The following is a 71,346-nucleotide window of genomic DNA, read 5'->3' as shown; positions in this document are numbered from 1 at the left end:
TTTTTAAGGAAACTGTAAGTTACACTGTGGTTAAGACTTGTATCTTCACCCTTGAAAAAGCCCACATTCTATCACAGTGATGTAGGGTCAGACTTAACAGCCCCAATTGTTAAACACTTGGATCAAGTCATAACCAGTTTTATTGCAAAAGGACCCTGTACACATTTATCAATTTTAGTACCTTAACAGCTACCCAACAAGTCATTAACATACAGAAACATGCATCATGAGAAGCAAGAAATATCACCCATCCCTTCTGCATATTAGCAACTTGTCACTCAGTGCTCACATCACTGAGGTCTGTGAACAGTCACTTTTCGCATTCATCCTGAGTGAAAGGTGGAATGACAAGTACAAATGCAGCATATTATAAACAATTTCTTACAGAAGAAGTCACAAAGTAAACCAAAGTATTTTACAGAATTTACTACAAAACACCATAAAAACTTCCTTCACTTAAGCTCTCTCTCCCCGTAGCTGGCGAGCCAACTGGATGTCTCTGGGCATGATGGTGACTCTCTTTGTGTGGATGGCACACAGATTAGTATCTTCAAATAGACCCACCAGGTACGCTTCACTAGCCTCCTGAAGCGCATCAATGGCGGCACTCTGGAACCTCAAGTCGGTTTTGAAATCCTGGGCGATCTCCCTCACCAACCTCTGGAAAGGCAGCTTCCGGATCAGAAGCTTGGTGGATTTCCGGTAACGACGGATTTCTCCAAGAGCAATGGTCCCGGCCCTGTAGCGATGAGGTTTTTTCATCCCGCCGATAGAGGGGGCGTTTTCCCGGCCGCTTTAGTAGCCAGCTGTTTGCGGGGCGCTTTGCCACCCGTGGACTTTACTACGAGCAGTCTGCTTGGTTCGGGCCATTTTCTTTCACCCAGTGCCGACGTCTTACACCGCTTCTCCGACCGCCGCGCCGTTCCTGCTGCCCAGTAAAGAGCCGCAGCTGCCGAGCTAATGGAAGAAGCTCCTCCGACTAACGACCAAAGGGCTCTGCGCTCTTCATTCCTTTTTAAGGCTTATTAATATTTCATTGTATGTACATACTATATTTTGCTTATTCTTTCATCCATCAGTGGACACTTGGGTTATTTCTACCTTTTGGCTATTGTGAATAATGCTGCTGTGCACGTGGGTGCACAAATATCTGTTTAAATCCCTGCTTTCAATTCTTTGGGGCACATTCCTCGAGAAGGGATTGCTGGATCATATCATAATTCTATGCTTAATTTTTTGAGGAACTACTGCACTGTTTTCCACAGTAGCTGCACCATTTTACCTTTCCACCAGCAATGCACAAGGGTTTCAATTTCTCCACCTGCTTGCCAACACTTATTTTGTTGTTGATTTAAATAATAGCCATCCTAATAGATGTGAAGTGAAAACTTTTAGTTTTTAAATAATTGCTGAGTGTCACTGGATATTAGAAGAAAGTCTGATTGAGATTCTCTCCCTGAGTTTCAATTGCCCAGGAATCTCTGTGGCTGATGCAGTCAAAATGAGGTCATTTCTGCTTCCAGGACCATTCCTAGAAGAAACAAGAAGGGCCCTTGCTGCTGTTGCTTGTTCTTGCCACATGGTGTCGCTGTTGAAGACTTGTCCTGCACAGTCTGAAGGACATAGCTCGCCTGTTGCTACGCTGATGTCTCTGTTGTTTCAGATCCCTCCATGGGCGCCACTAGATCTACCAGAGGAAACAACAGGCCTTGGCTAAGATTACATTTCCTCTATTAAATTAGACAAATATTTACTGAGCGCCTACTATGTGCCAGGCATTGAGCTAGGTCCTCGGAAAACAGAACAAAATAGACAATGATCCCTGCCCTTCTGGGGCTAGACAATGAACAATGACCGCAGTAAACAGTAAATTACAAAGCATGTTAAAAGGTGTTAAGCACCATGGGATGATGAAAGAATCAAACAGGATAAGGGGATTGGGAGTGTGTGGTGGGGAGTTGAGTGAGAGCTGCATCACTGGGAAGACCTTGAATCAAGTCTTGAAGGAGGTGAGCTGTCCTTGGAGGAAGAGCTCCAGGTAGATGGGCCAGTCCTATGGCAGGAGTATTTGGGATACGTTTGAAGTCAGAGTGAGTGAGGGGGATGGGAGCAGGAGAGCAAAGCCTTAGGGACCATCATAAGGACTTTGGATTTTACACTGAGTGAGATGGGGATCCACTGCAGGATTCTGAGCAGAGAAGTGACTGGATCTGACTTGTGGTTTGTTTTTTTTTTAACTTAAGTATTTATTACTTTTGCAATTTAAAGACTTTATTTTTTGGAGCAGTTTTAGGTTCACAGCAAAACTGAGAGGAAGGTACAGAGATTTCTCATATATTTCCGGCCCCCACACAGGCAAGCATCCCCTATTATCAACATCCCCCAAAAGAGTGGGACATTTGTTACAATCAATGAGGCTACAGTGACATGCTATTATCACCCAGAGACCATAGTTTACATTAAGGTTCACTCTTTAAAAAAAAAAATCATTTATTTATTTATTTTTGGCTGCTTTGGGTCTTCGTTGCTGTGTGCGGGCTTTCTCTAGCTGCGGTGAGTGGGGGCTACTCTTCGTTGTGGTGCGTGGGCTTCACATTGCGGTGGCTTCTTTTGCTGCGAAGCACAGGCTCTAGGCATGTGGGCTTCAGTAGTTGTGGCACGTGGGCTCAGTAGTTGTGTCTCGAGGGCTCCAGAGTGCGGTTTCATATATTGTGGCGCATGGGCTTAGTTGCTCTGTGGCACGGAGATCTTCCTGGACCAGGGATCGAACCCGTGTTCCCTGCATTGGCAGGCAGATTCCTAACCACTGCGCCATCAGGGAAATCCGGGTTCACTCTTTTTTTTTTGTGGTAAGCGGGCCTCTCACTGTTGTGGCCTCTCCCGCTGTGGAGCACAGGCTCCGGACGCGCAGGCTCCAAACGCGCAGGCTCAGCGGCCATGGTTCACGAGCCCAGCCACTCCACGGCATGTGGGATCCTCCCGGACCGGGGTACGAACCCGTGTCCCCTGCATCGGCAGGCGGACTCTCAACCACTGCGCCATCAGGGAAGCCTGGGTTCACTCTTGATGTTGCATATTCTATGGGTTTGGACAAATGTATAATGATGTGTATCCATCCTTATCGGATCACACAGAGCATTTTCACTCCTCTGTGCTCTCTGACTTAACGTTTTAAAAGTTTCACTGTGGCTTATGTGTTGAGAATGAATTGAAGGGTAAAGGGCAGGGACAGAAGCCGGCAGACCAGTTAGGAGGCCATGGCGATGATCCCGGGTCACAGGCATCATGGTTTACAAAATCATCACAGCCTGGAGCCTGGCCCTCTCCTCAGCCTCCTCAGCAAATCCTCCTGCTCTATCCCAGTCATCCTCTGCTTCAGGGCAGCACTGAAGACAACCACTGGTGATTGAGGACCTACTATGTGCTGGGCTTGGCTCAAGGTGCTTCCTGTTGATTGTTTCACTCAGTCTTCAAAGGCATTCACGAGGAAGGGATTGTTCCACAGACATTTCAAAGCTCATGCTATGAATTGTGTCTTCCCCACCCCAAATTCATATGTTGCAGCTCTAAACCCCAATGTGGTGGTATTTGGAATGGGGCCTTTGGGGGGTAATTAGGTTTAGGTGAGGACATAAGAGTGGGGCCCCCATGATAGGATTCGTGCCCTTACAAGAAGAGACATAAGAGAGTTTGCTTCCTTTCTCTTTCCCCTCCAACCCCTTGATCATGAACGAAGGAGAGCCATGTGACCACACAGTGAGAAGGCGGCCGTCGGCAAGCCAGGAAGAGGGCTCTTACTGGGAACTGAATCTGTCGGCACCTTAGTCTTGTACTTGTAGCCTCCAGGACTGTGAGAAATAAATGTCTGTTGTTTAATTCACTTAGTCTGTGGTATTTTGTTATAGCAGCCCAAGCTGACTAAGACAGCCCATTTTACAGACAAGGAAATAGAAACCTCCAAGGTTTGGATGCCCAGGTCAATCAGCTGGGGAGTGGTGGAGCATTGGGCTGGGCTGTGATGGGAGATTGGGGAGCCAGAGAGAACAGGGCTTGGGGGAGTCCTACCTGTGAGGCTGGGGGGCCTGGCACTGAGGAGTTGCAGAGGGACAAGGCCAGGTCTTGGGGTGACTGGGCCTGGTGGGCTCCCCACCCAGGGTGACACCCTCTCTGTGGTTTCCCAGAGGCCAGGCTCTGGCTTTTCTGGATGTGCAGGGAGTCTGTGGGGGTTCCACTGAGGCCCTTTCTTGAGGCCTCCCAGCCTTGCTGGCAGCTGGAGCTGTCTAGGCTGGTGCTTCTGGAGGGGGCAGGTGGTGGTGGTGGTGGGGTGCAAAATGGGGAGGGGAAGGCACCCAATCCTGACTCCCTGGGGCCTGTTCCTGCCCACTCTCAGAGAAGGTGGTGAAGAGGGCAGCATGTTAATGACAGTAATTGCTTTAATTATTTTTTTGTTTTGGAGAGTCATAAAATATGGCAGCTTGCTCAGTGCTAATCATGGTAATTAGGAGGGGCTGGGGGCCGTGCAATTGTCAACGAGGGAGAAGCATCAGCCTGCAAAGACAAAGAGAAGCAAATGGTCAGCCCCCCTTTCTCTTCCCTCCCCTCTTTCCCTCCCCTCCCTCCTATGCCTTTGGCCTTTCATTCCCTCTTTGGCCCACCTCCCTTCGCTCCTCCTCCCTCTGCACCACCCCCTTGTGAGGGAGGCCTCTTTGATTCTGATGCATTGACTGCTGGGGTGGGGGTGGGGTGGACGGTGGCCTCAGCTGGTCTCAGGGATTGGCCTTGGGTCTGGGGGGCGCAGCTGTTCTGGGGAAAGCAGAGGAGAGTCGAGTCACAGGCAGAGGTCTGTGCTGCTGTTTCCTATGGCGCGCCCATATGGGCGGCTTCACACAGCCTGCTTTGGACCAAACACCTTGACCCTCACAGATCCTCTCCTCTCAGGGGAGAGAGCAGAGCTGCATCCTTGAGCGAAGCTGGCCAAGCCTCAGGGAGTGGAAGCTGGGCCACCAGCCTGCTTCCCTTACCCCTAGCCAGCTAAGCATCACATGCTCTGCCAACATTTCCTGAGCCACCTACTGTGTGCCAGGCTGGAGATTCAGTGGGGAATCAGACTCCCGGTCAGATGGAGAATTGGACGTGTAAGAAGCAATGACCATCCAGGGGGAATCAGAGGAACAGCACTCAGGCTAAAGGTGCCGACTCTTGAAAAGTCAGGGAAGGCTTCCTGGAGGAGGTGGCAGGGCCATCAGGAAGGACTTCCAAAAGGAAGCAATGTTTTCTGGGTCTTGCAAGGTGAGTAGTAGTTTCCTGGATGTGAGGGGACGGAGGATTCCAGGCTGAGAAGAGGGGAGGGAGGGAGATACAGCTAGAGAAATCGCTTTGGGTTAGATTGTGAGGAGCCTCAAAGATCACAACATGGAATCTGGGCTTGACCTAGCCTTTGGGATCCCTGTGCATGCGACTTGGGAAAGGGTGGGAGTCAGGAAGCTTTTTCTATGAGGAATAAATAAAAACATGTCAGTAAAGCACAGAGCATCAGTGGATGAGAACAGTGCTGGTATTGGTGACAATAACAAAGGGATTAGCCCAGGACAATGTCCAGGGACACATAGACGAACTCATGCAGGTACCTGGAGGCAGTTTTGCACAGACACGTGAGCTCCGATACACAGCACAGAGATACAAACACACAGTTACTGCCCCCTTCCCCCCAGATATGTACAGATCCACACACACACACACACACACACACACACAGAGTCATGCACACACAGAAACACTCTGACAAAGACCAACACCAGACACACTCACCATACCAGATTCACCGATGTGTTGTACCTTTGAGGGACCTGCTAAGGCCAGAGATGTGCCCCAAATCCTCGGACTTGTTACTTTGCTCCCTGGGACTCTGGGCTGCAGGGCTGGGGCTGAGTCAGGGAGAATGTCTTCTACAGATCTCCCCAGCAGCCCTTCTGCCAGAACATGACCCTTGGCACTGTAGCTAGAGAGCCTGAGGCCAGCTGTCAGGAAGAACTGTCCACATGAGAGGCCAGCTTTCTGCAGCCAGGGGTGCCACTCACCACCCCAGGCCTGAGCCACTGGTGAGGTGGACATACCTGGTTTGGGGCAGGGAGCCATTTCAGCCTAAGCAGAACTCTCACCCTCTTCCAAGACCAGGGTCTCAGAATCACCAGGACCCTCCTCTGGTGGGCTTAGGCAGAGAAGCTGTGAGCTCACATTATGCGTGGTGCATGCAAATATTTGCTGTGGATGGTAAAAAGGGCCTTGTAACAGGACGGATAGTGGTTTGGGTTCTGGGGGGCACTTCTGGTTTGTGAGGGGGTGTGAGGAACAACAGAGGAGCATAGAGCCTCCTGGGGTCTGGCGAGGGGTGCTAGATGTGTCAGGGGAAAGGGCTTGCTGGGGGCTAGGCACTGTTCAAGATGAGTTGCATGTGTGAACTTGTTTAATCCTTGTGGCACCAACGAAGCTCGTGCCGTTAGCATCCCATTTTACAGATGTGGAATGTAAAGGCCCTGTGCAATTCACACTGTTGGGAAGTGGGAGGCTGATAGGAACCCCGGCAGCTGGGCCTCCGAGCCCTGCCTCATCAGAGCACTTCCCATGCCAGGACTTGGTGGTCTGTCCCTGCCGGTTCCCCTTGAGAACGATAGTGATCCCTTGGTCCTTGTGTTCCCAGGAGCCAGCAGAGGCCCAGCGCATGGCAGTTGTTCACCAAGTCTGGATGGAAGGACAGGAGGAAAGGAGGGAGGAAGGAAGGAAGAATTCGAAGCAGGGGCTGGCCCCGAGGGTCTGCGGGCATCTCAGAACTCCCATCTCGTCCCTGTACCCCTTCCCCACCTGTTGGGGGCCCTCCCGTTCCTGCCACCACACCTGAGCCTCAGGTGTCCCAAAGCTCAGTTTCCTTCTCGTCCAGCTTCGTTTTCTTATCAGACAAATGAGAGGCTGGGTCTGCCTTCCTGCTCACACCAACAGGCTGGTTGTCAGCTGCAGTGACATCTGTGTTTGTCAGAAAAATTAAGAAGAAAGTGAAAGAAGCCACAGCCCTAGAACTGCCGGCTGGAGGGGGAGTCTGGGCCTGGCCTCTCTTGGGAAGACCCCTTCCCCCAGCATCTCACAGGAGGCCCAGGGGGCAGGCCTGGGCCAGAGTGGACACGACTTTTCCACCTACATTCTCTTCCCTTGAGAGGGAGTGCGGTGAACAGTGTGGCTTCTGGAAATCCCGGCTCTGGATGGCCCAGCTGTTTGTTTGGGCAAGTTACTTAACCTCTCTGTGTCTTAGTTTTCCCATCTATAAAATGGGGATAATGTTGTGAGGGTTAAATGAATTAATATCTGTAAGCACTTGGAACTGAATATACATCTGGCAGTTAGTATTTTCTTTGTGTTATTTTTCTTTTCTTCCTTGTCCTAGGGATTGTGCCTCTGAGTGAGGGGCTCAGCCCATCTGTGTGGTGGAGCTAGACTGGGGAGAGCTCGCTATGGACTGGGCAGGTTGGAGAAAGCTTCATTCACTCTACAAATTTTTATTGACCCCAAGCCCCTGGTCCCTGCCCTTGGGGACCCCCAGTCTGGTAGGGGGAGGCAGACATGTAAACAGATTACTATAAAAGGCAGATAATATAATGTTCAGAAAAAAGAGGAGGAAGCATCTAATGGGAGTGGGGAGTGGTGGAGCGAGGAGGTCAGGGAAGGCTTCCTGGAGGAGGTGGCAGAAGCATTACATGGAAGTGTGAGGAAGAGTTTTCCAGGTGGCCCTAGGGCGGAAGCCTATCTAGGGAGACTGGGCATCAGGAGCAGGCTGTGAGGGGCCGGGTCAGCTGTGTTCAGGAGCCTGGGCTTTATCCTAAAGGCAGTGGGAGAACTGGTTAGAGGTGTATGTGGAGTAGACAAAGACACAGTCAGCTTGAAGGAGGTGGCTGGGTCAATGGTTGGAGGATGGATGGGACACCTACTCACTTGGCCCCCTTTCTCATTCATTTCTGTAGCCCCAGCCACCCTGGCTGGCTCAGGTCATGGGCATTTCTGGCTACCACTAGTGGATGAACCTAGGATAGGACCTCTGTGATCACCCAGGCCCAAGATGGCTGGGACCAGAGAGGGGGCCGGGCCTTAGCAGGAGGGCGCAGAGCTGAGGATCTGGGGACTTCTTTTCAGGACTGTGCGCTCCTGGCTGCCCCGATATCTCAGCCTGGGTCAGCCCTGGTGGGGAGAAGCAGGTCACAGAGACAGCTGGGCTCGGCCGGCTCTGTCCAGCAGGGGGCAGCCGCGGTGCGTGGATGAGTGCGTCTGGCCGCCACGGCTCAGCTCTGCACCACTGGCACTTCGGAAAGGGTCTCTGGGAGGGCGGGGGTCAGACGCAGGGTATCAAGGCCTTCCTAGGTGAGCTGAAGGGCAGGGGGTAGGGACACCTTCACACCCTCAGGGCAGTCCTGCCGGATGACGAGGATGCCGGTAGGAACCCAGAGGCCGGATCAGATGCTCCAGTAATTTCAACCCTGGAAGCACACTAGAATCACCTGGGCAGTGTTAAAAACATACCCATTGCCTGGTGCCCTCCCCAGATCAATTGAGTCAGAGTACCCGGGGCCAGGGCCTGGGGCCAGGGCCCAGGGCCAGCAATGAAAAATCTCCCCTGATGGTCCTGATGCACACTGAACTACCTGGTTGCAGGGATTTGAGAGTGAATGGACAAATGTCAGGGCCCTCTTTGCCCTCCTGGGGGTAGATCTGCATCATTTACGTTTCGTGACCACGATGTCACAGGAGTTGGCTCCTGCCATCTCGAGGCTGAGAGAAGGTGGTAAGCAGTGCGCACTACAAGAGGTACCTGTTCCCACCTGCCCCAAGGTGAGGCATTCCGAGCGGGCTGTAGCATGTGTGTCCACGAACACGTCTAAGCATCCCTGTGTGTGCGCAGGCACATTCTGTGTGAAGGTGGTGGGTACCTGCACGTGTGGAGAGGTCTCTCCTCTGGGCAGGTGTAGGTACCGCTGGGCCTGTTCTGCCTGCATGGACATGCATGCTCTTGCCTTTGTGCTACATGTATGTGTCAGTACACACGAGCGTGACTCCCTGCCCGCCTCTGTGAGCTTTCTCTGTGTCTGCAGGTGTCTCTCTGAGTACATGCGTGTCTTTGCACATACACATTTGTCTCTGCGTCCCGGTGTCTCATGTGAGGCTGTCTCAGGGCTGCCTCGTGGTCTTGGGTCCTTGGGAACTGATGATGGATTTGAAGCTCTGCTTTTGAAGGTATTTTTCCTCTTTCTCTCTCTCCTTCCCATCTGATCGTGCAGCCTCCCCAAAGACCACACACAGGCGAGTTCTGTGTGGACAGAGTCAAGTGTGGGTTTAGAAAACCCACAGCCCCTCCAGGCAGTGTCTTTAGTCGGCCTCCAGGTGGGCAGCCAGCCTCACTGGGAGAAGCTGCTCAGAACCCACGCGGCATGTGCCAGGCCCACTGCCCCTCCCTGCCAGCATCTTGGAAAGGCCGTAGGTGGGAAGGAGCTACTCAGGGCCAGATGGGGTCCTGAGGGCTCCCAGGCTGCTGATTAAATTGACACACTTTATATCAATATTCTTTACGTATTTGTTCAACATTTATTTAGTGGAGGGGGTAAAAGTGATATTCTGTTAGTAAAAACTGTGATCTGCTTATAGTAAAAACAAGATTTATCGCCTGCACCGAGCATCGCAGACATCTTAATATATTTAGAGTTGCTTTTGATATCAGAGTTTTTCTGTCATTTATAATCAGAGGTGCATTATCTCTCACTCTGAGGATGGAGATTACTTACATAGATGTGGTTACGAAGTTTGTTCCCATAGACGGGACTCTATCAGGCATTATTTGGTTTGAGAATTTCAGCCAGCTCTGCAAGGCCATGTTTAACCTGAATAAATACTGCCTTGTAGTGAATTAGAAAAGGGTACCTCATTCAGGCCACCTCAGTCCTGTGGACGCACAGCTTTGGGGGTCGAGGTTGGATGGGACTTCAGAGCCGCCTTGGCCTCACTCAGCTCTGGATGGATGGTGTGGACTGGATGTGTGTGTGTTAGTGGTCTATCTGATGTTTGTATGCATGAAGTGTCCACTGTGTTTTGTGTGGCTGGTGTGTGATGTGTGGGTCTGGGTGGGGTGTGTAATGAACTGAACATATGATGTCTGCATCTAGTGAAGAAAGGGTTTGTGTGGGTGGTGGTCACGTGTGGGAGGAGGGATGGTGAGGGTGAGGCAGGGGTTATGAGTATTTTTTTTAACATCTTTATTGGAGTATAATTGCTTTACAATGGTGTGTTAGTTTCTGCTTTATAACAAAGTGAATCAGTTATACATATACATATGTTCCCATATCTCTTCCCTCTTGCGTCTCCCTCCCTTCCACCCTCCCTACCCTACGCCTCTAGGTGGTCACAAAGCTCTGAGCTGATCTCCCTGTGCTATGCGGTTGCTTCCCACTAGCTAGCTATTTTACGTTTGGTAATGTATACATGTCCATGCCACTCTCTCACTTTGTCACAGCTCACCCTTCCCCCTCCCCATATCCTCAAGTCCATTCTCTAGTAGATCTGTGTCTTTATTCCCATCTTCCCCCTAGGTTCTTCATGACCTTTTTTTTCTTAGATTCCATATATATGTGTTAGCATACGGTATTTGTTTTTCTCTTTCTGACTTACTTCACTCTGTATGACAGACTCTAGATCCATCCACCTCACTACAAATAACTCAGTTTTGTTTCTTTTTATGGCTAAGTAATATTCCATTGTATATATGTGCCACATCTTCTTTATCCATTCATCTGTTGATGGACACTTAGGTTGCTTCCATGTCCTGGCTATTGTAAATAGAGCTGCAATGAACATTTTGGTACATGACTCTTTTTGAATTATGGTTTTCTCAGGGTATAGTTACGAGTGTTTGTTGTATGTGCCTTCCGCTGGATTGGGTGAAAGGGGTGTGCCTGGGTGTGTGGGGCTGTGTAGTGTATGGTGTGAGTATGCAATTCTGTGAATGGAGTTCTTGGAGACAGGTTCAAAGTCTCAGCCCTCCAGCCTAGCTTTGGAGCTGGCCCAACCTTGGGCAGGCCTCCCCAAGGCCCCTCCCCAGCCTCAGGTTCCATCCTGTTGCTGTCCCAACCATACTGCTCTTGGGGGGCCAACAGGGTCCTGTCGGTGGGCCTGAAGGAAATAGTCCCTTAGGTAAGAGGGACAGTTGGTGGTAGTTGGCATTGAAACTTTGCCCTGGCCCGAGCCTGCCTGTGTGGAGTCTTCTTCCCCACCCTCACCCCAGGCCCCTGTTTGGGCCTCCACCATCTGAACCACTGCAATAGCTTCTCATCTGACCTCCCTGCCTCTCTGCCCACACAGCCCCCCCCGCCATTCATTCCCCACGCTGCAGACAAAATGTTTCTCTAAAACTCAAATCTGGGCATATCCCTCCTTACTTCAAACCCTTCAGTGACCCCTCAATGCCTATAATATGAAGGCCAAGCCCCAAGCCGCAAGCCGCTGACAACTGACCCTCATCTGCCTCTCTCCCCACCCCTCCCCCCAGGCTCACTATGGCACCATTGTCTTGGACACCAGTGTGAGGTCAAGCCTCGAGCTCTTGCCTCTGCTGGGCCTCTTACCCCTCTGGGCCGGTGCCTCCTCCTCTGTACGCAGCCTAGCCCAGCCCCTTGGAAGCCTTCTCTGCCCTTTCTATACAGAATTGCTGGCTGCTCACTCACAACCTCCATTAAGGCTCCCTGCTCTGCATTGTAATGGTCAGCTGGGCTGTGTATCCCCACCGAACAGTGGCTTCCTTTGGGGCTGCCTGAGGGATACTCCTGGGCCAGACTCCAACTTCTGGGGGACCCACCCCGAGCAAGGCTCCAGTGCCCACCCATACCCTAGTGGGGGTGACAATCAGAGAGAGTGATGTTTTCTCTCCCTTTCCTCCATTTAGGCAGGCAGCTTCCTTGCCTCTAGGGAGGTTTGTGTTTTGAGACTTGCAAGGAAGAGACATCTGGAAGACACTTCTCTGTTGGGGTTTTGTTTCCCTAAAGCTGGAGCCTCTCTAGGGGATTAAGCAGGGTGTCTGGGTGGGAGAGGGGAGAGAAAATTAAAATGGGAGTGAGGAATTCCTCCCAACTAAAAGGGAGAATCTTTACTGTGAGTGAGGAAAGTCTGGGGTTGCCCGGGTGGAGGAGACTCATGTGTTTCCTGGAAGGACCTTGGAGAAGGTGGGGTCCCCAGGCACCGCGTGGTTCCCAGCCTGGCCGAGGGTGCTGGTAGGGGAGCTGAAGGAGCCCTGGGGGCCAGGATAGTGGTGTCTCCATAGGAGTCATTGTTGAGTGACAGCCACGATGAGAGTGGATGTCCTCTTAAGGCTGAAATACAGCAGTGTTATATTTCCCCAGAGCCTCGGTACTACACTGAGGATACTTAGACCCTGGGGTGCAGCAGCGTTGGTAGGATGGCAAGTGAGTCATTGTGCCTCATCTGTAAAGTAGAGATAAGAATAGTATCTCTCTGGGCTTCCCTGGTGGCGCAGTGGTTGAGAGTCCGCCTGCCGATGCAGGAGACACGGGCTCCGTGCCCCGGTCCGGGAAGATCCCACATGCCGTGGAGCGGCTGGGCCTGTGAGCCATGGCCGCTGAGCCTGCGCGTCCGGAGCCTGTGCTCCGCAACGGGAGAGACCAGAACAGTGAAAGGCCCGCGTACCGCAAAAAAAAAAAAAAAAAAAAAAAGAATAGTATCTCCCATTATTATGATATCACTTATATGTGAAATCTAAAATGTGGCACAAATGAACTTATCTACAAAACAGAAACAGACTCACAGACATAGAGAACAGATGTGTCGTTGCCAAGGGGGAGGGGGCGTGGGGGAGGGAAGGACTGGGAGTTTGGGATTAGCAGATGCAAACTATTATATATCGGGTGGATAAACAGCAAGGTCCTACCGTATAACACAGGGAACTATATTCAATATCCTGTGATAAACCATAATGGAGAAGAATCTAAAAAAAGAGTAGTATCTCCCTCTTGATGACAAGATTAAATGAGATAATAATAACAATAGTCAACTCTTTCAAGATTCTATCTACCAAGTACTATTCCAAGGGGCCTACACACAATAATGCATTTAATCATCATAACAACCCTGCGTGTTAGGTACTGCAATTCCCATTTCATGGAAGAGGAAACTGAGGTATTGACATGTTCGAGGTCTTAAACTGGGGATTGGATACAGGTGGTCTGGCACCCAAGCCTGAGCTCTTACCACTGTCCCTCCTGAAGAAAGATGCCAGGTACTTAGAACATATTGAGTGGGTAGTGAGTGTTAACATCACACAAGGAAAATGTCTACTTTCAGTAGCACTTGCCTAGGAGGTATCAAAACTGAAGGCTGTTCATAAAAAAGAATGAAATAATGCAACAACATGGATGGACCTAGAGATTATCATACTAAATGAAGTAAGTCAGGAAGAGAAAGACAAATACCATACAATATCAGTCACATGTGGAATCTAAAATATGACCCAAATGAACTTATCTACGAAACAGAAACAGACTCACAGACATAGAGAACAGGTGTGTGGTTGCCAAGGGGTGGGGAGGGGGAGGGATGGACTGGGAGTTTGGGATTAGCAGATGCAAATTATTACATATAGAATGGATCAACAAGGTCGGTCTTACTGTATAGCACAGGGAACTATATTCAGTATCCTGGGATAAACCATATTGGAAAAGAATATGAAAAAGAATGTGTATATGTATAACTGAATCACTTTGCTGTACAGCAGAAATGAACACAACGTGGTAAATTAACTATACTTCAATTAAAAAAACAAAAAAAAGAAACCTGAAGGCTGTTGTCACCACATGATACATGCCAGCTCCTTACTGGACCAAACTGGAGATTTTTTTGGGCCTGTGAGCAGGTCCTCAGAGGAGTGTAAGTTTTCACCCTTCAGTAACAGAATCACCACCAGCTGTCTCCCCTTTTTCTGGCAAAGAAAACCCGGAATTTTCCCCTTCAGCATACTGCTTGGTGACTGACTATCTTCACTGATGTATGGACCTTCATCTAGCACGTTAAAACACTCAGGTTTTTTTTTTTTTTTTTATTTAATGGACCTCTGCACCCTGACAGTTCTCAGTAAATGTGAGCTATGATATAGGAATCAGTCTGCATACTTAAGTATGCAAGAAATAGCATATTTTCCACCTTTCACACTGATTTTATTAACTCACCTTGAGCTCCCATTTTTTCCTCTGGGGATCTGGGAAATTCAGCCTCAGCCAGTTTGGGGGCCAAGTTGGAGATGTGTGTGTGTGTGTGTGTGTGTGTGTGTGTGTGTGTGTGTGGCTTCCTGTACTCAAAGTAGTGTGAAGCTGTAGGCCAAACAGGAGCAGATAAAGAACCAAGGAGGCATTTCTGAGGCTTCCCTACTGAGGGGCCGAGTAACAGGGACCGGAGCACTGATGCAGGGAGTGCCACTGAAAAGAAGGCACGGATGCTGCCCTGTTGCTAAGGTGTGGCCTGGCATTTCTCCTTGGGGACCTGGCCAGGACACCTGTCTGACTTATCCATCAGAAGCATCCTTCTCTCTCTGACCCACCAGAGCACACTATTTGTGCTCTGTGAGGGCACTGACCTCAGCCTTTCTCGGGCTGTGGTGCTGATTCCATTGGATTCAATTCAGTTTGAGTCTATTGAGTTCAACATGGCTGGACTGTGTGTCAGATGCTGAAGGTAAAAGAATGAACAAATTAGACTTGACTCCTGTCAGTAGTTTAGTGGGGCCACTTGCTGGTAGACACATGATGAAAATATGTGCTGCCATGAGAGTGGGGTACGGGGGGGCATCAAGCAAGAATCAGTGAAGGCTTCCCAGAAAGATGCCATCCTGAAGCCAAGACTGAGGGAGGAAGGGTGGTTCAGGCGGGAATGGCATGTGCTGGAGACTGGAGGCCAGAGAGTGTGGGGTCTGGAGATGACCTCTCCGGGGCACAGAGACATCTGGAAGGCCATGGGGAGATGGAGAGGATGGAAGCCAGAGCAGCGGACTGGACTGGGTCATCACAGGGTTCTGGAGGCCTTACATTGAAGGGTTTGGACCTTACCTATGGGTAACATAGAACCGTTGGAGGAGAGTGACACTGTTATATTTCAGCCTTAGAGAACATCCTGTCTTTGATGTGGAGGGTGGGTTTGAGGGTAGGCTGATGCATGTTTAATAACTAGCTCTCTGGAAAAAAAGCCCTTTTGCAAATTTCTGTTATGTAAATACTTCCAGCATGATTGGTTTCAAGCCACCCAGGGGATGACAGACATCGGAATGCGGAGCTGGGATGGGATGCTGATAGTCTGAACACCTGAGCTGGGACCAGCCGGCTCCAGCTCACCACTGGCTGCAGGGGAGCAAGGAGGCCTTATTCCTCTTACTAGAATGAGTGGGTGAGCAAGATTCTCTCATTTCCCTTTGTCTTCTGCCCAGCACTGAGCACGGGCCCTGCACAGAGTCAGCACCGAGGCCCAGAAATATTCTGGAAGGATAAACAAGGCAGAAGAACCCTCAGGTGGGTCCCATCCTACCTCCTGGAGGAATCCCTATGAACCAGCTCTCACGAGGAAGTCAGAGGCAGGCAAGTGTGCCCCATGTGATCAGATTTCAGGGCTGAGGACAGGAGGAGAGTATGCTGGGATGGGAGGCTGATGAGCTGATGATAATAATTATGACAATTATGCAAAATACACAAATAATAATTACAGAAAATCATGATTATTATTTGTGGGTGTGAGATGTCTCCAGATTTTTGGAACTGCACAGAAGCATCAGATGTCCCTTTTCCCGTGGGACTGGGAGTGTCATAGCCAAGCTCAGGGCTGTGTAGCAGGGGCTGGGTTTTACATTTCTTGCTAGACAGCTGGCTCCTGCCCCAAGCTGGTAGGATCCAGCCTTCCCACCAGCTGGATGCGGACCCAGTGCCAGGCCAGGCTGGGCCAGACAGTGAGGTCAGGAAAGGCAGGCCTCCCCCTCTACTTCTTCTCCTGCCCCTCACACAAGACCCTAGTGGCATAATAAGGGCCCTCTTTTAGAAATCCAGCAGGAGTTGCCATAGGGCCGGGAAACTTAGGTGAACTGGATTTAATATGGCTCCAGGACCTCCACAGCTGTAGGGAGTTCATTAACTCTGTTAACGTGATTCAGGGGCTTCCCTGGTGGCACAGTGGTTAAGAATCCGCCTGCCAATGGAGGGGACATGGGTTCGTGCACTGGTCTGGGAAGATCCCACACGCCACGGAGCAACTAAGCCCGTGTGCCATAACTACTGAGCCCATGAGCCACAACTACTGAGCCCACGTGCCACAACTACTGAAGCCAGCGTGCCTAGAGCCCGTGCTCTGCAACAAGAGAAGCCACTGCAATGAGAAGCCTGTGTACCGCAACAAAGAACAGCTTCCGCTCGCTGCAACTAGAGAAAGCCCGTGCACAGCAATGAAGACCCAATGCAGACAAAAATAAATAAATTTATAAAAAAACCCAAACAAACCATGATTCAGGTTCAGTTCCTCGTGTCTGCTTTTTCTGCTTTGCTATCAATTAGGCAGTTCTCTCTCTCTCTCTTTTTTTCCCCATCTGTTTCAAACTCCTGAGAGAAGAAATTTGATTGGCTCAGCTGATAACCATAGTTGCTTTGTAGAGCTTTTTGTATCAAGCCATGTGATAGGCTATTAGGTGGCCTGTGGATTAGCTGCTCTTGTGTCAGGTGCTCATTTGTGGCCCAATCAGTTGTCAGCTCTGAGCTGGAAGCCTTTGGCAGCAGAGATTCAAACAGAAGTTGGTTGCATGGTGGCAGACCTGTCCTGTGTTTAATGTAAGTCTTGATACTTCATTCAGTAGGTGATGGTGAGTCTTGAAAGGTTCTTGAGGATGTGATTTGATTGAAGCTGGGACTTGGGAAGATTAATCTGGTCACAGGGAAGAGGATCACTGGAGGTAGAAAGGAGGGAGGCAGGGCTGCCAGGTAATTGGCTACTGCTTTAGCGCAGTGAAAAATGAACTGAGCTGATATAATTTAGAGGGTGGGGCTCCTAGGGAGCCAGATTTAAGGGAGCTCTCACTTTCAGGGTTTGTCATTAGCAAGGATCTGACAGTGCCTCCTTAAATGTGCCTCTCTCACCACACTCTGTGGTGGGGCGGGGGTGATGAGGAAGGCAGCTGAATTTATAAGCTGTAACTGGTGAATTGCAGGTGGTGAGGGAGCCGGACTCCATGCAGCGGTGAATGCTGAGGCTTCTGGCGTTAAGGCCTCCAGAAGATGAAGAGGCCAGACCTGGAGTTGGGGAAGCAGAGGAGGGAGGGGCAGGTTTAGGGAGGAGGCTGATAAATTCACTTTGGGATTCGCTGAGTTTCAGGTGCTTGCAGGCTATTAAGGGTGAGATTTCTGGTAGACAGATGGGAATGTGGGTCGGAAGCATGGAGAGGAGTCAGAGATGGAGAGATGGCCTTTGATAGGTGTCAAGCGTAGAGTTGATCACCAGGTGCCATGTGTGCCGGGCACAGAGCACATGCTCAGGAAATGTTTGGTAAACAATGTTTGAAGTCCTGGGAGTACACCTGCTCCCCCAGGGAATGGTGCAGGGAGGCATGAGTCTCTAATGGTGAAATTTCAGGCATCTAATAATATCCCCTGGATTAGCGACATTTGTGGCTAGGAGGAGATTCTTTAGTGGCCCTTAAGATGACCCCATGCTCATATTTATGTATCTGCCTTGTCCTCAAGGATGTGTGAAGCATGAATGCCTGGTTGAAGAGTTGAGGACCAAGGGTCAGGAGACCTCCTCCCTCTTCTCTGACTGTGAAGGTCTCTGGTCTCCTAAGAAATGTCTTTTGGGGGACTTCCCTGGTGGTCCAGTGGGTAAGACTCCACGCTGCTAATGCAGGGGGCCCAGGTTTGATCCCTGGTAGGGGAACTAGATCCCGCATGCATGCCGCAACTAAGAAGCCCGCATGCCGCAACTAAGAAGTCCACAACTAAAAGATCCTGCGTGCCTAACTAAGACCCAGCACAGCCAAAATAAATAAATAAATATAAATAAATTTTTTTTTTAAAAAGGAAGAAATGTCTTTTGGGAATCACCCAGAGATCATGTCTGGTCATCAGTGGAGCTGAGAGCATAACCCTCCATGCCTACATGAGGTCTCAAAGGTGACTTTACCTTCATGAATTCATTTGAGCTCTATTACTTCCTTGTGATGGAGAACACACAGGACTCATTGTCCCCATTTTACAGATGAAGCACTGAGGCTCTGAGAGGTTAAATGACTAGCTGAGAGCCACATAGCTGGTCAGGGAAGGCTGGATTGGAATCCAGGTCTACTTAAAAAAACAATTCTCCTGAACCTATAGAGGTCATCATGTATTCTAGGCTTTCCTGAGATATATGATAGTAGGATGAATCAGAGCTATATAAATGACTCATATTTATTCAGGACTTATTATGTGCCAGGTATTATATTTTTCATTTAAACCTCACAACAATTTTATGAGGTAAGCGTTATCATCCATCCATTGGCAAGAATAAAAAAGATAACATCCAGTTCTGGCCATGGTGTGGGAAGAGGACTCTTGCGTACATCAATGGGAGTGAGAATTGCTTATAAATGTTAGGGAACAAAATCAGCAGTAGCAATTAAAATTTAAAATACAAACACCCTCTAATTCACAAATCCCTCTTTTGGGAATCCATCCTATGGAAATAAAAACATCAGAACACAAGGATATGACATTCATTACAGCAGCATTTGTAGCAATGAAAAAGAAACAACATCCACCCAGAGGGAAGGGAGTTAGGCTGTGGATGGTTTCAGAGGCAGTGAGGAGAGGGTGTTAACATCTGCATGCACTGACCTGGAGAGTTGTCCATGATCTATTAAGTGAAAAAAGCAAGTTTGGGGCTTCCCTGGTGGCGCAGTGGTTGAGAGTCCGCCTGCTGATGCAGGGGACACGGGTTCGTGCCCCGGTCCGGGAAGATCCCACATGCCGTGGAGCGGCTGGGCCCGTGAGCCATGGCTGCTGAGCCTGCGCGTCCGGAGCCTGTGCTCCACAACGGGAGAGGCCACAACAGTGAGAAGCCCGCGTACCGCAAAAAAAAAAAAAAAAAAGCAAGTTTGGAGTAATGTGAATCCCCCTTTTTTAAATTAAATAAATTAGAAAGAAATAAAAAGACAAAAGACCCACATATGTTTTTTGTGTTTGTATGGGCTTAGAAAATTATCTGGAAGGATGTGCACCATCTGTTGTGACCTTGGGGAAATGACTTGGAAGGCAGGGAGGGGGAGAAAATGAATTGTTCATGCACTTCTGTATTCTTCCACTAATGTTGCTGTAAAGTCGTGGGTGGCTTCATAGAGGTGGTGATGTTTGAGTTGAGTCTTGAAGGAAGAATGGGAGTTTGCCAGATAATGAAGTTGGGAGGGGCAACATTTTAGGCAGAGGTGCAGAGATGCAGGGAAAGGGCAACAGTCTCGTGTGGCTGCTCACTTCCTACTCTGTGCCCTGAGCCTCCACAGAGAGAGTGAAGATTAAAATGAGGTAATGTACGTGCAGCACCTGGGGCACAGTGGACCTCAGGTCCTGTGAACTGGACTGTCTAATTCTTGCCACATATCAGAATATGGATTAAGGATCATGTGTGATGAATGCATATTAGATACGAAGGATGGAGTAGGGGTGAGGATGTGTGTGGCAGGGTCCGTGGGCAGGGGCCTCTTCATTGTTTGTTTCCTTTATTCCTTTTCCCTCCTCTATAACTCCTTCCTGTGTTCTCCCCCCAATCCCCGCTTCCTGCTCCCGCCTCCTCTCAGTTCCCTTCACCCCCTGCCACGGGCACTTGCAGGGAGAGGGGCGCAGCCGAACAAGTGTCTTACTGCAGGACAGTTGGCTGGACATGCTATGTTCCCCCTCAGTTCCTCTGGTACTTCCCTGACCTGGGCAACTCAGGCAAGACCCTAGCCTGTGATGCTAGATCAACTTGGGTTCACATTCTAGCTCTTCCCCTTACTGTGTGACCTCAGGCTGGTGGTTTAGCATCTCTGAGCCACAGCTTCTTCTGTGCATAATGATTCTTCTCTCACAGGTTATTGTGAAGATTAAATGAGAAATGTTTACATCTAGCACTGACTTCATAGATCTAGACACAACTATTTTCTAATTTTTATTTATTTATTTATTTATTTTACGTATGCAGGCCTCTCACTGTCGTGGCCTCTCCCATTGTAGAGCACAGGCTCCGGACGCGCAGGTTCAGCGGCCATGGCTCACGGGCCCAGCCGCTCCGCAGCATGTGGGATCTTCCCGGACCAGGGCATGAACCCGTGTCCCCTGCATCGGCAGGCGGACTCTCAACCACTGCGCCACCAGGGAGGCCCCTATTTTCTAATTTTTAAAGTTTCTTGCAGCCTATTTTTGGAGAGGATTCTGGTGAAGTCTGTGAACCTCTGCTGTCCCTTTTGTTTAAGAGGCTTCCTTCTCGCCTAATACCTGAACTTGAATTGTGGATTAGCCAAGGTCAACGTTCAGTTCTCTGCATGTTACAGGGTTCTGCTTGCCCTCTCTTCCTCTTAAACTCAAAGAAGAAAGCGAATCAAAACAACTCCAGTCAGCAGAGCCTACACGGGGGCCGGGGCCATCTCCCTGGGCTGGTTAAAGGGGGCGGCGGCAGGTAGCTGGGGGCAAACGGAAGAGGATGTGGAGGCTCCCTAGCACCCATCGGAGTCCCTCCCTGGCTCCATGTGCGTGTGTGAGGGGTCCTGGAAAGGGCCCATCAGTGGTGATGGAAAACGCTCTGAGTTATTAATGGTGTTTGTAGTTGTAAGCTCCGCTAACGACGATAACCACGCCCATTGTAACAACGTGTGTAACGAGAGCTCCCGCAATGAATTAATAGGTCAGTTGTGACTTTGATGACTGTGGTGAGTGAGGTAGAGCATGATTCTCTGTTCACAGGCTGGGCACAGCCTGGTGGAGAGATGGGTGTGTGAGGGCAGGAGAGGGCCTGGAGTTAGTGGCAGCCTGGAGGTGGGCAGAGCTGGGTGTGTATCTCTGCTCAGTATCTTCAGAGCTGTGTGACTTGGCATTGTCACGTTACCTCTCTGAGCCTCAGTTTTTCGCATCAGTAAATGGGAGATGATAATAATGCCATCCTACCGAGCTGTGCGGATTAAATGAGATAATGCACCTGAAGCAGGCAATGCCTCTTCCTTTGGATGCTGGCTGCTTGGCTGCTCTTGAGGAGTGCCATCCGTGCCCCAGCTGCCAGCCCTTTGCACTGGCTGTTCCCTCCTCCTGTCATGCTCTTCTCCCAGACACTTACCTGGCTTGCCCCTCCTGCCGACAGATCTCTGCTCAGATGTCACCTCATCACGGAGGCCTTTTCTGACCCCCTTATCTAAAACAACACCCCCAAACTCTGTCCTCCTTGTCTGCTTTATTTTATTTTATTTTTTGCGGTACGCGGGCCTCTCACCATTGTAGCCTCTCCCGTTGCGGAGCACAGGCTCCGGACGCGCAGGCTCAGCGGCCATGGCTCACGGGCCCAGCCGCTCCACGGCATGTGGGATCTTCCCGGACCGGGGCACGAACCCGTGTCTCCTGCATCAGCAGGTGGACTCTCAACCACTGCGCCACCAGGGAAGCCCTGTCTGCTTTATTTTTATTCACAGCCCTTGACATTTTATATATGTAGTGGTTTGGTACTTTATTGTCTGTCTCTCCCTCTTGACTATAAGTGTCATAAGAACAGGAACTGTTTTTGTTCACTGTGGGATCTCCAGTGCTTAGAACAGCACCAGCTCATAGGAGGCGCTTGGAAATATTTATTGCATAAATGAAGGAATAACCCCACGACAGGCATAGGGTATGTGCTGCATAAACGGTGACCCGGTTAAAACTGCATCCGCAAATGAAGAGGAACCAAGGCAATGAAGAAACTTCACGGTGAAGCTTCTCTCCAAAGGCTCCTTCTTCATAGGAAGACGCAGAGCCTCTGGTTTCCTGCCCTCCTCCCCTCGCTTACACGACCCCTGACCCCGATCATTGAGAGGCAGAACAGCAAAGCTGATTAATGATCTTGAACAAGGCTTCAGACCACACCTTTGAGAGGAGATATGCCAGACCTGGGGGCATGTGCATCCGTGAGGACACAGAATAAGGTTTCTGTGCCTACGTAGCCACGAGAAGGGGTCTTAGGAGTCCTTCTGCCACACCCCTGGCTTTCGTCTAGAATGTCTCCAAAAGTAGCGTGTCCCCATGAGTGCGTTGTGAGGTGTGTGCTGGTGTGTGACTGTGATAAGTCATTGTCAGTACGCTGTGATAAGTCACTGTGAGTATGTGTGTGTGTGAATCTGTATCCTGTGTTTGCTTACTTGCTGTGTGTGTTGGGTGAACAATTGTGTGTGTGACTGTGCATGAATGTGCTGGTGTAGGCTTGTGTGGAAGTATGGCAGTGGATGGCAGTGTGTGGGTATGAGTATTTGTGAATTTGTTGTGAGCCTCTGCTTGAGAGTGAGCTCGTGGTGTGTGTTCATAGACGTGTGTGTGCTTGTGTGTGCGTTGGAACGTGGTTTGTATGTGTATTCTAGCTGTGACAGGGTGTGGATGATAAGAGTGTGCACATGTGGATGGGGGGTGGTTAGTGTGTGAACTCTGAAATTGGTTAATCATGGATTCTTGAGGCCAGGTGCAGTATGTCCTGAAAGCATCCCCCTTGAGGCTTGTGTTACCAAAGATGCCAGTTGTATCATTTTGCTTGTGCTTGTGTGACAAGATATTCTGACAGGGAGCCATGGAGAGAGAGGTGGGTCTCTTGGGAAGATTTCTGCTGATTGCCGCTGTTTGAATAGAAACACAATTATTTCATAAGGCCAGGCTGACGATGTTGGAAATAGCCAAGTGTAGAACTGGAGCAACGGGGACCACATCCCATTTGATACTAATTGGTTTGTTGATGATAATTGTTGCATTGCAGACGGTGTGACTATCTCCTAATTTAACATAATCAATAAGGTAACCACAGCTCAATGCAAATGAGATGTGGGGAACCTTGGGTCCATTTGTAAGTCGTGTTCTTAATGCATTTTCCTAATTAGCTGTAGCTGGCCTCCCCTCCCCTGGAGTGTGGGAGAAATGGTCATTGAGATTGCCACACTTTCTCCAAACCTTCACTTTCAGAGAGGCTCAGGAAGCTCTTATCCTGGGGGCTCCCAGGAGCCCAGAGACTTTCTTAGGAGCAGCTGAAACAGAGTCAGGGAGCGGATAGTTCAGCAGGACACTTCCCTTCAGATTCATGACACTCCCCAGCTCGGCTGTAATCTCACTGCCTCTTCCATCTGACTGGGAGGTGCTCCAGGGCAAGGATTGTGTTTCTCACATCAGACTGGTCACTTCATCACTCAAGGACCTATGTCTCTTTCACTGAATCAAAGCTCCAAATTCTACGGCTGACTAGACCAGAGCCTTGCCAAAGTCATGGGGGGATTCTCTTCCATCGAATCAGGGTCCCCCTCCAGAGCAGAGTTGTGATTCTGCTCTTAGCCTGGTGCTTGCCCAGACCTTGTGTACGTGTACACGTGCATGTGTGTATATTGCAGTGCGCTCCAGATAGTGAGTCAAGAAGGCAGCATGCCAGCAGGGAGGTGGCTTAGTGTAGTGCTTTGGAAGAGACTCTGGATCCAGACTGCTTGTGTTACTAACTGGAGCACCTTGGGCAAGTTACCTGACCTCTCTGTGCCTCTGCTTCCTCATTCCATAAATGGGGAAAAAGTCCCTACTCATGGGTCTCTTGTGAGATTTAAATGAGCTAATATCTTAACTCATTTTAATATTTATTAGAGTAAAATAAATTAGTTCCTGAGTCTCATTAGTCACTCAAGTGTTCAATAGCCACCTGTGGCTAGTAGCCAGAGGATTGGACCGAGCAGATATCATGTATCATTTTGATATCATTTCCATCATCACAGAAAGTTCTGTTGGGCAGAGCTGCTGTAGACCTTTGATGTTGAATGAGCTGAGCTCCAAGGAGGTCCCACACTTCTCCAGATTTTGGTATGGGTGCATCTGTGTTTTCTCTAACTAATTCAGTGCATTGCACAAACTCCCCTCCTGCTGGCAGAAAGAGTCCAGCCCTGTGCCACCTCTTGTCATACCCCCTGCACCTGACACCCAGGCCTGGGAGCTCTGGTGACTGTTGTACCAGATGGCCTGGGAGTTATTAATGAGAGACCGTGTGTGTGCACGCGTGTGTGCCTGTGGGCTGGGGCCATGTGCTATGATCATCATTTTGGGGCCTTCCTTGGGGAAGTAACAAATGGCACCATATCCCAGGAGTGTTGCAGTGGGGGCCACCTCATAAATCAGTGTGAAAGGCTCCCTGTCCCTGCTGAGTTGTCCTGTGGCCCTACAGCTAAGTGACCCAAAGGCTGTGGGGCTGCCATGCTTCACCTCCCATCGTCCCCGCCCCAGCTCTCTGGGCCTCATGGACTCGGTGCTGGCTTGACTTGTCAGCAGTCCCAGGCCCTAGTCCTGGCTCTCCCAGTAGCCAGTGATCTGATCTTGAAAGATTCACCTTTTCTCTCTCGGCCTCGATTCCTCATCTGTAAAGTCAAGGGAAGAGAGGGAACATTACATGACCTCTGAAGCCCCTTAGAAATGTAATATTTAGGATTTACACTCAGTTCCACCTCCCAGATCAGGGAAAAGACTGCAGGACTGTAAGTCCAGGGCAATGAGGGCCTTGAAACCACCTTGTTAAACATTCAGATTTCTGGGTCCACTCTGGATCTGCTGCTCCAGGATGATGACTCTGCAGATGATGACTTTGCATTTTCTTTGCTTTTCCCTGGTAATTCTTATGCACCATAATGTTTGAGAACCTTCGGCCCAAGGGCACATGCTGTATCTCTAGTCCTCCTGCTTTTGGAGAAGTGGCTGAGGTGCCAGGTATGGGAGAAGGTTGAGTGGAGAGACTGGGTATGGGTAGGGTGCGGAAGGCTGTTTCTTCTAGGGGCCCCTAGTTCAAAGCCAAGTTCCAGAGTTTGGCTAACTGGGAGTGAGGAATAGCTCAGAACAGAAGCACAGGGTGGAGATCTGATTTGAGGGGCAGGTCGGATCAGAGGCCTTCCTTTGAGGTAGGGTTGCTTCTCTGGGTTTCTGGAAACAAGGTCTGGCCCAGTGGAAGGGCCTACAGTAACTAGGCAAGAGGGCTGTGGCTGGAGTAGTGGTTAAAATGCACAGGTTGAAGCACTGGCTTCAAATCCTGGCTTGGTGATACCTTAACCATATGACCTTGGACAGTTAATTTAATCTCATCCGTAGAATGGTGACAGTACTATCTGCCTCACATGATTAGATAAGACAGCATATATGAAAGCACCCGGCACGTAGAAGTACTTATGTGCTCTTCTTCACCAACTAGCTTCCAGAATCCTCCGTGACAGGGCTCAGAGTGATATGCAGGCCCGGATAGTATTTGGATAGTAACGGTAACTGCCCCTTGTACCGCGTTCTATAATTTACCAAGCACTGTCATGTCCATTGTCTCATGATGACCTTGTGACAACCCTGATGAGAAAACTAAGGTTCAGAGAAACTCAGTGACTTGCTCAAGGTCCTTTGATGGGACAAGGGTAGGGGACAGGTCCACATCTGTCCTAACTGAGAACCACTGTTTCACAGATGACCAAAGTGTTCCTGTACTTCTTAAAGACACTGAATTTGTGGGGCAAAGTGGGGTGGGGTGGAACCATAGGGAGACTCCTGGGGAATTTGCACTTGGGCTGGGCTTCTGCTTAGCCCGGTGATGTTGGAATAGGTTTCTGTTGTTGGGGGAGCCTTGTTCTCCCATCCCGTCCCGGATGCACTGGTGGGTGTAGGGGTGGGTCTGTTCTCTTGCCTCTGATCTTGCAGCCTGGACTTCTGGGCCAAGTCCCAGTTCCTCTCCTTGTGACTTATTCACCACCTACAGCTGTGTTTTTAGGAACTGAGTGGAGAATGAGCCTGCCAGATTGAGAAAGGCCGGGATAAACAGGCCACGTGCATAGGCAGTGGTTAACACAGGTAACTCCACTGTCCTGGGCAGGCAGCTGGCAGTGGTGTCAGCCCAAGGCCACCCAGATGTGAACTGGAGCAGGCTGGAGGGAGCCGTGGTCAGGCAGGAAGCAGAGCTGGGCAGGCATCTGGCTCTGGAGTTGGCTGAGGTCAGAAGGGACAGGCATGGGCTGACACCTCAGGCAGAGGCTATCAGGACCATGGACAGCTCTACAGGCGTTCTGGTCTCTGGACCCCTCTGCAGACTTTTATCCCCAGACTCAACCCCCCACACCCACAACTCTCTGGTTGTTAAAGAGCCTTTGCAAGCCCCCTTCTTAGCTTAGGTTCTGAGAAGCCCCTCCAACAGCTCTCAAACTGTTTCCAGAAGGATGCCTGTGACTTTGATCTGCCTGGAGGAGTTCTATTGAAGGGGTTCATATCCTTCAAGGGTCCAGTTTTGTTGGTGGGTGATTCTTGTCATCCTTTGGAGCTCCCATGTTTTTAGACCAGGGTCCAGCCCCAGCCAGGGACTCAGTCTTTACATGAGCAGGCTACCAAAGTCTGCCTTGAGTTGGAGGGGCTATCTGCTTCTTCTCAGCCAGTCACGCTGCCCACCCCCTCAAGTCCCTGATGCCCTGTACCAGCACTTCTCCCCAGCTCCCCTTTTCCCTCTCCTTTTGCTTGTGACTGCCTGAGTGAATCAGAGATGAAGATCAGGAGTCACGAGTGGAGAAGCTTTTGCCGCTAATGAGCTCTCTGAGGGCCACAGAGAGTCCCTTCCTGTGCCCCGCCCTGCTCTGTTCACTTACTTATAACAAATCACAGGAAGAAAGAGGACCAATTAGCTTACAGCACTGCCAGTCAACAATGGAGGGAGGACAGAAGAGGGTGACCCAGAGAATTTGCATGGGGGCAAATGGAGAAGTTCTAAACTTTATACTTTTTCTTGGCATAATATCATTTTGTACAAGCCCCTCCTATTGCAGATTAGACATCTAAGGCCCCAGAGGGGTGACATGACTTCTTAAATCCATGTCGCCAGTGACAACCAAGCCAAGAACCGGAAGCTTGTTCTTCATATGCTCGGTCCGGCATGATTTCCACAGTAGAACTTCTTTAGAATGCATTAATTTTGGAACCCGAAGTGAGGTCTCTGTTCCATTTGACAGCTTGGCATTTTTCTGGCTGTCAACACTTTGATATATTTAGAAGAAATGGACTTATTTTGGCACATCTGGAAACTAGCAAAAAGATCAAGATTGTCACTGTGATGTCTTCACTCTGCCACCATGAGACAATATGGCAGTTGAACATTTTCAAGGAGACATGCTGTCTTTAATTTGTAATGGATTTCAACACAATTTGGCTCGTGGGTAGAAGTTACTATGGCTATGTCTGCACTGAATGTGACCTATAGATCAGAGTCATTATTCCTTCCAGAAGGTGCATTGCTTGTTCCACTATGGACTAGACAAGCAGGGGAGGTGGCTAAGCAGTCTGTATTTTGAGTGGCTGTTACCATTATTGTTATTTATGATGTGGGTAGAGAAGCATTTAGTGCTTAGTGTTTTGGTGGGACGTGGGCCAGGAGAAGCAGTGTGGGACAGTCCATACAAAGCCTGATATTCTGAGGCCCCTGAACCTCCTTTCCTATCCATCTAGCTTCTTCTCTCTCACCATCAAACACAGAAGGACTGGAGATACCCAAATGTCCCTGAAGAATCCACCTGGAGTGTCTGAAAATGATCTGGATCCAATTTCCTTTTCTACATAATCAATCCCAAAGGCCACAGGGTATACTTCTCTCGAGAGCCTCTGGGGCTGCCCATGGGGTCTCTCTGGCAGACTCAGTGCACAGGTCCTTGCAGGATTTGGGGAGGGAGTAGCAGGGGTCTGAGTTCAGTAGCCTGGGTGCTGGAGGATGGGGTGGGGAGGTCTCCGAGGTTGGTCTCTTTTCACACCTTTTTCCTACATCTAAGGGCAGAACTGACTTTTCTCTGCAAGATTCAGCCAGTTGAAATTTCCATCTGAGCTCCAGGCTCCCCTACTGCAGGTGCCCACAGTCATGTCTAGAAACCCCTGTTTTCCAAAAAAAAGTCACTGTTATCCAGTCCTGGTCAGTACCTTTAATAGAGTCCTGTACACCAAGGTGACCCAGGAGCATCTTATAAGATGGCACTGAAGCTACCACTTCCCACTTTTTCCTTTTGATCCTTTGCTACCCTCTGCATTCCTTTGTCTTATACTGAGATTCTCCATATCTGTTTAGCTTTTTATTTTTATTTATTTTATTTATTTATTTATTTTGCGGTACGCGGGCCTCTCACCGCTGTGGCCTCTCCCGTTGCAGAGCCCAGGCTCCGGACGTGCAGGCTCAGCGGCCATGGCTCACGGGCCTAGCCGCTCTGCGGCATGTGGGATCCTCCCAGACTGGGGAACGAACCTGCGTCCCCTGGATCGGCAGGCGGACTCTCAACCACTGTGCCACCAGGGAAGCCCCTGTTTAGCTTTTTAAAAATTACCACCTAGTGCTTATTATCCATCAGGTACTATTCTAAGTACTTGAGATGTATTAACTCATTTAATCTTCCTAGTAATTCTATGAGGTAGGAACTGTTATTATCCCTATTTTACAGATGAGGAAATTGAGGCACAGAGAGGTTAAATATTTTGCCCAAGGTCATACACTAAGTAAACAGCAGAGCTGAGACTCCAACTTGGCACTCTAACTCCAGAGTCTGTTCTCTGAGCCAACTGCCTATATAATGTACTAACTGCCTCTCAAATGCCAAACAGAAGAGGCATTTGATTTAGTTTTTCTGCAAGGTTCTGCCTTTCAGATGGACCACCTTGGCCTGCCCATCCTTCCATCCATCCACACACCTTTTCATTCAACAAATATTTATCTAATACATCTGCTAGGTGCCCAACATTCTGCCAGCTGACAGTGGGAGCAAAACCAGTCACAATCCTTGCTCTCCCAGAGCTGGCAGACTTATGGAGCAGATAGATAACATGTCAACATACCAATCAATGTGTATTTACAAGTGGCGATAGGTATTCTGAAGGAAAAGGATGCAGCTCCATGAATCACAGCCTATAAGCCAGGGCTGCCAAACCAGGTCCCTGCATCCCATTTTCCAGCCCTGATCCAGACTCCTGGACCTCCATCAGATATAATTTCCTAAACCTAATCAGTTTTAGAGGCTTCCACCAGTTCTAATTCCCAAAATAGTGTCCAAGGCGTCCCCCCAACCTGCCACAGTTCCCTGGGGTGGACAGTGCCTTCAGGTGTGGCCAATTCTAGGTGTTCTCCCAGCACACTGAAGGCAAGTTTTTGCCTTTGCTGGCTCCACAAACCTCCCTGGTTATTCGATTAGAGATAGCATTGTTTTCCTTCATCTTGAACAGTAGTTGAAGGCTTTTTTGAGGGCGTGGATCTCCTTGAGAGACTGACAAAAACTAAGAACATTCTTTGAGAAAAAAAAAATGCCTCCCTGGATTTATAAGCTACCCAATACTCAAAAGTAGCCCCAAGTTTGCACCTCAGATTTGGAGGATGCTTTTTTTTTTCAATTTGAAAGCAGTCACTGTTTATTAACTGACCAGATTACAAAAATAATCATGGTAGATACCTTAGTTCATCCTTCTTATAAGTCTGTAGATCTGGTCTTCCCTGTTGCCAGCATCTCCACCTTCTACAAAATGGGTAGCCTTTTTCTTCATTCCACCTCGTGGAGAAGACAATTTGAAGGGCCACAGGAAGTTGTTTGCTTCTTTGAAACGTTTTCCAACAGTATAGATCTCATGAATCAGATCCTCCATGCAGATAATACTGTATTTGCCAAGAGATCGAGTAATCAACACGTTATCCGTCAGGGCAATTTGCTTCTTGTTGATTTTGCCATAACCACGCTTGTAGATCAATTCATTTACTGACTTCAGGTTTGGGTACCTCCATGCAATGTATGGTTCCACAACTCTCAGCATGTTAATTGAAGCCTTGTTGAGCTTCACAAAGGTGCCATTGAAAATCTGACGGAGGCGAAGAAGCTGCAACACATTTCGAACTTTTGGGCTCACACCATTGATACCTCTGATCCTGATGACAAATGCCAATTTGGGTTCCACGGGTACGTAGAAGTTGCCAGCTTTTCTTGCCATCCTAGCCATTCGAATTTCAGTTCTGTACATCTGCCGGTATTCCTTGTGATAGTGCTTAGCTTTTTCATAGATAAGCTTCCTCCTTGCCTTTCGAAGCATCTTCTGGGCAAATTTCTTTCTCAGGCGCTTGATCTTAAGCTCTGTGAAATTCTTTCGCTTTTTCTTAAGGGTTTCTGGCACAGCAGGAACCTCCTTTTTCTTTTCTTTTTTTTTTTTTTTAAATATTGGGGGTAGAAGTTTATTAATTAATTAATTTATTGTTGCTGTGTTGGGTCTTCGTTTCTGTGCGAGGGCTTTCTCTAGTTGCAGCGAGCAGGGGCCACTCTTCATCGCGGTGCGCGGGCCTCTCACTATCGCGGCCTCTCTTGTTGCTGAGCACAGGCTCCAGACGCGCAGGCTCAGTAGTTGTGGCTCATGGGCCCAGTTGCTCCACGGCATGTGGGATCTTCCCAGACCAGGGCTCGAACCCGTGTCCCCTGCATTAGCAGGCAGATTCTCAACCACTGTGCCACCAGGGAAGCCCAGGAACCTCCTTTTTCTTCTCCTCAGCACCTTCCATGGTTCCAGCTGGGAGAGAGCTGTTTTTTTTTTTTAATTTAATTTATTTATTTATGGCTGTGTTGGGTCTTCGTTTCTGTGCAAGGGCTTTCTCTAGTTGCAGCAAGTGGGGGCCACTCTTCATCGCAGTGCGCGGGCCTCTTACTGTTGTGGCCTCTCCCGCTGCGGAGCACAGGCTCCAGACACGTAGACTGAGTAATTGTGGCTCACAGGCCTAGTTGCTCCGTGGCATGTGGGATCTTCCCAGACCAGGGCTCGAACCCGTGTCCTCTGCACTGGCAGGCAGGTTCTCAACCACTGCGCCACCAGGGAAGCCCCTGGAGGATGCTTTTTAAGGCTAAGTGGATTATACTAGCTGAGAATACAGGTGCTACCCCAAGAAGTTCACTTCCTACTGAGATATAGATGCTTCATCTTCCTTACCCAGCAGAATTCACTTGTATCACTCCTTCATCTTGAGCAGTGATTGAAGCCTTTTTTGGCCATGGAGCTCTTTGAGAGATTGATAAAAGCTAAGGACCTCCTTTGAGAAAAATGCACATACTTAGAACAATTTGTACATGATTTCAAGGGGGTTGCAGTCTTCCTGTAGCTCATCCATGGGTCCCAGGTGAAGAGTTTCTAACCAGACTGATGCCCTTTCTTAGTTTTTGTGGCTTCTACCTCTTGACCCCTGAACACTTGGGCATTATTAATGGTCCAGCAGCTGGTCAATGTCTGGGGGATCCTATGGATTTCCCAGGACAGTCTCTAAGATACTGTTCAGGGTGCCAGGGACCAGTCCCAGAGATGGAGATGCTGCCTGGCGCTCCTCTACATTTCACTAGCTGAAGGTCCTAAGAACACAGGTTGTCAGCCTCATGGCTTCCAGCCATAACTGCCTACTTTCATGTACACCTGCTACTCTCTGTTAACTGGGCTGCTCAAGAGAGACACCCAAGACTCATCTCAGTAATTCCTGGCAAGGAAAACAAGTATGAGACACATGTACTACCCCTCCCGACCCAGTGCCTGTGATAGATGTTGCTAATCAATCAGAGCTTTCTTTCCCATTGGGCCCAGATATGATCTTATAATCCTTTTCAAAAAGTAATTTAGGTAGACACCACCAATCCATCAGAGATGGCATGTGGGATGAAATATTTTTGCCATCCTGAACACAGGGGAATATGGGCTGGGGACATCGGCTCAGCCCACCTCTTGCCGGTCTAGGATTTCAGATCCCATATCCCAGCTGGCCCAGAACTCCAGGCCTCTGGTCTTGGAGAATTGCAAGCCTGTACTCTGAGGGTGACCCCAGGTCCTCTTCTGTATGCCCCTATAATAATTCACCCATTCCTCAGCTAAAGTGTCTTCAGCATCTGTTGCCCTCCCACCCCCACCTCAGCCTTACTTTGGGGACCTTAACTGAGACCATTTTTACCTCTAGTCTAGAAATATAAAAAATAGGCCCTTCTTACAACTCTTGTGATCCATGCTTCATGCTTTTTCTAGCATACAATGCATCATATCACTTCCCTTTTTGAAATCCTTCAGTCCTTTAAAAGAGGAAATCCACAATTTTTTTTTTCTTTTTACCATAGCATATACAACAATTTACAGACTGGTCTCAACTTCTTTTCATTTCACTTCTCACCATTCCCCTGTGCTCTAACAAATTCTTAGCACACATCATTTTCTGATATTCTGGGCTTTTATGCACATACTGTCCTAGCTTATGCTGTTTCTTCTGTTTGGCATGCCTTGTCCACTCCCAATCCCAGCCCTTTTCTTGGCCTGGTGAGCTGTTATTCTTCTTTCAAGACCCTTAGCAAATGCTATCTGCTCTGTGAAACCCTCTCTGTCTCATTCTGGGATTATGATTCCACTGCTCCCTCCCCACTGAGCTCGCTGTGCATGTCTCTATCCTGGTAAATTTTGCTCTGTCTAGTAATTGCCTGTTTGCTTGTGGGACAGTGTCCAATGCCTCCCTGTATCTGAGAACCCAACCCAAGACAAGGCACAGAGTGGGGAACCTGTGGACATGCATTGCATGTAACTTGCAGTAGGTGACGACCCCCAGCCTTCTTTACCTGTCCCCTAAGGCAGCACACGCTCTATCATATCTTGCCAAAGGAAAACAGCTTTTGCCTTTTTTTTTTTTTTTTTTTTTTTTTTTTTGCTGTACGCGGGCCTCTCACTGCTGTGGCCTCTCCCGTTGCGGAGCACAGGCTCCGGACACACAGGCTCCGCAGCCATGGCTCGCGGGCCCAGCCGCTCCGCGGCATGTGGGATCTTCCGGGATCGGGGCACGAACCCGTGTCCCCTGCATCGGCAGGCGGACTCTCAACCACTGCGCCACCAGGGAAGCCCAGCTTTTGCCTTTTAAATGATGGCTTTCCTCCTCCTTGCAGAAAGGGCACCTCATTGAAATTCACCAGGAATGGGCAGTTTCTGACATGAGTCTCTTGGCTGGCCAGAGATAAACCTGCCAACACCCAGCACTTCTGGAAGCAGAAGAGTTTTTGTTCATGAGCTGAGAGCACACCTTTTCTCACTCCCTTAGACCCCTGGGACACTTCCTCTTTCTCCATTGGCCTCTCCCAGGCCCCCCTGGCTTCCCTTTGCTTGGTGTGTGATCCTGGAGTGTGAGGGGCCTGGGAACCTCCCACTGATAGTGGAAATGGGGGTGCATGAGAAACCTGCTTAAAGTGGTTGGGTGGGAGGCAGCTGAAGGCTTCAGCTTAGACAGAACTTGGTCAGTACAGGAGACTCTCATCTGTATCATTTGATGAACATAGATGATGGGGTCCTCAGTGTGACCAGGGTGGTCCATGGGTTCATGACAATATGGTGCCCTTGGAGATAACAATAAAAATAACATTACTAAAAGTAATATACCACCATATAGCTCCAACTGTGTGCTAGGCACTGCTCTAAATGCTTTTCATATATTAACTCCTTTAGGTCCTTAGCACAACACTTTGTAGTTGGTTTTATTATTGTCATCCCCATTTTTTTTTTTTTTTTTTTGCGGTATGCAGGCCTCTCATTGTTGTGGCCTCTCCCGTTGCGGAGCACAGGCTCTGGACGCGCAGGCCCAGCGGCCATGGCTCACGGGCCCAGCCGCTCTGTGGCACGTGGGATCTTCCCGGACCGGGGCACGAACCCGCGTCCCCTGCATTGGCAGGCAGACTCTCAACCACTGCGCCACCAGGGAAGCCCTGTCATCCCCATTTTACATATGAGAAAATGGAGGCCACAGAGAGATTACTGCATGCTTACTATTCTCTGGGTAAATGGGGACACTGAGGCTGACCCAGACATCACTGGAGAGAAGCCATGGATGAGATTGTATTATGAGTATAAGAAGAAGAGTGTTGGAAATCCCAAAGGCATTCTGGCAGTAACCTTGAGAAAGTTATTTCACATCTCCAAGCTTATCCTTTCTTATCTAAGCAGTAGGATAATTATGTCCTTTTGGAACATTCAACGTAAGAATTGGATGAACTCCTAAGTAAAATGTCTAGCACATTATAGGTAATCAATAAACCGTAGCTGTCATTATTAATTACCTAACTGCTCCCTCCTTTGTGTTGGTTCTGTTTCATAATCTTCCCTTCCAGAGCCTTATCAGACTGTTCTAATTATGTTTGCATATATCTGTCTTGTTGCTATACTCTAAGCCCCTCAGAAGGAGCAGTCAGCTCTTATCCACCTCTGGGCTCTCTGTCAGATGGGAGGTTTCCTATGAGGAAACTGAGGCTGTGAAAGGAAGCTGTTTGCTCATGTGGACAAGCTAGTAAGTGGAAGAGCCCAGGTTTCTCTCCAAGATGCTGTGCAGGCTACTTCCTGGTCCACAATCAGTGAGGTGCGTGGTGGAAGATCCCATTCCAGGGCCTGAGGTTGCCTGGGTGGGAAGCTGCAAGCAGGTCCCTGGGGCCTGCAAGAGAGGAAAATGGACAGGAGAGCCAAGGAGCCCTCCTGGGCCTGAGCCATCCAGACAGGGAGCGAGGTTCTCTAGGAGATGGATGAGACAGGGCTTGGTGAGTGATCAGATGTGAGGGTGAGCGAGAGGGAGGGGTCGAGTTTGACTCCCAGGTAGCCTTGGGTTAGAGGAGAGATACAAGAGTTTGTGGATAAGAGGGGAAGATCATGACTTAGAATCTGGAAATGCTCAGGGGGCAGACCTCATAGGACAGGCACCTAAGGATCTCTAGCCAGCACTTACTTGTGTCTACCACAACCTATGATCCTATGATGTGGTCGTGTACTGAGCTGACCAAAGTACAGCCCTGGAGTTGGATTATAAGACTTGAATCCTGGCTCTGCTGTAACTTGCTAGCTGTGTGACTTTGGCATGTTACTTAACCTCTCTGAGTCTCAGTTTCATTTTTTGTAAAAGGGGGATGATTAGAAATGACCTCCTAGCATGTTGTTGTGAAGGTCAAATGAGATTAAACAGGTCAATGATGGGACATAGTAAGAGCTCAATACATAATGACCGTTATTATTAGCTGCTTCTTATGCTGGAATGCTGCCTCCCCTTGTCTTGGCATTACCCCATCCCCCCATTTCAGTCTCTCCCGTGCCACCAGTACTGCATACCCAAGTTGTCCATCACAGGTGCTGTAAGCCTCTCCATATCTCAGACACCCTTGTCCCTTAAGCATCCCCTCTAGCCCTTTTGGGCAACGGGCAGAGAGTTGTGAGTTATTATATTCCTCCAATGATATGCCACTTGAGTTTTCACTGTACCTTCAGTGCCTTGACCCATAGGTATGGCTAATTGTGGGAATGTTGGACAGGGCGATAGGGTCAGGGCAGCTATTCTGGGGGCAAAGGAATCTTTCTGGTGCTGCTCCGACCAACACAGTTAGAAGCTGTCTACCATGCCTTCATGTATGGACATCTGTAATGAGTATAGAAATCAGACTGAGAGAATCTGGAACTTCTCACTTGGGATTAAGGAGGGAGGGACTAAATGCTTTTTTTGGTTGGGAGGTCTTTTTGTGAGGTCTGCAGTCTTCTGAATAGGACAAGGATGCGCTGGCATTATTACATCTCTCTCCCTCTCTCCTGCCCCCAGGTTCCAGAAGGCAGGGAGGTAGTGGACAACTGCCTGACATTTGGCACGTATTCAATAAATGGAAGGGAGGAAGGAGAAAGCCATTACCTGTGGATCAGGAAGCCCATGTTCTGGTCCCTACTTTAACCAGGTATGTTCTAGTGCTTTTACCTTACTGGACAAGCAACTTCCTTTCTCTGAGCCTCAGTTGCCTATGACACGGGGATGATAATACCTGACTCTTTTAACAGACTAAACATTTAGACCAGTATGTTCACTAGCTTGATGCAGAAATCGAAACCCAGACTGCAGAAAGGGCTTGCCCAAGGTCATGAAGCCAGAGTTTGGCTGCAAAACTAGGTCATGTGGTAGTGCTTAGGTAAGTGTTGCAAGAGTGTGAGGAATGGTGTTTGGATTGGTAAGGGAATGTGTTGGTTGGACCTGATTATTTGCTCAGGTTCTCAGAGCACTGAAAGGGAAGGAGAATCCCCCTCTGCGGAATCATTTACTGCAGCACTTTCAAAGCCAGTGGGGATTCCTGGAGGAGCCTGGAAGGCTCAGAGACGTTGACAGTGTGTATGTGTCTTGGGGTCACAAGCCCTGGTCACACACAGGATGCAGGCTGCCTTTGAAACTCTTCTCAGTGACTGCCTACAACTCAGGTCTCAACTCAGCTGCAGAACGAATGAATTGCTCTTCTCACCAACACAGAACACATTTGGGCCAAACTCCTCGCTCAGTTTTATGGGGCCAGTACATCTGCAGAATCACTTACCCGACACTCTGCAAACGGAATGCATTATTTCCGAAAACTTTCTTTTCCCTTTTCCCCAAAACTTTTATTCCCTGGCGGAAATGGTTTATCAACATCTTTAAGAAACCACTCAGATCTTCTTGGCAACCCCCCCCCCCCCGATACCGTAAAAGAGTGACAGTGCGAATGCAAATGAATTGAAGGGCATTAAAAAACCCTCTTGCTTCAGCAGCTGAAGTGGAGAAGGGCCGGATGATGGATAGCGATGGCTTTCTGCTGAGCGATTTTGCTCTTTTTATGGCTGCCAATGGCTGATGTATTTCATCTTTTGTTTCCTTTACTGCCGCTTAAGCAACCACCCTCAGGCTGGGGGTATGTCCCTGGGCACCCACTTCATCTCATCCCCTGGGGAGGGTTGCAGCCAGCTGTTTTGCACTTACTACCTGATTCAGGGAAGGCACGGGATGGCCCAGCTGGATGGGGCTCCTGGGGGAGTGCCTTTCCCATAATTGCTGAGCTCAGTGGAAAAGATCGCTGTGAAGAGGTGAAAATCCTCTCCACTCTCCTAGGGGGTACACACACCCCCTTCTAGCGCACTTGTGTTTATCAAGGCTTGTTGCATGCCAGGCACTGTGCCAAGCACAGTGAGGTTACCAAGAGGTGACGGACACAACCCTGCCTTCGATGATCCTACCATCATGTTGGGGAGGAAAGTCACGCCCAAAGGGCTATACACACATACTACATGCACACAGCGAAACCTTCCCACAGGCGTCCACACTTATCCGCGTGTACGAGGGCACATGCTCACACTCACCTACACACTAGTACAAACACACATGGAAACACAACCACCCATACAGGTGCAGGCTCTGTCCTGAGCACACCAGCCTAAGGCAGGACTCGGAGTCTGGCAGGGAGCCCCCAGCTGCTCCACCCCAAACCAGGGCGGGGAGCCCCAATCACAGCCATGCCTTCTTTCCCTGAGGGCCCCAGCCCAGCGCCAGGATGCATGGGACAAATCTACCCACGTGGCTCAGGGAAGAGAGGTGGGTCCTCTTTCCTGTGTCCCCAGGGCACGTTGTGGGGCCTCGTTATGGCCCGTTACACAGTCTAGGAGAACGTGGGCCTTCAGAGAGCGAGAGATTTCTATGGGAGGTAAGGGGAAACCATTCTGGAAAGACCCTCAGAGGTGACCTGGACCACCCATCCTTGAAAAGAATGAGGTGCCCATTGGACCCGGAGAGCAGGGACAGACTGGGGTTGCACGGATTACAGTGGGAGGAGGACGGGAGGGGTGCCTTGAGGGGCTGCTACACAGTGCCAGGGGTCTGTGGCTGGGGAGGGACTAATTCATTCTACAGACAGTCATTGAAAGCCTCCAGGTACCTGAGGCCCCAGGGACAGAGGCCCCCTCCTTCAAAGAGCCCACAGCCCTAAAGCTGGACTGAATGGAGGCTCAGGGCACAAGGAAGGCAGAGCTGAGAGTCGACTTTGCCCATGGAAACGGTTTTTACCTACCAAGTGCCCTCAGGTAAATTTCTTTACCTGCACTCTGGGTGTGCACACGCGTGTTTGCTGCGTGTTTCCCCATCAGCTCGTACACTCTGCATCAGCAGCATCTCAGCATCCTTTGACTTCCTCTGTCCTACAGCCCCACCCATCCCACAAGCACACAGTAGGTGCTCAGGGCAGATGTGAGGACACAGTACAGTGTATGGTTAGGTGTCTAACCTTTAGAATCAGCCAGACGGGCATGCAAATCCTACCCCTCAATGTGCTATCTTGAATTGGAGATTCAAGGTTCAATTCAAATTCAAGATTCAATCTTGACAAGGAGCTCGTTGGGAACACCCCTGACTGCTCTTCCAGTGGCCATTGCCACCCCCATGTCTCTGGGTTCTCTCTGCCCTTGTTCCCCTTGACCCTCTCTGAAGCTGGGAAAAGCTGGTGGTTCCCCCTCCTCAGGCTCTGTAACCCTCCCTCAGGTCCCCACAGGGTGATAGCACCTTGCCAGCTGCCCCCTACGTCCTCCACCTGCCGGTCCCCACAGCCTCTGGCCTCGTGGTCTCTCTCCGCTGCCTCTCCACAGCCTGCAGACCGCTGCTCAGAGGTTTTAGCTGCAGGGTCCGTTTCAAGATTCTCTTTTGTTGTGGAAAACGGAGGTAAAGGGGAAAGGAGAGAAGAAAAACAGCCCCAAACCTCCAACATTTAAGTAATAAATTGCTGAGAAAGAGGCAGAGTGGGGGAAGAGACAGGAGACCTGAGAGAGCCGGAGTGCAAGGGTAAGAAGTTTCAGGTTTGGAGGACGCGAGGCTCTGGGGAAAGGAGGAGAAAAGGGGAAAGGGATTTTTAAGTGTCTGCAGGGTTTGGACTGGATCCCTTTTACAGTGCTTCGAGAGATTCAAGTAAAGATTGGAATTCTTTTTTAATTGCTTGTGGCTGCCAGACTGTGTTGCTTTGAATGTGGAACCAAGGCAGGACCGGGCCACTTGGGGCAGAGGAATTCATTTGGATTGCATAAGAAATACTTTCCCCTCCCTTTCTTCACATTTTGTTTCTGAAGGTGGGATGGATGTGAAACTGATGCAAGTACATTGTTAGTAAATTAATGATGAAATTGAGGATTAATGGTGTCAGGGACAGTAGGAAACCTAACAGCATCTTGCTTGAAGGAAAAGAAACCCCCGCTCAAAGTTGCTCTGTCATAATGGGAACTCTGCTCTAAAGATGCTGATTGTCTCCTGGAGGGATGCAGAGAGTCCTCAGGACAGGACCAGAACCATCAGCTAGAGTTCCACCAGCATCTCTCTCTGTCTCTGCTTCTTGCTGCAGATTCCTGTCTCTGTCATTTTTTGTTCTCTGCAGACCAGCCTCTTTTGCCTCTCTGGTCCACATGGCAGAGAACTTGGCCCCTGCAGCTCTGGAGGTTACATGGAACAAAGCCAACACTTCAGAAGGAGCTGAAAGTCCCTCTGGTCCCACTCGAGGTTCTTGAAGAATGACTCCAGTTGGCCCTGGCAAGGTGAAGTCCCCCTCCACCTGCCAACACCAACTTGTGACTGGTTGGGTGGAAGGCACAGAATAATGGTTGCAGCCCACGTGGCTGCCAGGAGCCCCCAGTAGCCCAGTGGCTGGTGGCGAAGAGCAGTTCCTAGAGACGGAGTGGGCTGGGCTGACAATCCAGAAGCTATTCTCAGCAGATATCTCTCCTTTTGAGTGCTTAATTACTATACCAATCCAAGAGTGACTATAAAAATCTGATTTTCATGTGTTTATTGGCGATCTGTATATCTTCTTTGGAGAAATGTCTATTTAGGTCTTCTGCCCATTTTTGGATTGGGTTGTTTGTTTTTTTGTTATTGAGCTGCATGAGCTGCTTGTAAATTTTGGAGATTAATCCTTTGTCAGTTGCTTCATTTGCAAATATTTTCTCCCATTCTGAGGGTTGTCTTTTGGTCTTGTTTATGGTTTACTTTGCTGTGCAAAAGCTTTTAAGTTTTATTAGGTCCCATTTGTTTATTTTTGTTTTTATTTCCATTTCTCTAGGAGGTAGGTCAAAAAGGATCTTGCTGTGATTTATGTCATAGAGTGTTCTGCCTATGTTTTCCTCTAAGAGTTTGTTAGTGTCTGGCCTTACATTTAGGTCTTTAATCCATTTTGAGTTTATTTTTGTGTATGGTGTTAGGGAGTGTTCTAATTTCATACTTTTACATGTACCTGCCCAGTTTTCCCAGCACCACTTATTGAAGAGGCTGTCTTTTCTCCACTGTATATTCCTTCCTCCTTTATCAAAGATAAGGTGACCATATGTGCGTGGGTTTATCTATGTGCTTTCTATCCTGTTCCATTGATCTATATTTCTGTTTTTGTGCCAGTACCATACTGTCTTGATTACTGTAGCTTTGTAGAATGCTCAACATCATTAATCATTAGAGATGCAAATCAAAACTACAATGAGATATCATCTCACACCGGTCAGAATGGCCATCATCAAAAATCTAGAAACAATAAATGCTGGAGAGACTGTGGAGAAAAGGGAACACTCTTGCACTGTTGGTGGGAATGTAAATTGATACAGCCACTATGGAGAACAGTATGGAGGTTCCTTAAAAAACTACAAATAGAACTACCATATGACCCAGCAATCCCACTATTGGGCATATACCCTGAGAAAACCATAATTCAAAAAGAGTCATGTACCAAAATGTTCATTGCAGCTCTATTTACAATAGCCAGGACATGGAAGCAACCTAAGTGTCCATCAACAGATGAATGGATAAAGAAGATGTGGCACATATATAAATGGAATATTACTTAGCCATAAAAAGAAACGAAATTGAGTTATTTGTAGTGAGGTGGATGGACCTAGAGTCTGTCATACAGAGTGAAGTAAGTCAGAAAGAGAAAAACAAATACCGTATTGTAACACATATATATGGAATCTAAGAAAAAGGAAAAAAAAAAGGTCATGAAGAACCAAGGGGTAAGACCTACTAGAGCATGGACTTGAGGATTTGGGGAGGAGGAAGGGTAAGCTGTGACAAGGTGAGAGAGTGGCATGGACATATATACACTACCAAATGTAAAACAGATAGTGGGAAGCAGCCGCATAGCACAGGGAGATCAGCTAGGCGGTTTTTGACCACCTGGAGGGGTGGGATAGGGAGGATGGGAGGGAGGGAGACGCAAGAGGGAAGAGATATGGGAACATATGTATATGTAAAACTGATTCGCTTTGTTATAAAGCAGAAACTAACACACCATTGTAAAGCAATTATACTCTAATAAAGATGTCAAAAAAAAATTCTGATTTTCCCAGTACTTCAAGATAGAGCTAAGTCACCTGTGTCCCATTGGCTGCTCTAAAGGGGACCCAGGAGGAAGGAGGAGAACAGAGCAGCTGAGCCTGGGCAAACCCTGCTTCCTCCCACCCAGGAGGGATCAAAGCCTCGCACCCTTGGGCCACTTTGAGCCCTCTTCTCCGCCATGATGTTCTGGGCTTTGTTCTGGCAAATGGACCCCCACTGCACCCCTGTCGTGGGGACTGCTTGACCCCGAAGCTTATCTAGGGAGGCCTTTGTTCCTGTCCTCCCTGTCCAGTCTCGGTGCCTGGACACTGGCCCCGGGCCCCAGGGGCCCTGCTGATTCCCCCATCCCCTAGGTCTTTGCAGCCCTGATTCTGGCAGTGTGCCAGCTGCTGGCCTTGGAGGGTCATGGTGGTGCTGGCAGGCAGTGATTTCTTCGTGGGCAAACCTGAGCATGTGCTTCAGGCAGCCATGAGTGGGGGTTGGGGGTTCGGGGGCACAAAGGGCAAAACCTTCAGTGTCAATGAACCAGTCCAGAATTTTGCAACCTAAAAACATGGAAAGCGTATATTTTCATTTCAAAAAGCATAAGAATAGTTGTAACCTTTTTTTTTTTTTTTTTTTTTGCGGTACGCGGGCCTCTCACTGTTGTGGCCTCTCCCGCTGCGGAGCACAGGCTCCGGACGCGCAGGCCCAGCGGCCATGGCTCACGGGCCCAGCTGCTCCGCGGAACATGGGATCCTCCCGGATCGGGGCATGAACCCGTGTCCCCTGCATCGGCAGGCGGACCCTCAACCACTGCGCCACCAGGGAAGCCCCAATAGTTGTAACCTTTAATAAGCTTTCACTATTATTTCACAAATAGGTTTTATTCTATTCGTTTAGTTTATATCATCCCCTTAATCCTCACAACCATTTTACGAAGTATCCTGGTGTCATCACCTCCACTTCAAAGATGAGGAAACTGAGGCACAGAGAATTTAAGTAAGTTGCCCAGAGTCAGGCTTTAAACCCAAGCAGCCTGGCTACAGAGCCCACGACCCTAACCATCATGCCTTTGTAATTCCTGTAAATTTTGTGTCATTTCCAAAAATCAAAATTTATTTTGAATTTTATAGTGGGAGAGGGGAATGGTACCAAAATCTTCATTTTTTTAGGGCATCTAAAGATTTAATCCCACCTTGACCTTATTTGCTTTGATCTGTTAGTTTTGGTTAGGGGGCATCTATGGGTTCTGCCTCTTACTCCGCGCATTTAGAACTTTCCTGATAGGTTCTGGTACCAGGCACTGGCCAAGGCCCCACCCGCTTCTACCTGAGGCTGGGTTGGCCTCTGCTATTTGCCGAGTGGGCTGACAGCTCATGCTTCACTGAGACGGGCAGGCACCAGGCCTGCTGGGCCCAACAGGTGGGTGAGTGGTGGTGGACGCCTGGGGTCCGAGCCCTTCCATCCACCCCTGCCCTGCTGGAGAGACAGCCGGCCCTGGCTTGGAGGAGCACAGGCCCTCACACCCTGCGTCCGCTTCTTGCTGGCTCCGCTCCCTCTCAACAGCCTGGGGCTGGTGGCAGATGGCTCAGCCTCTCCATCTCAGAGCCCAGGAGGCGCCCGCACATCAAAAGCAGATCTGACTCCAGGCTTTGGCGGGACGTGGGGTGGGTATCTGCGGGAGGGGCACAAGCGCAGCCGTGACACGTTTGTTTATTAAACACCTCCAGAACCAGCGGCTCTGCCTGGCTTCCAAGTAGGGGAAGCTCAGAGGCCAGGAGGACAGGGGTGAGTCCTGGCTGCCCCAATCTGTCAGGACTTTCCTGGAAAGCCATCGCTGGCCTCAACTCCTCCTCTGAGCAATGGGGACAGCCGTCCCTGAGGAAGGGGGGAGGGTGAGAACTGTATCCAGTAGTAATAATAATGGTGATGAAGATGGTAATAATAGCTGAAGCTTATTGAATGCTGACCACGTACTGAACTCATGGGACTTTCCTGGCAGTCCAGTGGTTAAGATTTCGAGGTCCCGATGCAGGGGGCATGGGTTCGATCCCTGGTCGGGGAACTAAGATTCCCCATGCCATGCAGTGTGGTCAAAAAATAAAATAAAAAAAAATGGACTCTTAGTACTAAGCACTAGACGTGTTATCCACTCAACAAATATTTATTGAGCATCTGTACCATGTCAGGCACTGTTTGAGGTGTTTGGGATAATGTTACAACCAAACAACGTAGCGTTTAATATAGCCAGCACCATTCTAAGCCGTCTATGTATAATATATTATTTAATTTTCACAACAACCCTGAAGGTAAGTACTATTATCGCCATTTTGTCAAGATGTGAGCCACAGAGAGGTTGAATAATTTACGTGAGGTCACACAGCCAAATAGGTGGTAGAGCCAGGATGTGAATTCAGCAAATTTAGCTCTGGAGTTTTTTCTCTTAAACCTTGCAGTGAATCTGAATAAAGCTGCCCTCAAGGATCTGACAGCCAGTGTAGAAGATGTGCATTAAACAATTGAATACACACACACACACACACACACACACACCCACCCACCCATAAACATACAATGTATATATACATACATACACACACAATGTGTTTTCAGATTGTCATAAATTCTGTGAAGGAAATAAATGAATATACTAGGATAGATATTAACCCAGAGATCATTTTTGATATGTGGTCTGAACATTTAGTCCTCCCCAGAACGTTCTGGTGGGTCAGTTTGCTTTCCATTTTCCAGATGAGTGTGGCAAGGCTTAGAGAGATTAAACAGGGAGCTGCAGAGGGGCTAAAAAGGGACCCAATTACAAGGAACTGGCCTCTAATACCTGCCCTCTTGAGCTCTGCTCTGAGGCTCCCTGCACTATGTTTTGACCAGAAAGAAGGGCTTTTAGCTCATCATAGGGCTTGGGGTGGGTGGGGTCTTTTGGTCTCTCCTGGGGGATCTGACCTTGCTCTTTGTTCTGAGGCATCAAGGGGAAATTGTGCCCATCTATGACTTCCTGATTGTCAGCCTTCAGGGCCTGGTATGTGGTGTGTGTACTGTGTGCACATGCGTGACTGTACTCACTCATGTGTGATTGTGTGTAGACCTTCCTCCCTGCAGCCTTCTTCTCACACAGACCATCCTGACCTTTTATTAGGTGACTTCGTAATTGATTGAAATGTCCCAGGCGCTTTCCTCTTAACTCCAGGGTGATTATGACAATTATGATGATTATCAAGTAAAGAAGAGAGGGAGAGAGAAAGAGAGAGAGGGGGAGGGAGAGAGAAAGGAAGAGGGCTGGGGGCTGGGGGGCTGGGATTCACCGAGTGGTGCTGTCATTAAGCCACATTGTGTGAGATTGTTCGCCTTCAAAAGGCAGCTGTGAAAAGGAGAGTGTCTTTAAAAAAAAAGGCCCATTATGCAGGCAGTGCAGGGCGAACGGGTGCTGGCGGGAGGACTATGGGTTGTAATTAGGGCAGTGACAGCCGGAATTACATGGTGTCTGGCAGTGGTGCCACCTCTCCTGTGGGGGGAGGGATGGAGGAGGGGACAGGTAATGTCTGGGAGGTTCTGGACCCTTGCCAGGAGCTACTGGGTCCTTTGGTGAGCCAGGGCGACCTGGGATTGAACAGAAGGGACAGGGAGCCAGGGGCTGCCAGAGTTATTTATCTCTACAGCGGGGAGGGGCTGCTTATTTCAGGAAGTGTTTTATGATGGCTCATGCCCCTTCCAGGCTTTTCTCACATTCCCATCCCAACAGGGAGTTGGCAAAGGAAAGCCAATTGTGTGGAACAGAGGATGCGGATAAATAATTTCCCAGCCTCCTCCACTCAGGAGGTCCCTGGCTGTTGTACAAGGAGGGAGGGCTGCAGTGTCCCGATGGCCTGCACAGTCCCTGCGGGCAGGTGCTTATCTGCAGGGCTTGCTCCTGTCCCCATCCGAACCACCCAGTAGGATTAAACAGTGTCCGCAGGGCAGGTGGACATGCCTGATGCCCCAAATCCTTCCAACCTACAACACAACAGGGGTCCATGAGTCACTCCGTCTTCCCTCTTCTCCATTCCAGCGTGGGGCTCCCCTCCAGAGCATCCTCAGGCTGTGGCCCTCCAGCTTGCTTGCATACCCCCAGGCTAGGGAACTTACCCCTCCTTAGGGAGGCTCTGGAGCCTGACTGTCTGGGTTAAATCCTGCTGTTTATTACCAGTGTGACCTTGGGCAAGTTCTGTCACCTCTTTGTGCAGGTCTTCCCACCTGTAACATGAGGATAATAACCGTCCTTATGCTGCAGGATTAAATGAGATACTTGATATACAGGACTTAGCCCAGTGCCTGGCACACAGTGAGGCCTCCGTAAATGTTCTCTGGGGACAGCCCAGCCTGACTTTCCTGGAAGAGAGTCCTGCTCTTGTAGGAAGCAAGGATCTGGCAGTTTCTCTATTGATGCTGGCTCTGCATCCTAGGGCCACATGGTTGGTCCTTCCTTCTTTCCTTCCTGAGTGCCCATCGGGCTGCCAGGCATTGTGGTGGGCATGAGACGTGTGTGCAGAGTTGCAGGTGGAATTCCTGGCCCCCAAAGCCTGTGCTTCTCCAGGACCTGGTCACCTCCTCAGCACAGACATGCTGGTCCGTACATGCCCAGTAGGGAGGGGCCAGACTTGACCACACCCCCCCAGGTTGAGCGTGAATGTGGAGGCATGGGGTATTTGGGGTGGGAGGGGCAGTCAGGGCCCTAGGCCTGGGGCTTTGTCCTCCCCCTGGGGCAGCCAGGAGAGGGGTCTTCAGCACCACACCCCCCCAGGAGCTCAGGCGGCCATAGAGGGGCTGTTGACCGTGGAAGAGGCCCAAATGTCCCCACTCCTGGTTCAACGCTCCAATGCTAAGGACGTTCTGGCTCTGAGCACGCCTCAGCTGGTGGAGTTAGGGGTCACTGCTTCCCACCAGAGGGGACTTTTATGTTATTAGGACTTTTTTTGACTCTACGAAGCAAAGTCAGAACCTCTGTTTCCTGGAACTCCTTGCACTGTTGTTTAGATAAGTTTAAATGAGCTGTGATTAAGCTAATTTTGAGGTAATTAACTTGGGGAAGGAATCCTTCACTTCTTAAAATTCGAAGTGACTGTTCATTATAAGAGGGAGCCCTCACAAAGGAGCCACGCGGCTTTCAGGAGCCCCGCTTAATTAAAACATACGGAACTCAGCCACAGAGCAAGAGTTTACCATCATTAATGAAAAATGAATATTCTTTATCTAATTACACGGCATAATTAATTGCCGTCTCCAACCACAGAGACGGAGGGGGCAGGGAAAGCCATGGAAGGCACAGGCTCCTGTTCCCACAGACCCCAGCGAGGGTTCAAGCCTGACTCTAGGGTCCTCTGGAGGTCCCTTCAAAGCCCTGTGCCCAGGGAGACCCCAGCCCAGGGTGCAGAAGGGCCAGGCAGAGAGTGACTCCTCACAGCAGCGGGTGTCAGCACCTGCCGGATCGCAGCAGGTCTCTTTATTGGCAGTTTGAGCCCACGTTAGCCATCCAGGGTCCTAGATGTAGATTCAACAAATTTACTGAGTGCCTACTACGTGCTAGTTTGTGAATAAAACAGAGCTAAGCCCTGCCCTTAGGAAGCACCTAGGTTTGAATCCTGGTTCTGCTGTTTACTAGCTATGGGGATCTTGGGCAAGTTCCTTGACCTTCTGTGCCTCAGTTTTCTCATCTGTAAAGTGGGGTTAACAGCATTTATCTAATAGGGTTGCTATGATGATTAAATGAATTAATATTCATAGAGCACTTAGAGTAGTGCCTGGCAGATATATGTGCTCTGCAATAAGTATTTGCAATATAAGTAAATAAAAAGAAAACAAGTCAGGATGTAACATGACAACAGCACGGGAGGACTGGTTTTAGACTTGGTGTTCAGGTGGGAGCAGGGGAAGAGGACATGCTGCTTGGCTCTCTCCTTCTCCCCTTCTCCTTCCCCCACCCCCCAAGCCACAGCTTCACTGTGGCCACCAGGTCCCAGTGCATGTTCTGCTGTCTCTACCTTCCCCTCCATCTTCCTCCTGGGGACTTCCTAGTTCACCCTTCCTAGGGTTTGCCCTCTGACCACCCCCAGAACATTTTGCCCAGGCAGGGGTTTCTGTCAAGAGGCCAGCTCTCTACAGGTGAGGCGATCACAGAGGATACCTGAGAAGGTGTCTTGGAGATGGTCTCATCCAACCCATTTTACCAACGAGGAGACTGAGGCCCAGGAGACACTATGAGTTGGCTGACTGGGGGGCTGGAAACCAGGCTTTCTGACCAGCACCCTAGCCTCTCAGTCCCACCTGGAAGTCAGTCAGCGTCTGGGGTTAGAAAGATGAATAAGGCCCCACCCTCTTCTGGGTAGGTGGGTCCAATCTAGTCTGATTCTCTGCATCCCTTGGGACTGCCAGGCCCCACACCTGGCTCAGCTTTGGTTAATCCAGTTTTGGAAGGAGCAGTGGCAGTGCTTTTGCTGGTCACTATCAGCTGTGGGCACTGGCTCCAGGCCGCACCCATATCGCAGTCCAGGCAGAGCAGTGTGGGTAGCACAGGGAGGCCAGGCTGGCTGCCTTCTAACCTGCGCCCTGCTTGGTCCTCGCCCACCTCAGCTTCTCTGCAGTGACAGCAGTGGAGGCTCTCGGGGTAAGGCTGCTCCCTTCGGGGGACTCCATCCCCGGGCCTGCCAGGCCACCACCCTGGGGCTTTGCGCACGTGTCCCCAGACCTGGTAGGGAAAGTGCTTTTGGCATGGGAGCTGTGAGGGCAAAAGGAGGGCCAGGAGGCTTCCAGCTGAGCTAAGCGGATCACACTCCGGGTACAATTTTTATTTAATCTCTAAAATGTTTTGACATTGTCTTTGGAGAAGAGGGAGAAGTGGCTCTGGGGAGGGGCCAGGCAATGAGAGAGAAAAGAGAGTGTGTCAGGCGGGGACTTAGGGAGATAAAACAGATGATAGCTCCGGTAAGGAGGCCTATGGGAAAATGTTGTTGGCTGTTGGCTATCCCCAGGAATCCACTGCTCCAGAAGGATCATTTGGAATGCCCCCAGTATGAAAGTTCTGTGTTCTTTCCTTTCTAGGGGAGCCCAAGCTTTCCTAGGGGATGATTCTCTGGGACCAGGTCTCAGATGGGCCAGGAGGGGACAAGAGGAGTGAGTACACTAGTGACTGTTGTGCAGAAATGATGCCAGGAGGGGACATTTCCATGGCTCTGGGTTTTCCCTGTGAAAGCATCCTTCCTGGGGGCTGGGCATCTACCTGGGACAGCACTTTCACAGCCCAGTCTCTTCCCCAAAGCTGTGGCCACTTTCATGCCCCAGTTACTGCAGAAAATGCATGAATTTATTTCTGCAGAGCTAACCTGCAACAAAAGGCATTATATTGGCTGGAAAGAGAAACCTCTCTGGCAGGAGAGGTGGGCGTCACCGGTTCCTGGTCCCCGGAGACACCAGCCTATTCTGAACCGGCTGCAGCTAGAGACGAAGGCTTAAGCAGCCTCTCTGGTTCCCTGACAGCTCCGGCTTCTCCTTAATTTGATGATTCTTGAGATAGCGGGGGAGCTCTTAGCTCCCTTCTCACAAGGGCAGGTTTGAGTAAAACCCAATCGACTTCTAGCATCGTTTCAATCACCTGTCTGAAAGGCTTGATTTAACTCTCTGGTCAGGCAGATGGGATTCAATCAATGTTCATCCAAAAAAGTTCATTCTTCCTAAAAAGTAACTTTGCATGTTATTAAACAATAGCAACACTCCCCATCTCCCGGGGAGCCCCAGGTTGCATCTTGAGAAGAGGCACACAACGCATTGGAAAGTTGTGATTTATCCTGGTAATTTTGTTTGGATCTGTTTTGCAGCTCTGTTGGCAGATGGGACAAGTGGCATCTGGTTTTCCCTAAGGCAGAAGAAGCAGATGCTGGTGGCAAGACTGGGGAGAACGCTGGTCAGGCACTAAGGCGGCTTTAATAAAATAGGTGCAAACACTCTGGATGGACCGTGGGACCCTCCCCTTGGGAGACACAGCCCTGGCTTTGGAATTGGCCAGAGTGGGATCTGAATCCTGGCTCTCCTGGTTCCTGGACGTGTGTTCTAAGACACGTGGATTTGCCTCCCCCATCCTCAGTTTCTTTAATTTTCAAATCGGGACAATACTACCTACCACCGAGTAAGGCTGTTGTGAGGACTAAATGGGACAACCCACAATAAGGCGGTGGCTCACAAGAGATGCTCAGCTCATTTGCATTCTTTTTTTGGAAGGTACTGACAGGTCATCTTCATTTTTGTACATTGAATGCCTGGTGCAGAGAAGGCACTTATTAATTTGTTGAACAAATAAAATTTTTGTATATTAATAAAAGAAATTTGTTTAGCTCTGAAATTTTAATTCCTTTGGTCAGAGATATGAATTGTGAGCATAAGTAATGCACATTGTGACACACATACCCTTGTTTAGGCCAGGGGCCAGCAAACTACAGCCTGAAAGCCAAATCTGCCTGGTTTTGTAAGGTTTTATTGGAATACAGCCACGCTAATTCATTTAGATGTTGTCTATGGTTTTCAGGCCACAGTAGCAGAGTTGAATAGTAGTTTCAACAGCAACTATATGGCTCTCAGAGCCTAAAATAGTTACTATCTTGTCCTTTACAGAAAAAATAAAAAAGGCCGACCTCCGGCTTAGGCCCGTGGTTCTCAAACTTTAGCCTGCAGCAAGATCATCTAAAGAGTTTGTTAAAATGCAGATTGCTGGGCTTCCCTGGTGGCGTGGTGGTTGAGAGTCCGCCTGCCGATGCAGGGGACCCGGGTTCATGCCCCGGTCCGGGAAGATCCCACACGCTGTGGAGCGGCTGGGCCTGTGAGCCATGGCCGCTGAGCCTGCGCGTCTGGAGCCTGTGCTCCACGGCGGGAGAGGCCACAGCAGTGAGAGGCCCACGTACTGCAGGAAAAAAAAAAAAAAAAGCAGATTGCTGGGCCTCACCCCTAGGGACCCTGGTTTAATAGGTCTGTGTCAAGGCCCAAGGATATGCATTTCTAACAAGTTCCCAGGTAGTGCTGACGCTGCTGATCTGTGGACCACAGTCTGAGAACCACTGGTGTCGCCCTTTTTTATGCCTGGAATGCTTCTTTTCCCATCTGCTTCTCAAATTCAACCCTCCTTCAAGGCTCAGCTCAAATGCAACCTCAGTGATGCTCTCATTTACTCATTCAAATGTGAGTGGAGCACCTACTCTGGGCCAGTCACTGTGTAAGGCATTGCGGATACGATTTGGTGAACAAAACTGACACATTATCTTTCCTTGTGCAGCTTACAGTCTAGTGGGGACATGGATAATGAACAATTAAAAAAACCAAAAATAACTACACATTGTGATGGGTGTGATGAAGGGTGCCATGATAAGTGATAACAGTGGATTCTACTTTAGTGCGAGTTGTGAAAGGTCTCTAAGGAAGTGACATGTAAGGGGAGCTTAGAAGGCTGAGAGAAAACTCTCCTGCAAAGAGTGAGGAAAAGACTCTTTTCGGCAGAGGGAAGGACTGTGCAAAGGCCCCGGAACGGGAAAGAGCTTGTTGCATTTGAAGGAGTGAAAAAAGGCCAGTGTGCTTGGAACAATGGAAGGGAAATGACATGGTACAAAGTGAATTGGAGATGTAGGTGGAGCACAGATCATAGATTGCATTATTGACCCCAATTTTTAACCTCTCCCTGCATCTACACTGTGGTGTCATTGGGGGTGGATTATCCTTCCTGCCCCTGGCCTTTGGGCTTGGCCATGTGACTTGCTTTGGCCAATGATACTTGTCCAGAAGTTCCAAGCCTAGGCCTTGATATGATTTCTGTATTTCTCTTGCTCTGTTGCACTCCGCCATCATCATGAGAGATACACATCCAGGCTGACCTGTTATTCCAACAGAGTCAACCTAAATCATCTGAGCCAGCTGACCTACAGACATGTGATAATACATTACTGTTATTTTAGCCTGCTGTGTTTTGGGGGTGGTTTGTTATGCAGTAGTAGCTGACTAATACAGCAATGACAAGAAATTTGAGCTTTATTCTAAGTATAATTGGATGTCATTGAAAGTTTTTAACTAGAAGAGTGACATGATCTGATTTACTGTTTTAAGCCATCTCTCTGGCTGCTGTGAGAAGGGTGAGATATGTGGAGGAAGCAGCAGACTATCCTAAGCCATGTGTATAGTGCCTGAGCCCAGCACAGTGCTTGGCAAAGAGGAGGTGCTCAGGAACTGTTGTTAGTTTTCCCCAGACTGGAGTGAATCTCCCCAAATACTCTCTTTGGCCACTTCCTACCTTAGCAGTAACTATGCTCATTATACACCCACCACTAGACTGTGGGATTCTTGAGGGCAGGGACCTGGCCTGACCCTTCTATAGTCTCCTGGACCCCTGGACCCTGCGTAGGCTCAGCTCAGAGCACGTCAATAATGGCGCTAAAATGAATTAATAAAGAAGCTCTTTCTGCAGCTGTTATAAGTTGGATTTTCACTTCAGTGGTCTCTAACAGATCCCCACATCTAAGTGACTTCTACCAGGTCACAGTGTGGCCTTCTTTAAAACCTCATCAGCAAACAGGGACCACTTGAATGGCTCCCCTCTAGTCTCCAGATGTGTGGATGTAGGCATTGTGGAGAGAGTGCTCTGAGCCCATAGGCAAGGAGTAACTCCAATACCAAGACCTGAGGAGCTCGGAAAGAAAACCATCTGGGGCCCATTTGCAAACCTTTCCTGAAAAACTTACATGAGTGCACCCACCGTGCTGGGGAAGACCTATTCTGTGTGGATGTTTCCTAACATACTTTACCTTCAAAATCTCCAGGGAGGAAGAAGCCAGTCCCTATACACACACTCCAACTTAGGTAGGAAAATCTATTTCCTTTGATTAATCTTGACCACCCTGCTTCTCAGAGTATTTACCCAAGAGGCTCACAGTATCTAACCAAAAGGTTTCATGACTTATACTAGGATGACATCCCAAAGGAGCAGGCCAAGAGTGGGGAGAGACTCTGGGTCTTTCTGTCTCTGGAACTTTTACAAAAAGACAAAAGCTCTAGTATGTTAGCTGGTCTGGCTCAAAGGCAGAAACATTCCCTAGGTAGGTTCTGCTTACCTTTCCATTTCAGAAAATGATTTTTAGTCAATTCAGTAGTTCAACTGAGTGTACCAGAATTTACTGAGCACCTAATATGCTCCCCTCTTTGGGCTGGGTAGCTATGGAGGTAAAGATGCCCAAATGCAGTTCTTGCCTCAACAGTATTAAGCTTGGGAAAGGGGTAAGATCATTCTTTAGAGTAATTATTTGATTAAAGTCAGTTTCTTTGACTAGATTGATCAGGGACTAGGTCTGTTTTATCTCCAGTGTGGTATTACCAACGCCTAATACTGTCCGGCAGCACATAGTAGATACTCACTAAAATTTGTTTTATAATTGAGGTATACTTTACATAGAGTGAAATGCACAGATCTTATGGGTACATTGTGATGAGTTTTGGCAAATGTGTACCCCCGTGTAACCAACAGCTTCATCAAGATCTACAGCCGTGGGCTTCCCTGGTGGCACAGTGGTTAAGAATCTGCCTGCCAATGCAGGGGACATGGGTTCGAGCCCTGGTCTGGGAAAATCCCACATGCCGCAGAGCAGCTAAGCCCATGCGCCACAACTACTGAGCCTGAGTTCTAGAGCCCGTAAGCCACAACTACTGAAGCCTGTGCGCCTAGAGCCCATGCTCTGCAGCAAGAGAAGCCACCACAACGAGAAGCCTGCGCACCGCAACGATGAATAGCCCCCACTCGCTGCAACTAGAGAAAGCCCATGCGCAGCAATGAAGACCAAATGCAGCCAAAAAAAAAAAAAAAAAAGATCTGCAGCCGTGCTGTCCCATAGAAATATAACATGAGCCACATAGGCGATTTAAAATTTTCTGGTAGCCTTATGAAAAATGTAAAAAGAAACGGGCGAAATTAATTTTAATAATGTACTTACTTAACCCAACACATCCAAAATATTATCATTTCAATATGTCATTGATATAAACATTTATTAATGGGATATTTTATATTCTTTTGCTCATCCTAAGTCTTTGAAAACCAGGGTATATTTTATACTTAAGGCATATTTCAATTCAGCCGAGCCATATTTCAAGTGCTTATTAGCCACACGTGGCTAGTGGCTACTGTGCTGGAAGGCACAGAACCAGGACCTTTTCATCATCCCAGAAACTTCTCATATTCTGCCTGCCCCTTTCCATCAGTGTGCCCTTGTACCCAAGGCAACCACTGTTCTGATTACTATCTCCATAGATTAGTTTTGCCCGTTTTAGGCCTATATAAAGGGACTCAAACAGCATGTGCTCTTGCACTTGGTTTCTTTCACTCGTCATACTATTCTGGGGATCCATGGTACTGTAAATACGATAATTTGTTCCTTTTTATTTCTGAGTGCTCTTCCATTGTACACATAGGCCACGCTTGTTTACCCACCCTCAATAAATGTTTGGTTTTGAATGAATGTTGGTGCAACAGGTCAAGGTACATAAAGAGCTCCCCAAAGGACAAAATGTTCTGAGGATTTGGGGATGCTGGATGACAACAATCCAGGAGGGTGGTCTTTGACAGTGTCTTAGAAAAGGGGACATTTGAGTTGGACTTGGTAGGACACTTAGAGTTTTCACGGGTGAAAAGGGAGATAGGGGAGCCATTTCAAGTGGAGGAAATGCCTGGACGTGGGTGGTAGGGGCTGAGTGTGGGGAATGAAAGTCTAGGGGAATGCGGGTGGTCGGGTTGGATTTGGAGGGTCTTGAAAGCCACTGTGAAGGAGCCCTACAGGAATGTGATCAGTGGCTACTTTGGGAACAGGAGCACAAGCAGAGGTAGGAAAGATTTTTTTCTGGAAGGGAGATGCTTGGCACAAGCCTTGAAGGGTGATCTTTTCTCCTATGCCCCTCACGTGTCCCGCACCCCTGCACCTGCTTGTTTTGTTGTCTTCATCCGGGCTGTTCCCTCTATCTGAACTGTTCTCACCACTACCAATTCAAGCATCTCCTAGCAGGAGAGTTTCCTGTCACTTCTCCGGCCCTCATCCCTATGACATTGTTTCCTCCCAGTCAATCCCCACGTTAATGTTTGCCCATCGCAGCCTCGCATTAACCAGCAGCTGCAACAATTCATCACACCTGTCCAGCTGCTGGAGGCTTCCCTGGGCTCCCAGTGCATTAGGCCAGAGCTGTCACGAACATCGTAGGTTCACCCTGTCCCTGTGTGTGGGGGAGCATCCAAGTAGTCTCTGGCCTTGGAAAATGGCCCGGATGTTCCCTTGCTCAAGCTATGGTGTCTCTGTAACATCACGGGTGATGCCACTTGGGCAGGGAGATGTTATGGGTCATACCATCAAATCTGATTAAAATTCATCTTCAATCATGTTGATGTATCAGGAGCTAAACCAAAAGCCTGAATATGTCTGGTCTCATTTCCTTCTCACATCAACCTGGTGGGCTTGGAATAGCTCTGTCCACTTCAGCGATTGAGAAAAGGAGCTCTGCCTTACCCAGGTTTACTGACGCCACAGAAAAGTGACAGAATCAGGGTCTGGGCTTCAAGTCTCCTGACTCCAGCTCCAGGGCTCACTCCACAAAGCCAGGCTGCCCAGTGAGTGTCTTCCTGGTCTGGTGCCTAGTTCCTTCATTTTTTTCATGTCCCCCCTCCCTGGACCTCCCCAGAGGGTGGCCTATTTCTTTAAGCTGCAAGAAGAGGAAAAAGAAAGAAGGAGATGGTGAAATAAATTTATTGCCATGTTAGAAACATTGGATTGAAGAATTGATCCCTACGGCTAAGTAATTTCCCTCTCTCGTGCAAAATATAAATAAATCTGTATGGCTTATGCTGAGTGATGAGCCTGGGCCGCTGGCTGGATTTCAAGACATGAAATGCTCTTCTGAGTCTCCGGATTCCTTTCCTTTACCCCATCAATGAGCTGTTCTAAATAGTCTTTGTGTTCTCCCTGAAGGGGACCTGTTGGCAGCTCCTGCGTCTTGCCTGCTACACTTAGGCAGACTTGGGGACTTCTTGCAGAGTCTTTCCAGAGCTCAGCTCAACTCTAGCATATGTGGCTTGGAACTGCTGATTTTCAGAACCATAAATAGACCAGCTTAATTATTATTATTATTATTATTCTTTTCTCTAGACTAAAAGGGAGGGGGTGAGAAGGGGGGATGTTGGTGTCTCAAGTGTGTGATTATATAAGATTATATAATATGGATTGCTCCTCTTCCCTAAAGATTTCATTTAATATTTGGGAAGAGATGGCTGGTGTGGCATGTCCTAAATTAATCACTCTGTGTGTGTGTGTGCGTGTGTGTGTGTGACCTTTAGTCACCCTGCTTTTGTTGTGGTTTAATTTTAGCTTGTTTCCCTGGGGGTAACCCTTCTTCCCAGCCTCTACCTAGTCTTAGGTAAAGACATGGAAAGAGAGAGGGAGGGTTGGCTGGCAGACGCTGCTCCCTCCCAGGCCGGCACGGAGAGAACAACGCCCTCTGTATCCCGCCGCTGTCCAGTGGGTCCTTTGGGCTTGGAAACTCAGGAAAGGATCTTTTTTTTTTTTTTTTTTTGCGGTACACGGGCCTCTCACTGTTGTGGCCTCTCCTGTTGCGGAGCACAGGCTCCGGACGCGCAGGATCAGTGGCCATGGCTCACGGGCCCAGCCGCTCCACGGCATGTGGGATCTTCCCGGACCGGGGCATGAACCCGAGTCCCCCGCATCGGCAGGCGGACCCCCAACCACTGCGCCACCAGGGAAGCCCCCTCAGGAAAGGATTTTATAAGGGGCAGGACTTTTCCAGAAGACAGATGACTTGGCCTCGCTGGATGGTTTTCCCATCTTTGAAGGGTGCTGGACTGCAGACAGACTCTAAGGGCTTAGGAACCCAGGACTCCAGGAAGAGGATGAAGTTGACATCATGGTGGGCAGATATGGTGGCTTCCCTTACCCTGAGGTGGGACTGAGGCTCTAAAGGAGCAGGAACTTCCAGGGCATAGACTGGGGGTAGGCAGGAGACAGGGGCGTCCCTCTTAGCCTTAGTTTATGCTTTGAGACAAAGTCTGTGCAACTTTCGACTTCAGCTCCCCCACGACTGACCACCCTGTGGGGAGACAGATTAGCACGTCACACGGATTTTGCCTCTGGCTTTGACCTTCTGCCTCCACTGGGAGTGAACACTGGGCTTAAACACAGAGGTCTGCCCAGGTGGGACCCACAGATCTCTTTTCTATGTTGCTAGCAGGAATTTTGGGGATCCTGGGTCTTATGGAATCTTGGGTCATAGAGTCTAAGGGATTTGCCTGTGTAGTGGCCCCTGCCCTTCTGTTTCTCTGAACCTCACGGATGCCTTATAATCCAACCCCTAGCACTCCTAGTCTTGACCTTGCTGCTGCTTATAACTAAGAGAACCTTCACAAGGCTAGAAATGGTCTAGGATCTGGGTTGTATGAAACCACCTGCAGTGGGCATATCCCATCCTCGATGATCTGCTAACATCGGAATCATCTACTTCTGTCTGAGAAGTCTTCCAGCTTTTGAGTCTCGGCAGGAACCAGACAGCCACAGGAGAGAATCTGAAAACTCACCTTCCTGGCTTCCCCTGCTGTCACAGTATAGGCTCAGCACCCATCAGACACACCCATCCTGGACTTGGACTAGGGAGTAAAGAAGCAGGGACTGGCAGAATCCATTCCAGTGAGGGTGACAGCAACAGCGACAGCTGTATCTACTTTCTGGACGCATGGGTGTGAGAGGTTCCAACAGTTTCCGGGAAATAGGAGAGAAGGGGCCCGTGGTGGTGCAGAGTGGAGCAGAGGGCTGTGGGGCTCTCCTCCGTGTCCAGGGATGAAATAATAGTCTCTGGTTTGTTGCAGTGAAACGCCGATGAAGGTATACCTAGGGACCCAGATGTGTGCTCATCAGGTGGTGACCCTGGAGACTTGGCTGTGTATGCTCTAGGAAGAGCAGAGTGGGTGTTTATGTCTTTTGACCTTAAGGGAAGTACAGCAGGAAAGAGATGAGCTCTGGTCCCAGTTTTCTGCAGGGCAAGGCAAAAAAAATAAAGTACAAATCATGTAATTCTGCTGCAGAAAGCCTTTTCTGCCAGCTGCTGGTTCTCTGAGATCCCTGAAGGCCAGGTCCAAAAGTGAGTGCAGATCGCCAGATAGGGCTTCTTGTTGTTCTTGGGGTAAAACTCTGCATGACCCACGAGACCCTGCAGGTTTGGCCACCACTGACATCTGCAGCCTCGTCTGGCTACAACTTGCTTTTTCTCTTAAAGTCACGCTGGCCATCCTTGCAGGTCCTCAGAAACAGCATTTGTCTCAGATTCTTCACACGTATTTTCCTGTTATCTAGATCACTCTTCCAACCCTTTCACTGACTAAGTCCAGGCCTTTCTCCATTCTCAAGACCAGCCTCTGCACAAAATCTGCTTTGTCCTTCTGAACCCAATTCTCTAATAGAGGACGTTTTAGCTCTACGAATGCAGCCTCTGAGCATGAAATTATTTTTAGTAGCTCGTTCATGGCATTGACTTACCCACCCTTATAGCCTTCTACTGTCCCTGGAACTGTCTCCTCTTTCAAGGGCTATACATTGAAGGCTGCCCATGTGCAGGTGGCCCCTGGAAACAGATGGCTCTGGCTTCCAGGCTGGTCCCCAACCTCTCCCAGGCAAAGCCGCTGTTCTGTGCTTCTTGCGGTTCACTCTAGCTCTCCTTGTGAATATAATTGAAATTTCACAGTCACCAGTTTTTAGAATGATCTTTTGAGCTTTGGAAGGTGGTGGGAGTCACAGAACGTCTTCAGAGAATTCTTCTCAAAGTTTCTTGCAGAAGCGAATCTGCTTTCTGCCCACCTTCCTGGGAGCAAGAAGTGGCTAAGCCCCTCCTGTGTGTTAGGTCTGGGGGTCGGGTGGGGGGGGTGCTGTTAGTGCCTGGAGGGGGTGGGATGCAAAGCAGGAAGTGCAAGGCACCGCCCTTGCTGCAGGCCAGGGGGCAGGGGGCTCAGACTCACATGTTTGCTTGCTTCTAGAAGCAAAGGCGGCTGTGATAAATGCCAGGGGGTTGTCAAAGTGCTGTGTGGGAGCACAGAGGCAGGAGGCGGTGGGGATAAACGTGAGCCGCTCCACCAGCTTGATTTTTCCCTGTCTGGAAACCACTGCTCTGAGTTTCTAGGCTATAAATGTGGACATGTTTTCAAAGGATTGGGAGGGTTTCAGAGTCCTTCTCCCTGGAGACAGGGGGATGGCTATGATGACCTTTTTGTAATTTCAGTCCAGCCACTGACTTCTTATTTAGGCCCTGTCCCTTGTGAGGACGTCATGCTGGTGCCCGTTCCCTGATTGGAATGGCATCTCTCCCTGACGCCTGTGCAGATTCCTCCTAAGGGCTGCCATCCTGGGAAGCCTTTCTTAACGATTCCAGCCGTGGGGAGAATGCCCTTTCCTGATGCTCTGGATGACACTCGGGGCAGCTGACACTTTGGCTCTGCTGTGGGCAGCTCCAGAATCCTTTTTTTATTGTTTATTTTTATATTTTTAAATATTTATTTATCAAACAACCCATACATTGTTAGTATAGACATCGTGCAAGGTTAAAACATATTCAAACATCAAGATCCACATTCAGGGCTTCCCTGGTGGCGCAGTGGTTGATAGTCCACCTGCCGATGCAGGGGACGTGGACCAGTGCCCCGGTCCGGGAGGGTCCCACGTGCCGTGGAGCGGCTGGGCCCGTGAGCCATGGTCGCTGGGCCTGCGTGTCTGGAGCCTGTGCTCCGCAGCGGGAGAAGCCACGGCAGTGAGAGGCCCGCGTAAGTTCTAGAGTCTGGAAGTCTGTGGTCAAGGTGCCAGTGTGGTTGGGCTCTGGTGAGAGCTCTCTTCTTGGCTTGCAGATGGTTGCTTTCTTGTTGTGTCCTCACATAGCAGAGAAAGAGAAAGAGGAAGAGGAGGAAGAGGAGTAAGAGAGAAAGAGAGAGAGAGAGAGCGAGCGCGAGAGAGAGCGAGCCAGAATCCTTTTATTCCGGGCGCTGTCGTCTCTCTGAACATCCCGCCAGGCCAGGCACAATTCTCTCCCAGCACCAATGACGCTGATGGAGAGGCATTAGGGTGTGGTTAAAAGCAAACACAGAAAACTAGTAACTGCAGAGGAGAAACCAAGGGATCAAGGTTAACCCCACCAGTAACAAGTCGTGTGGAAATCACGTGCCCCCAATCTCGTGCGAGGAGATGGGTACTCTGCCGTCTGCTTCCCCAAATCCACAGCTTCAGACTGTTCATGAGGAAACACAAGAGAGACCCAAACCTAGGAACATTTGTAAAATACCTGGCTGCTCCTCTCCCAAAGTGTCAGGGTCATGAAAGACAAGGAAAGACCGAGAAATGGTCACAGATTGGAGGAGATTAATTGCAATGTGGAAGGCTGGATTGGGTCCTGGAACAGCAAAAGGGCGTTCGTGGAAAAACCGGGGAAACCCGAATAATGCCTGTAGTATTGTACCCCTGTTATTGTTAGACTTTGATAAATATGCGATAGTTACGTGAGATATTTATTGAATAGATTAGAGGAGCGCGTGTGAAAACTCTCTGCACCATCTTTGCAACTCTTCTGTAAATCTAAAATTATTTAAAAATACAAAGGTAAAAAAAAAAGGCAAATGTGCTGGAAACAGAACACATGGGCTCGAATCTGGCTCTTTCACTTCCTGGCTGTTTGACTTTGGACACGTGACACAACTCTCTGAGCCTCAGTTTCCCCATTGGGAAAAAAAGGCTGATAACCACGCCTACCCCACAGAGTGCTTGTTAAGCATTAAAGGAATTAATCAGGAGAAGTGCCTGGCGCACGAGAGGCAATCAGTGCGACGTAGGTATTCTTATTGTTAGTGATGAAGGAGGAAGTCCAACTTCTAAAAGCTGGGAGGGATGGAGAATATGCTGGTTGACAGAATTCAATAAGATTTGAATAATTCAATGTGATTCAATTAAATAAACATCTACGGATCTCTTCTGTGGGCCAGGCTTTGTACTGGGGGTTGGAGAGAGAAATCAGACCTGGTCCTTGCCCTGGCCAGGCTCAGATGTGAGGGTGGGGAGACAGACCTGGATGCAGATGGTGATCAAGTAGGGAGATGTGTAGTCAAATAGGAGCGTGTTTAAGCTGCTAGGAGGTCACAGGCAGGAGCTCTGTCGGAGTCTAGGACTGGATGGGGAATCAGGATGGGGAATCAGGAAAGTCTAGGACTGGATGGGGGAAAACATGGATGTGCTGATACTTGAATTGGGTTTTGATATATAAATAGGAATTTTCTAGATATACAGGATGTAGGTGTATAGTCCTAGTAAGCACATTATAGGCACCTTTAAGCGTTATGCTTGATGCTCTACCTAGGTTATTTCAAGTTCTCTCCACAGCCCTGCAAGGTGGGTGTTTTTATTACCAACTTATAGTTGAGGCAACAGAAGCTCAGAGACGGAATGGGGTTCCTCAAGGTTATAGAGACTAGTGGCAAAGAGAATTCACATTCAAACCCATTTGGAGTCTGTCTGTCTCCAAGGCTGCCTGCCGTGATGTAGTGACAAAGGCACTGGAGGCTGAAGAAGCAGCATGTGCCAAAGTGGCACCATGAGAACAGGTGCGGGGCTGTGGCCTGATGTCGTCTGAGGTGTGGAGGAGGAGACAGTAGGAGAGACGGGTCGGGCAGAGCATGGGAGACTCCACTGCTATGCCCAGGGGTCTGGACTCTCTCCTGCAGGTGAGAAGCCATGGAAAGGTTTAGCCAGGGGTGCGAGCTGGTCAGATCTGTATCTTAGGCAGCCTTCCCGGCTTCAGTGTGGGGTGAGATAGGCGGCGGAGTGCAGGCAGGGAAGAAGGGATGAGAGCAGAGGAGAGAGGGATGATGAGAGGGTAGGATCTTGAAAGACCTACTCCAGCTAAACGAAGGAAAGTGAGAAAAAGTCGGCTTTACAAATGCAGCTGTGAAGAAAACACCAGGGTCTCAGTGGACCATGGGCTTTGTACAGACCAACCAAGTGGCATGGCTGCCACAAGGCAAATGGACTTGGGCTGCATGAATAGAGGAACAGGAAGGTGCTGGCTCCCACCCTCTTCTCACAGCTGCTCAGAGCACTTGATTTCCAGATGCTCCGCTCCACAGAGGACAGGGACACCCCAGGTCTGTTTAGCATGGGGACAGCGTTCCAGATCACATCCAGTGAGGTGCAGTTGAGGGACCTGAGGATGTTTAATCCAGAAGAGAAACAGCTCAGCAGAAGACAGAGCCAAAGTGCCTGTGAGCCCCAGAGGACCAGTGAGGGGATGTTACAGGGGTTCGATTTTGGATTTCCCTGAACTCTTCAGTTGTTTACCTCTGTTCCTTTCTGTTTCATGCTTCTTTCTCTGAAGCCAGAATTACTTTGCTTCTCTGGTCCATGGGGTGGGTGGAAAGGGCCCCCTCCCACAGTTTCTAAGCTTCAGGATCTTGTGAGACTTGGTCTATTCCTTTTTCTTAACCCATCCCCATCACCAGTATCCCCCAATCTTCAGGGAAGGGGTTCTGATTGGTCCAGCTTAGAGCAGATGCACATTCCTTAGGGGGGGAGCCACAGTGGTCCTTTGAAACAATACACATGGTGGGGGCCTGGGGCACAACTGTAACCGTGTGGAAGGAGAAGAGGGGGGTTGTTGGAAAAGGGGGGCTGGGCAGAGAACCCAATAGATAGGGCACAGCTAACCTACTTAAACCTCTCTGGGCTCTTTCCAAGTTAATAAAGTCTTACTCACCAACCTGCAGTGATTCTGGAGGAGAGGGTTTCCTGGAAGATTTGTCCTGCCCAGAAATGTTGGGATTCTTTCCCTCATTCCAGATCAACGTTAGGTCCCGTTTTCCCATTGTCTGCCTACTTCCCAGGGGTGGAAACATTTCTGATGTTGGAACTCTGTGACTGCTGTCCTCCTAGGGTTGGGGATCCATGTTTGGGGAGAGGCCCCAGCTGCTGGCTCAATGGTTCCTGCACCTCTGGACTCTCCAGGGTTTGGGGTTGTGATGCTAATTGACTATAAAGTGTGGGCTTGGAATTGGAATTTTCTGGGCTTCCAGGTCCCTGGTCGTAGTGTCTGATGCTCATTAAACCACAGGTAGATGATTTGGCTCTGTGGATGCTGACTGTGCAAACTCAGGGATTCCAGCTCCAAGAGGTGCTGACAGTACTCTGGACAGAGTCGCTGGCACAAAACACTGGCATGGACTCAGTAGGCCCGAATCTCAATCTGTCTCTGCCTCTATCTCTGTCTTTTCTCTCCCCGCCGCCCCCTACCACGCGTGTGCACACACAGAGTCCTGGCAAGAGGGCATGAAGGAGCCTGGTTCTTGTTCCTTTAACCCTAACTAGCTGTGTAACCTTGGGCAAGTCAAATTCTCTGGGCTTCAGTTTCTGTAACAGAGGTTGGATAGGAGGATTCCAGAGCCTTCTTAGGTTAAGGTCCCCCCCCCCCCACCCAGGTAGAGATGCCAAATATTGGACCAAATCTGTGTAGGAAGTTCTGAAACACGAACCATCCAGACTGTACCAGCTTGTGGGTGGGAAGGCAGCTACCATAACATTGGTCCTTGACTGTAAGAGCTGCAAACTCTGTCTGCATTGTGTGAGGTCTCCCCTTCTCCCTCAGGTCTTTCCTGGTTATGTTGGGTTGCCCAGGGTAGCAGGCTTCTTCTTCAACTCTCCTTCCTGGGGATGCCCTCTGCCCACCATTTGGCGGTGACACTGGCCACTGCCACTGCTGCGGATGCCCTCGGTGAGAGAGCCACTTGGCCTGGTTCTGCTCTACCATTGCTTCATGTCCCCCTGAACTCTGTCACAAGAAGCCGGAGCTGAGGTGGAGAGAAGACCTCCTTCACGTCAAACTTGGCCATGTGGGCATCAAAGCAGCCCAGCCTGGATCACATGAAAATAGCTCCTTTCTCTTTTGGGCCTAACCCCTCTCTAGGGTGTTGAACCTCAGCCCATCAGGCCGAGCAGCACAACAGAGGCCATCTCATGCCACCTCTCTGTTGTCCTCATTTCTTTTATCGATCTATCTATTTATTTATTTTTGGCTGCATTGTGTCTTCGTCTTTGCGTGCAGTCTTTCTCTAGTTGTGGCTAGTGGGGGGCTACTCTTCGTTGCGGTGCGCAGGCTTCTCATTGCGGTGACTTCTCTTGTTGTGGAGCACGGGCTCTAGGCACGCGGGCTCAGTAGTTGTGGTGCACTGGCTTCGCTGCTCCGCGGCATGTGGGATCTTCCCGGACCAGGGCTCAAATCCGTGTCCCCTGCATTGGCAGGCGGATTCTTAACTACTGTGCCACCAGCGAAGTCCCTGCTGTTCTCATTTCAAACTTCCTCCCCTTCCTTCATTCAGGGAAACATCAGAAGCTCCCAAGCATCTTATCCTACAGTGGGGAGGGAGGAAGTTAAGTCACCTGAACTTCCCTACTTACTGGAAACATCAAATATCCTGCTCCACCCCCACAAGGTCACTGCCAGATTTTCCCATTTGATTTGTTTGTTTATGTCAATCAAAATTAACCACAGTTTATTGAGTACTTATTGTGTGGCCAGCATGGGGGAAATTACTCTTTTCTTAAAAAAAAGTTTTCTGCTCTTTGATTTTTTTTCTTCCAGGTCTCTCAGCCTTCTGGAAGGGATGCCTTGTATTATTCAACCTGCAGTACAAATCTCTGGAGAACATCGCCTCGCGGCTAATTTAATCACTAGAAAGGTTCAGAGTCAGTTATAATCAAGCCGAGTCAACATGGAAATGCTCATCTCTGGCTTGAAAACAAGATCAAAAGGAAGACCAAGGAGATGATAAAATCTGAGAGGAGAAATGGATGTTGGTTTCCAGAGGCTCTTAGGTCCTTCTGGTCCAAAGGGGTTGCAGACAGGAAGCCCCAGCCCCTGCAGAGCACATTCCTGCATATTTTTCTGACCTCTTCTTTTTTTCCCTCCAAACCATTTATTTGTTTTTGAATTTATTTTTTATTGAAGTATAGTTAATTTACAATGTTGTGTTAGTTTCTGGTGCACAGCAAAGCGATTCAGTTATACATATATATCTATTCTTTTTTAGATTCTTTTCCATTATAGGTTATGACAGGATATTGAATATAGTTCCCTGTGCTATATAGTAGGTCCTTATTGTTTATCTATTTTATATACAGTAGTGTGTATCTGTTAATCCCAAACTCCTAATTTATCCCTCCCTCCCCCCTTCGGTAATAATAAATTCATTCTCTAAATCTGTGAGTCTATTTCTGTTTTGTAAATAAGTTCCTTTGTAACATCTTTCTCTGACCTCTTCTGAGGTCACTGAGGAGTCAGTTACAGCCCTCTGCTGATTGAGGGGCAAATCAGCCAAGGATGGGACCTCTGTCTGAAGGCGGTTTTGGGGAAAACTGTTGCCTTTTCAGCTTTCAGCTGAATGTGAGAATGCAGAGAGGTGAAGCTGCAGCTGGGGGAAGGGCTGTGTCTACCCTGAGCTAACCTGGGATTAGGCTCATTCGGGCAAGGGCTGGGGGGTGTGGAAGGGTGTGGAGGGCTGGCTGGCTGGTGTCTGTGGACACAATCAGGGTGGGAAAACATCCTTAGGGAGGTGAGAGTGGATCCACCAGATCTGTCTTAGGGAGGGGGCAATTCTGTTCTCATCTGGGTACCTGTCTGAATCCTGGGAAAGTGATGGGAGTGGCAGCCCGCATGGAGAAAAATGGAGGTGTTTTTAAGGTCCAGTCTGTGTCATCTGTGTCAGGCAGTGTGGCACCAAAAGGTGGGGGGTGGGGGGCAATTGTGCCCAGCTAACATGGGGGCCTCAGAGGATGCAGACTGACTTTGGTGTGTTGAAGGTCCAGGTGGTCCCACTGATGGCTTGAGGGTGGCAGGACCACCACCTGCAGCAGTAATGGAGCACTGAGGCAGCTGAGGTGGGGCTCCCCTCTCCCCTGACTACCCACTGTACTCCTCCCCAAGGATGGGTCAGCATTGAAACTGACCAAGAAACTGTGCCCCCTCTCCACCCCCAAAGGAAGAAGGATGCTTACTGCCTAAATTAAGGACTCCAGGAAGCCACATCTAGGGTTTGTGGGTGTGCTCTTTCCTTTCTCTTCCATCCCCTGCAGGAGATAGGATGGAGCAATGGTTAGGGAAGGTGGGCGGTGGCTGAGCCCAGTTTAGGAAAAAGAGTTCTCCTGGGCATCCCAGCCCAGTATGCTTGCTTTGGGGTTGGGACCAGAGACCAGCTAATGAGAAGATGCTGGACCTCTGTTATTTCTTGATGAAGTTCTTTTCCTTACAGACCTCTTAGGTGGAGGGAGGTGGCTGGAGATGCTCTCCTAGCAATTCAATTTCAGTGGCACACTGGTCACACAGCCCCACCCAGTGGTGATGAAGGGTGCTGGAAGGCTGGGGTCCTTGGGAAGTGGGGTCCTTGGCCCCCACATTGGCACCTTCCATGGTGGCTATCAGCTGCCCCTGCAGATGTGTGGGTTGTTCCTTCGGATCGGTGGGCAGCAGAGGCCTTGGGGACAGATATCACTGATGGGACCAGATCACAAAGTGGGGGAAATGACAGATGTTAATGTGGCAGCTGAGAGGGTGTGTTTGTGGGCATACGTGAGTCACACACGGGGTACTCAGGCTGCTTGGGGTCCAGTCTCAGCTCTGTCACTGACCAGCTGTGTCACCCTCTCAGTGCCTCAGTATCTCCACCTGTAAAATGGATAGGAGGTCGTGGGAAGGGTGAACTAAGCTCATGCTGGCAAAGCTCTTGGCGCAGTGCCTGGCACGTAGGAAACCCTCAGCAAACAAACAGCTCTTCACGCTCAATCACGTCTCTGGGTCTTCTTAGAGACTAGAAGTCCTGCAGCAGCAGATGGGGTTCGAGCCAGAGAAATGCTGCCTGTGGCTGCACTGTAAACTCCTTGGTGCCCCACAGGCTTGAGGAGCCAGGGGAATTCTGGTGAAACATTTTTTTCTTTTGCAGAGTAGTAAAGTGGATGGGACTCACCATCAGCATTCCCCCATTTCAGTAGAGTCAGCAAAAAGCCAGTTCCACCCTATTGTAAACATGCACTGCACAAACAGGAAAATGAGCAATGCAGAAGAATAGAGGATTGCTCCACCCTGGGTGGGGGGCGGTTTCGTGGGTTTCTTTCTAGACCTATGGCTATGCCTGTGCAAACATATATGCCTGTGCAAACATATCTACCATAGGTATACACACACCCTTTATAGTTCCCGCCCTCCCTCCTCTCCTCCCTCCCTTTCTCTCTCTCTCTCCTCATCTCTCTCCTTTCTGAGGGGGAATCCCACTACATACATATTACTGCCATTGCTTAGTAATATGCTTTTCTTCCCTCATTATTGTGTCAGGCACAGCTTCCTTGGTCAGTGAAGATATTTCTATCAAAGTCCCCCCACCCCCTCCATATACTGTAGTTCCCCAAAGATGTAAGGAATGAAAAGGGACCAAAGATATTCTAATAGCCACAAGGGAGAGCCTAAGAAAGAAGGCAATTTTATAAAAGCCTTTAAAACAATGATTTCCCCTGGTCAAACATTAATATATCTTTAAGAAAAGAAAACTTGGGAATTCCCTGGAGGTCCAGTCATTAGGACTCGGTGCTTTTATGGCTGTGGACCTGGGTTCAATCCCTGATTGGGGAACTATTGGCATGGCCAAAAAAAAAAAAAAAAAGAAAAGAAAAAGAAAACTTAAAAACCCATATATACTTCATAATCTCACCACCTAGATATACAGTTCTTTCTAATCTTTTTTTCTATGTCCACAGTTGTGTGTGTGTTTAAACAAAGTTAGAATCACACTATAACATTTTTAACTTATGTTTTCTTTCTTTTTTAAAAAATAAATAAATTTATTTATTTATTTATTTATGTTTGGCTGTATTGGGTCTTCATTGCGGTGCGCGGGCTTCTCATTGCAGTGGCTTCTCTTGTTGCGGAGCATGGGCTCCAGGCGCGTGGGCTTCATTAGTTGTGGATGGCGGGCACAGTAGTTGTGGCTCACGGGCTCTAGAGCGCAGGCTCGGTAGTTGTGGTGCACAGGCTTAGTTGCTCCGTGGCATGTGGGATCTTCCCGGACCAGGGCTCGAACCGGTGTCCACTGCACTGGCGGGCGGATTCTTTTTTAATTTTTGCGGTATGCGGGCCTCTCACTGTTGTGGCCCCTCCCGTTGCAGAGCACAGCCTCCGGACGCGCAGGCTCAGCGGCCATGGCTCACGGGCCCAGCCGCTCCGCGGCATGTGGGATCTTCCCAGACCGGGGCACGAACCCGCGCCCCCTGCATCGGCAGGCAGACTCTCAACCACTGCGCCACCAGGGAAGCCCTAACTTATGTTTTCTATTTAATATTATTTCACAAATATTTTCCCTCATCACTATCTATCATACGGGCCTAAATATATGGTAACCAAGAACATAATGCCCGATTTTCCCAAAAGCAAGATTCAATAAAAAGTTTTGGGGCCACTTTGAATATACCAACAGTTAGGGAAATCATCAAATGCTTACTCATAATGTTTAATTTATAAATTAAGTTACACATAGATATTTAAAACCACATATAACAGGAAACATGTTAAATTTAGAAAGTTTATTTTTTCCCACTTTTACTTTTTTTTTTTTTGTGGTATGCGGACCTCTCACTGTTGTGGCCTCTCCCGTTGCGGAGCACAGGCTCCGGACGCGCAGGCCCAGCGGCCATGGCTCACGGGCCCAGCCGCTCCGCGGCATGTGGGATCCTTGCGGACCGGGGCACGAAACCGCGTCCCCTGCATCGGCAGGCAGACTCTCAACCACTGCACCACCAGGGAAGGCCCCACTTTTACATTTTAAACCAACTCTGCTGGTATCTTTGATACCTATGCTCTCCTCATCCTGGGGCTGCTTTGTGAATTACCCAGCAGAGCTGTCTGCAGTACATTGTTTCCATTTTTGTCTAACTTGTTTGAGACTGAGCGGCAAGACTTTTAAAATCTGTGTACAGTGTTGTCTCTGGAAATTGTGTTTGAAGCCACAAGTACCTATTAGCATAATATTAAGAGAGTCTTTTTATTTGTCCCAGAGTGTGTATTAGTGATCTCTAAAACATAACCACTTACTACTGTATTGCTTTTAAAAGTGATCTTTAAAGGCTTGTTTACAGTGACAGCCAGCGCTGGTAATTGTGAGGTCGTAACCCCCAGAACAATTACTAAATCCTGTTAAATTTCTTTGCCTCCTTTTCCCCAGTTCCAGTAGGTGACCTCTTTAAACATGCCAAACAAACATTGATTGAGGTCAAGGAGGGCTAATGTGATTTCCCCAAACAGTACTTTGTTGTTTAAAATAAAGTAACTAAGAAAGAGTGCATTTAATAGGAGACTCTTTGTAAGAACTTGAATTTTTTTTTAAATCATTTATTTATTTATGGCTGCATTGGGTCTTCGTTGCTGCTCGCGGGCTTTGTCTAGTTGCAGTGAGCGGGGGCTAGTCTTTGTTGTGGTGCGCAGGCTTCTCATTGTGGTGGCTTCTCTTGTGGAGCACGGGCTCTAGGTGCGCGGGGTTCAGTAGTTGTGGCTCGCGGGCTCTAGAGTGCAGACTCGGTAGTTGTGGCACGTGGGCTTAGTTGCTCTGCGGCATGTGGGATCTTCCCGGACCAGGGCTTGAACCCTTGTCCCCTGCATTGGCAGGTGGATTCTTAACCACTGTGCCACCAGGGAAGTCCCAAGAACTTGAATTTAAAGAGATTTTTTTTTTCTTTTCTAAAGGATAATTGTGGGAAAATTCTTCATGGTTTTTTGGACATGTGATTTTTTTTTTTAAAGACAAGATTAATGGAAACATGGTTTTCCATCTTTTGGCTGTGCCCTAATTTATTTAATCATTCCTCTACTGTTGGACTGTTCCATTACTTACACTTTTTTTTGGATATTGTAAATAACAAGCCACATTCTTGTATTTATATCTCTGGGCACACTACAGGTTACGTCTTTGGGACAAATTCCCACAGGGTCAAATGCTGTGGCTATTTCATTTATTTTTATTTGTTTATTTATTTTTATATCTTTATTGGAGTATAATTGCTTTACAATGTTGTGTTAGTTTCTGCTGTACAACAAAGTGAATCAACTGTATGTATACAGATATCCCCTTATCCCCTCCCTCTTGACCCTCCCTCCCACCCTCCCTATCCCACCCCTCTAGGACATCACAAAGCACCGAGCTGATCTCCCTGTGCCATGCAGCAGCGTCCCACTAGCCATCCATTTTACATTTGGTAGTGTATATATGTCAATGCTACTCTCTCACCTCGTTTCAGCTTACCCTTCCCCACTTGTGTCCTCAAGGCCGTTCTCTACATCTGCGTCTTTATTCCCGATGTGCCCCTAGGTTCATCAGTACCGTTCTTTTTGGATTCCATATATGTGTATTAGCATACGGTATTTGTTTTTCTCTTTCTGACTTACTTCACTCTGTATGACAGACTCTAGGTCCATCCACCTCACTACAAATAACTCAGTTTCCTTTTTATGGCTAATTGATGTGTGGCTATTTTAAAAGATCTTGATATGTTGTGTCAAATTGCCATTCAGAAAGTTTGTGCCAACTTATAAATCCCATCAGCTGTGAATGGAGGTGGGCACTTGATAATCAACATGCAATATTTCTGATATTGATGTGAAAAATGCTTCTCCATAAACTCATGGAGCTTTTTGTGGAGCTATAATTGATTGGAGCTATAGGAGTCCTTAGAACTCACCTAGTCCAACTGATTTCCTGATGGGCTGGCACACCTCTTGCGATGGGAAGCTCCCTACCCTAACGGGAACCCCTGCCAGGATTGGATGGTTACGGTGCTAGCCTTCATCCAAAATCTGCCTCCCTAGAACTTACAATTTTAAGCAGAACACCTGGCCTATCTCTATGTTAAGCATAACCACTCATTGGAATTGGGAGAAAGGGAAATTGAAGGTAATGAGTACCAACTCTGGTGTCAGACACCGCAACAGGTATAGCTCCATGAAGCTGGGGTTGGTGTCCCATGTTTTGAAGATAGAGAAATTGAGACTCAGAGAGCTCGAGCAACTTGTCCAAACTCACACAGCTGGTAAGTTGAGGGGCTGGGATCAAAGGCCCCACACTGTCTTTGTTAGGTCTTCTTTTTTGGAGCTACTTAAAACAAGTCTGCCTGCAGGATCGAGGGCCCCCCAGCCATGTCTGGAGAGCATACCTCCCAGAGTGGTGAGGACAGCTCTGATTTCAAGTCTTTTGCCCAGTTTTCTCCATAAGTGCACTGGTTTTGGTGACTGGTACTGAGTCGACTTGGTGAGTCTGGGACTGCCCTTCCCTGTGTGGACCATGGTTGGAGTTGGCCAAAGTGGAAGCTGATGGGAAGATGGAAGGGACACGGCAGCCATTGCTCTTAGAAGATCATCATATTCAGAAGAAGCAGCAGATGCAGAGGTACCCGGTGGGTTTCAGCTTGTCCTGGCTTGCCTCTCTCTGTGTCCAGTTCCTCTTTTTGTTGGTCAACTCTGTTGGCCATTGGTGGCTCAAGCCCACCACCAGGTACTTGGTTGCAGACCCACAGAGCTGGAAGCCACTCGGAGGCACTGGCTCTGCACAGAACTCTCCATTAACTCTCCCTGTGTGGTCCCACTTTGATGCTGGATACACTTAACTTCTCCAAGTGACTGGACAGTAGCTCCTTCTCTGGTCCTCCAACTCTTCCTCCAGACCATCACTTCCTCAGCTCCTCCCATAATGGTGTGAGGTCTGATTCCTATAGTAAATGCCTTATCTCAAAGCACTCATAGAGATTCTGCTTGCTTGGCTGAACCCTGGTG

At 48.9% G+C, this 71,346-nt stretch overlaps 1 protein-coding gene and 1 pseudogene across 2 annotated transcripts; both read right to left on the bottom strand.

Moving 5' to 3' along the window:
* Window positions 1–399: 399 nt before the first annotated feature.
* LOC309800110 (histone H3.3A-like) lies at window positions 400–1,409 on the bottom strand (annotated as a pseudogene). Its single transcript has one exon. The product of its transcript is annotated as a histone H3.3A-like (transcript).
* Window positions 1,410–29,668: 28,259 nt separating this feature from the next.
* Window positions 29,669–30,480, bottom strand: LOC309800111 (large ribosomal subunit protein uL30). The gene has a single exon (XM_082613955.1). The coding sequence runs from the start codon at window positions 30,360–30,362 to the stop codon at window positions 29,736–29,738; it is 627 nt and encodes a 208-aa protein (XP_082470081.1). The 5' UTR covers window positions 30,363–30,480; the 3' UTR covers window positions 29,669–29,735.
* Between the last annotated feature and the right edge of the window lie 40,866 nt (window positions 30,481–71,346).

This window comes from Mesoplodon mirus (assembly GCF_964341445.2).
Source record: "Mesoplodon mirus genome assembly, chromosome: 3".
NCBI classification, from domain to species: Eukaryota; Metazoa; Chordata; class Mammalia; order Artiodactyla; family Ziphiidae; genus Mesoplodon; species Mesoplodon mirus.
Note: the sequence above shows the minus strand (reverse complement) of the source record. Positions and strands in the feature narration are given on the sequence as shown.

Bases quoted from the DNA above. Each gene is read 5' to 3' on its own strand.
- LOC309800111 (XM_082613955.1), bottom strand. From the start codon at position 30,362: ATGCTTCGAAAGGCAAGGAGGAAGCTTATCTATGAAAAAGCTAAGCAC.